General features: G+C 37.1%; 2 protein-coding genes and 1 long non-coding RNA gene across 3 annotated transcripts; 1 reads left to right on the top strand and 2 right to left on the bottom strand.

Moving 5' to 3' along the window:
• Window positions 1-23,552: 23,552 nt before the first annotated feature.
• On the bottom strand, window positions 23,553-26,490 carry LOC114459881 (uncharacterized). Its single transcript, XR_003673504.1, has 3 exons — window positions 25,653-26,490; window positions 24,645-24,693; window positions 23,553-23,578 (listed from the first exon to the last, which is right to left on the bottom strand). It is a non-coding gene; the product is annotated as an uncharacterized LOC114459881 (long non-coding RNA).
• A 296-nt stretch (window positions 26,491-26,786) lies between these two features.
• LOC114459883 (dynein heavy chain 12, axonemal-like) lies at window positions 26,787-63,099 on the bottom strand. Its single transcript, XM_028442045.1, is given in 78 exon segments — window positions 26,787-27,326; window positions 28,299-28,366; window positions 28,732-28,823; window positions 28,915-29,052; window positions 29,149-29,353; window positions 29,444-29,455; window positions 29,457-29,545; window positions 29,707-29,895; window positions 29,995-30,173; window positions 30,176-30,206; window positions 30,294-30,431; window positions 30,543-30,683; window positions 31,539-31,584; window positions 31,586-31,790; window positions 31,881-32,176; window positions 32,268-32,426; window positions 32,567-32,707; window positions 33,130-33,302; window positions 33,388-33,580; window positions 34,433-34,625; window positions 34,745-34,775; window positions 35,230-35,434; window positions 35,532-35,677; window positions 35,736-35,883; window positions 35,969-36,210; window positions 36,297-36,437; window positions 36,517-36,606; window positions 36,695-36,817; window positions 36,913-37,089; window positions 37,187-37,267; window positions 37,355-37,517; window positions 37,598-37,731; window positions 37,916-37,998; window positions 38,001-38,106; window positions 38,196-38,357; window positions 38,638-38,830; window positions 39,303-39,481; window positions 39,571-39,867; window positions 40,549-40,634; window positions 40,637-40,785; window positions 40,891-41,057; window positions 41,823-41,961; window positions 42,085-42,233; window positions 42,320-42,508; window positions 42,606-42,725; window positions 42,993-43,181; window positions 43,318-43,401; window positions 43,497-43,637; window positions 43,742-43,922; window positions 44,018-44,127; window positions 44,385-44,504; window positions 45,074-45,319; window positions 45,455-45,694; window positions 45,784-45,936; window positions 46,038-46,213; window positions 46,308-46,464; window positions 47,278-47,397; window positions 47,487-47,633; window positions 48,207-48,345; window positions 48,442-48,565; window positions 48,849-49,041; window positions 49,160-49,348; window positions 49,442-49,627; window positions 49,737-49,950; window positions 50,030-50,223; window positions 50,419-50,553; window positions 50,641-50,766; window positions 50,849-50,885; window positions 51,068-51,246; window positions 51,338-51,429; window positions 51,544-51,697; window positions 51,774-51,962; window positions 52,740-52,935; window positions 53,029-53,184; window positions 61,001-61,151; window positions 61,358-61,451; window positions 61,578-61,724; window positions 63,011-63,099. Coding segments are annotated over 75 exon segments (11,253 nt in total). The 5' UTR covers window positions 61,099-61,151; window positions 61,358-61,451; window positions 61,578-61,724; window positions 63,011-63,099; the 3' UTR covers window positions 26,787-27,126.
• Window positions 63,100-69,728: 6,629 nt separating this feature from the next.
• On the top strand, window positions 69,729-71,303 carry LOC114459882 (zinc finger BED domain-containing protein 4-like). The gene is made up of 2 exons (XM_028442044.1): window positions 69,729-69,953; window positions 70,226-71,303. The coding sequence occupies exons 1-2, from the start codon at window positions 69,778-69,780 to the stop codon at window positions 71,301-71,303; spliced, it is 1,254 nt and encodes a 417-aa protein (XP_028297845.1). The 5' UTR covers window positions 69,729-69,777.
• The last annotated feature ends 786 nt before the right edge of the window (window positions 71,304-72,089 follow it).

Below are 72,089 nucleotides of genomic sequence, written 5' to 3'. Positions count from 1 at the left end.
GACAGCATGTGCAGACAAGTAAAAAAAAAAAATAAAAAAAAGAAGATGCTCGGGACGCGCGCCCAACGCGTCGAGGGGAGGAGCTTCTCTGTTGCCGTTGGTGTTCATAAAATGGATGATACTGTGGAGATCAGTTACGTTCATAATTCACCCAGTGACTGTGAAGTGGTGGGAAACATTGTGTTTCTGGTCAGATGTTTTTTGGTGTGGTTGAATGGAGAATAAAGTTTGGAGTTCCTTGCTGAACACGCCACCTCCGACTCCCGTTCATCGGCTCTACATTATCCAGAGAGTGGCTTGGCTTTATTTGCACCTCGGCACCGTTTCTGGATTCACCAGAGCTGCGCTCTGACGAGAGTCGCTTTCAGCACTACTTCCGTCTCTCCCGTGCCCAGTTTGACGACCTGCTGACCCGCATCGGCGCTCGCATCCCCTACCAGGACACCAACAATAGGTGCTCTATTCCAGCAGAAGTGTGCCTGTCCATCTGTCTCTGCCTCCTGTTAAGTGTTTTTTTCTTCTTCTCATTATTCTGAACACGTCACGGTTGGGGAATGCTCCTGATTGGTCGACGCGCCGCGATATGTCCCAAAAGTTCAACAATCCCAACTTCAACATCGGCCGCGTTGAAGGCACCGGACGCATGTAAAAAGCGTTTGGTCTGAACGCGCCATAAGAATCACTGATCTAAGGCATTTCTGTAATTTGTAATTTTGTTGAGTATAACTATGGTACATTTTATTTTTAAGTGTTGTATGTGGTTATATGTTGACATATAAAACTATGTTTTCTTTTCTTTTTCTTTCATTTCATTATATTATTTTGGAAACCTACATGTAAAAGAGGGTGATCAAACCTCAAAGAAACATTTTCTGTTTTTCCATTTTTATTTCGTTCAACTTAATTGTTTTTTTTTTTTTTATTTCTCTCTGAGTTTTGTTTTAAGAAAGATGACTTGTAAAGACCACAGGCATCTATTTACTTTATTATTTTATCTGTCAAATTGTGTTTTATTCCACCCTTTGCAAACTGTGTGTGATTGTTCAAACAAAAATACAGAGAAAAAAAATGAAATATAAATATAGCAAAGGTTCACTCCCAAAAAGGTTGCAGAAAGATTTTTAGAGAGAGAAGGATAACTTTGGAAATGCTTAAAGGATGAAATAAAACAAAGCAGCAACAAAAACCAGTTTAAAAAGCTTTTTAAATCATATATTGTTAGTAAGTATAAGACAGAAGTGCAACAATTTTACCTGTGACAGCAATAATTTATAATAGATATATAATGGTATAAAAAATATTAATATTTACTCAATAAACATAACAAAAAGGTATATATTGGGATCGAGTATATTGTGAATTGTAATGTTGCCACACCATATATTTTATTTAAAATGTAATTTATGAAATTTGTGGAGTAAATATTAAATAGTAAAATATGTACAGTATATGTGTATATACAGTATGTATGTATATGTATATATTAGGGGTGGGGAAAAAAATCGATTCACATAAGCGATTCATAAAGTTCAAAAATCGATTTTTAAAAATTGTTTTTTAAAATTCACTTAATTTTTTTATTGTAAGTTAAACAATACAAGTAGAAACACAAAAATCAAACAACAACAAAAACAGACAAAGTACTGGACGAAAGCAGTAATACAGTATATATGTATATAAATATATATTTGATGTGCATGTATAAACTGCATATATACATCTATGTAGACTATATACTAAATGTGTATAGTAACAATAGCAATATTTGTTTCCAAATATTTTTTTGTAATATTATCTGGAGAACCTAGTTCAGTTTTTTGTGAAGGTGTAGCTGTGTAACTTACACCCTTTCAGCTGATTACTGAGACAATTAGTGTTGTTTGTTCTGTTTTTGTTCTTCTGAAGACTGCAGAAAATAAAAATTCTAATTAAAATGTCAGAGGAAGATCTTGGTTTAGATTCATAATATCTCTGTTTGTGATGGATGGATTTCCAGTGGGTGGCAGGTTTTTGTCTGAATTAGTTTTTTTTTTTTTTTTTTTTTAATTTGAAGGGGATTTATTTGCCCCCTAACACTAGGTGGTGGTAATTTGTTACTTTTACTAATTAGTTATTGTTTTTTTAGCAAGTATTCAGGTTTACATTATTTATAATTAATTTAATATAAATGATATAAAAACCATTTTCACAGACCTGTGCCATGAGGGCTGCCACCTCCAGAGCCAGCTCTTTGTTCACAGGAAACTGGCCCTGCTGAACTTCATCATTGACTTGGTAGGCCAACAGGAGGCGCTCTCGCTCTGTCTCTCCTTTCACCTGAGATCTGAAACAAAGTCTGCACATACGTACGTAGAGAGAACCCAGTCATTACACCTGACTTTAGAGGCAATAACCAGAGGTGTAAAGAGTACTGATATATTCTAGTACGTAAGTAGAAGTACTGTTACTTGAGTAAGACAAACATAAAATACTCAGGTACAAGTAAAAGTAGCTCAATGAAATAGTAAAAGTTATTATCGTTACTTTCACCACCCTTGTCTATGTTTGGTAATAAATCTTGCCACTGTTCCCTTGCATACATAACATCTCATGTATAAACTTAAAAAGGAAGAGACCAAATCTTATACAATTGGAACTTAATGTATTTTCCACAAAGGCATCTGTATAAAATAAAAGGTTTTGTCAAAATGTACCATTTTTTTTAAAACATAACACCAAAGAGTTCAATTTAAAATTAAAATAAAAACAAATAAATACAATTTAATTTCTGAATTCTAAAACAGTCCCAAGCCAATTGTCATAATAATTTACTCAGTAATGGTTGGGTGTAGAAATGTAATGATTTACTTTACTTGTTTTCAGTGTTAATTTCGTAGACTAAGACTATGACGAAAAATGTTCGTCAACGAACCTTTTTCACGGACGATAACTAAATAAAAACTAAATAAAAGTCAGATATGAAGACGAAGACTGAGACGAAGGATAACTGACACTGTAGTCCACGAATAAAAACGAGACGAAACTCGAAGGCGTGACGAATGGAGAAGAGATCCAATCAGAACTGCTCTTTTTGCGGGACAAGTTGGGAAGAAATCCAATCAGAGCGAATCTTTTGAGGATACGTTGATCTCATTGGTTGATCTGTGCGGAGGGAGGCAGCCATTTTTAAAATACCGCGGCAAATGCACGCCAGCAACAACAGGTAAACAAACCCGAAACAAACGCAGCAGCTAAGAGGAGAAATACGTAACACAACGGTTTAGCCTACCATGTCCGAGGGAAACTGCATGTCTCGTGCGCAATAGACATGTCAGGACTAGGGCGAAAACGAAGAATTGACATTTGGTCGCACTTCACATATGACAACAAGGACAACAAGACCGCCTGTACAGCGTGTGGAGCAAAAATTTCCGGGAAAAACACCACCAACTTGAAGCGACATTTACAGACGACTCATCAAGAAATACATGCGAAGGTAAGCTACGGTTATTTTATCATATCAACACCTGTGTGTCTGCTAAACTTGGAGTACGATAGAAGCTAAAGGAATCCACATTTGAACTGTATTAAAACTGAGTCTGAGGCGATTATCTCGCTGAATTAATAGGATTATAAATATTCAATATTCTCAAATTGAATGAAATATCTAGGCCTACTATAAGTAGATTGTGTGTGTGGGTGTCATTGTAGCCTAAGCAGTTATTCTCATTTCACACTGAGATGGCAGATTTGTGAAGGCAAAAGCCAGCTTAATAAACATACGTGTGTGTGTGTGTGTGTGTGTGTGTGTGTGGCAGTGTGTCTGTGTGTGTCAGAGAGGCTCTGAGGAGATTGGGCAAGAAAAGAAAAGAATCACGCTTGCTTCCCGCCTTTTCACCCTCACAGATACAGACGAAGTCTGATCTACAAAGATGACCATGGGCCAAGTGGAAATAAAGCTAGTGCTGCTAGTGAAACCCAGCAGCAGACCATCTCTACAGCTTTCCAAAGTTCTTCAAAATACAAAACTGAATCGAAAAAGAACAACATACCAAGGAGCAGGCCATAGCTAGATGGATTGGACGCACAGGTTTACCAGTCACAACAATTGAAGACGAGGACTTTGTGCTAATGATGGAGGATAGTCGATCGGAGACTAACAGTCCAAAGAAACCAAAATGAGCAATTGATTGAAACACAGTATGAACATGAAAGACAGAGATTCAAAGAGAGATGGCTGCTGCCCGGGAGAGAGATCGATTGGCTTGACATGTGGACAAACAAAAGGACTGAAAGCCTCATTCCTTGCCATAAGCGCATGCAACTTTTGTGTTGAACAAAGTAAACCTGTACACATATTGTTGGCCCTTGAACAAAGTAGCTCACCCACCACACTGCACTGTCTATCAAGGCATACTGGATAAATGTATGCAGGAGTGGGCCATACCAAAGGAGAGGATCCTGACCGTAATAACGGACAATGGGAGTAACATGGTGGCAGCCTTTAAACACACAACAGCAGAAGAAACAAGCTCAGACTCAGAGGGACGACTCCCCTGGGGTCCACAATGGAAAGTGATTCTGCATCTGTAACGGAAGACCAGCGGTGAGCCATGATTAGTTTATCCTTTTAATGCCAATTATCAACATGAATGATTTCCTCCGACACATGACTACCACACACACACACACACGCACCGTCACTTTATTAGGTTAAATACTTATTTGGTAGTCCTTTCTTCCTGTTTTTAGGTACCATCAATGTCGACATGGAAATGGGACCGGGACACCGTGTGTGGTGCATACTATACAACTTGTGGTCCACATGTTGCAGAAAGAGACGAGTGTCAAAAGAGTCCTCAACAAAGCAAGGTCGGTGGTTGAAGCTCTTTCGCAAGTCCTCAGTTGCCAACACAGAGGGTACTGGACCAGTGTGGTCTTATTGTTGTAAATGACTGCCCCACACGCTGGTCGAGCACATTCAGCATGGGTCACACGACTCCTCACAGTCAAAGATTGCAGTCTGTCAAATCGCAAGTGACATGGGATGGGACGGTTTGCTTACCAGTGAGTGGCAAAAGCTTTCATCAATCCAAGACCTACTGCTGCCTTTTGCGGAACACACTAAAACCCTCCAGAGTGACACCTCATCTATGTCCCTAGTGGTTCCTGCCCTCTTTGATCTGCTGAGTCACCTAACTGACTTTGCAGAGAGCACTCGGTACAGAGACCTCGCCACTCTGCGGAGAAAATGAGAGCAAATCTGAACCAGCGTTTTGCTTGCTTCTTGGATTCAGCTGATGAAAAGTTCTCACCGCTTGCAGCAGCTGCCTGCTTTGTCAACCCAACTGTCTGTGAAATCCTTGTTAATGTTGATGTGGCTGATGGAAATATCCTGCAATATAACTGCTGAAACAGGCAGAGGACTATGTGGTCAAATGCACTTTCCCACACACAAGACAGGAGGTGGACCAGTCTGAAGAAGATGCAGAAGAAGAGGTGATTGAGGAACAGAAGCAAGCACCATCCTCAAAGCAGCCCTGTATTTAGGTTCCTCTCAAAATGCCGCCACCACGCGGCCTTAAACAGAAAACCTCCACAACCAGCATCAGGCAGCGATCATCAAGTACAAGGAAGAACTTTCACATCCCATCACTGAGGATACCGGAAACAGACTTCTGGCTGGAAAAAGAGTGACAGTTTTTATCACAGTTTAAAGCCACTTGCGTTAGACTTGTTGGCTTATGCCAGCTTCTCAAGCTTTTGCAGAGAGGGTATTCAGCATCACAGGTGACCTCACAAGAGGACGGCGCAACAGAGGAAGGGTCACATTGGAGCGAAGCGCTTTCCTTAAAATGAACAGAGAGAAATAGAAACAGTTGTGTTCACTGCTATTTACAGCATTTCCTGTAGCTGCACAACTGATATTGGTATTTGTTTTATTTAATATGAGAACAGAGATTTTTGTTCATGCAAAAATGGCATTACAGCTTAGCATGTAATTCACTTGTTTTTGAGTTGAGCTTATTGATACCTCTTTTTATTATTAACAGAAGAATTTCATTTTTTGGCAATGACGATGCATATTTTCTTTTACATATTTATTTTTTCTTTTCAAATATCTGATTTTGCACTCAATGCCATAGTAAGAGATGATGAAGATGATGTTCACAGAGTTGTGTGCTTTTTTAGTTTAATGTGATATTTACCTTGTATTTTCACTGCTGAGAGACAAGGTTTTTCTTTTTTACTTGAAGACAAAGGAGTACTCTTTGGTAGTTACAGCCAATACATTTTTTATTTAAATTTCAGAAATTGCACTTGTCTGTTCTGTTTATATCTTGTTGATTTTGCCACAGAGTCGCAAGACGTGAGGCATTGTAGCCCAACCAGTATTTAACTTGGGATTTTGTTCAAAATAAGCCCCTGAATTCAACACATTTAGATCTCATGCATCAATGAGCACATAGTCCCACAGAAGATCAACCTGGAGATTGATGCAATAGTGAAGGAGAGATCTGTTAAGACATTAAGAATAAAATACATGTTGTATTACAACCGTTATCTGTGTCTGTATTGCATATTTTGTATTGCAAACCCTTATACCTAACCATTCCATGAAAAAGAAACATTAGTCGACTAAGTCCACTGTAGATGTCGTCGACTAATATCTGCTAATGTTTAGTCTACTAAAACTAGACTAAGACTAAAAGATTCAGAAGACTAAACTAGACTAAGACTAAATGGTGTGTTATTCAAAAGACTAAGACTAAGACTAAATCAGAATTTTCTGCCAAAATTAACACTGCTTGTTTTCAAATGTACCTAAGTACAAGTAAAATTACTGATTAAGAAATATAATTAAAAAAGTACAAGTACCATAAAAGCAACTCAATTACAGGAACGTGAGTACTTGTAATCTATTACTTTCACCTCTGACAATTACCATTTCAATCACTTTTACAAATGCAGGAAATCTAAAATAAACTGTTAAAATTCTACATCACAATGTTCTAAACTTGAGTCCGTGTAAAGCAAATTCTGACATTTTCTTCTAAACACATTAAATGGGTCATAAATGTAGAAATCAGGGATGCGTTGCGTAAAGGAGCCATCATTAGCATAAACCTGACCCTGCTGCTTAAGCTCAGTAAACTTCCGTGGCCTCCAGCGGACGCATTTCGGCCCCGAGCCAAAAACAAACCACATATTTAGACTCAGGGGAATAAAACGCGTCCGCTGGTGCTACATTTTTCATGAAATGAGCACTTTTATACACCATGTACAGTTGTTCGCTTCTATCAGGCGTAGTTTTGACTCAAACGGGCAGGGATGCACATATTTTGGGCGGAGCAGACCTTTCCGCTGACACCTCTTTGGTCCGATCACTTTTGGAAGCACTATTGACGCTGGAGCCGCTTTCACATTGTTCTCTCCCATAGACACAGTAAGGAGGCAGCACCTTTCCCGCGAGTGGGCGTGGTTTCAGCGCCTCTAACAGACACGCCCCCAGTGTCTCAGAGCAGAGAGAAGTGCTTGTTTTTCAATGATTTTGAAACCTCATTTTTTATATTTAGCGATTTTTGTGTCATTATGTCAATGACGCATGTTTCTGTGGTGTGACAAACTCATAACACAAAAGCTCCTGTTGAAACAAATCAAATCTTACCTGCTCTTGTATGTAAGTCGAAAAACACGCGCTCCCTCGTTCTTCCCAGGATGCATCTCTTTTAAAGTCTGTTCCCATTTGGAAATGACATCACAGATCTGACAAAAGAGATTCAGATCAGTTTCCAGCCACAGGCATTAATACTGGATGAGCGTGCGTGTGTTTGTGTGTTGACCTACGGTCCTACCTTGGCTGAGGGCTGCAGGCTGTGCTGCAGGTCTTTTCCTGATGGATCATCAGTGAAGAGAGCGAAACCCATCAGCTGAGGCTTCCTCATTCCTATCCTCTGGTTCAGCGTGCTGAGGAACTCCTCTACAGTCGTGGAGCCATCGAATCCCACCACCTTTATGAGACACACCCCCTTTAACCATATCTAACCAGCTTCCACTGTCCACCTCTGAATGTGTGGCATGTAGTTCTGATGCAATAACTGTGCAAGGAGATTAGAAATACTGTCTGACAGCAGTGCATAGAAGCTAAAGATGCACTGATCAATACTGTGATCAGTCCCAAACATGGCCGAGAGTGATGCTTAGTTAAATGCGACATCTTTCTGGTGTAAAAGAGTTAAAATCTAATGTGATTCCACTTGTTATCAACACATATCGCTAAAACCGATTAATCCTACAGTCATTGAAAGCATCACCTTTGCAGATTTGGGTCAAACACTAGGAAAATAGCAGAACTTTTGTAATGCTGTCTCCCTGGTAAGTGCACAGGTTATGCTATTTTTTGTATTAATTACCCTAATTTTATTATTAAGGGGAAAACACACAAAACCCAGTGGGAAAATGAATTACACACAAACATGTCATGTACATCCAACATACGACCATAGAGAAGAGACACAGAAAACTGGTGGGTTTTACACTAAAGGTGCCCCTCTCCATTTATCCAGGATTGGGACTGGCACACAGGAACACACTGAGTGAGTCCTTTTGCTGCTGGATTCCCAGCACCACACCATGTTAGAGGTTAGTTTGTTAGTGGGTTACTTCTTAGTAGTAATAGTACGTAGTATCAGTGTGCGTGCCGCTCAGACGCTCCTCCCTCTCACGTCTCGTTTGGTCTAATTTGTGTTGATTTCAAAATGAAAATAAACATTTTGAAACGTAATTATCAAAGAAATTAAAATTTAGTTACTATGATAAAAACTATATTATTCATAATAAACAATATTAAATAATAATAAAGTAATATAATGATAATATAGCAATACTAATAAATGGTAAATGGACTTGATTTTTATAGAGCTTTATCACCACACTGAAGCAGTCCCAAAGCGCTTTACATATCAACTCATTCACCCAATCACTCTCACATTCACACACCAGTGGGACAGGACTGCCATGCAAGGCGCTAGTCGACCACTGGGAGCAACTTAGGGTTCAGTGTCTTGCCCAAGGACACTTCGACACATAGTCAGGTACTGGGATCGAACCCCCAACCTCCCGATCAGAAGACGACCCTCTACCACCTGAGCCACGGTCGCCCTAATACAATGAGAATACCATTAACTAATATAAAATAATAAAAAAGAGAATATAATGAATATAAGAATAGCAATACATTAATACAGTAGGTACAATAAACAATAACATAATAATAATAATATAGCATAACAAAAACATAATGAGAATCCAGTAACTATATTACTAAATAAAACAACATAAAACAATAAGGGTAACAGCAATAAAAATTATACAGTGAGAATACCAGTAACTAAGATAAAAGAATAAAAAATAATAATTGCAATAACAATAATACAGTAGTAGTACAATTAGATAGGGATATAATATTAATAGTGAAAGTAGTAAAATAGTAATGTTATAATAATAATAGTAATAACAAAATAACATAAGAATCTAGTAACAATAATGTGATAAAAAAGCAATAATAAATAATAATAATATTAAATAATGATAAAGTAATATAATGATAATATAGCAATACTAATAATACAATGAGAATACCAGTAACTATAATATAAATAATTTTTAAAAAAAGAATATGAGAATAATGTAATTATAAGATATCAAAAACATTAATGCAGTAGTTGTACAATTGTACAATAACATTAATATAAGGCAATAAAATAACAATGAGAATCTAGTAACTATAATACAATACTTAACATAAAACAGCAAGGTAATAGCAATAATATTAATAATAATCACAGTAACTATAAGATAAAAGAATAATTAAAAATAATAATATAAGAATAGCAAAAAAATGAATACAATACTAGTACAAATAGATAAATAATATTAATAGTGAAAGTAATAATAGTAATATTATAATAATTATAACTTAATATTGACACTAAAACATTCCGCAAATATATCTTGAGTCACTGTCAATCTTTACTTCATACAAAACTACAGTACGCCAGTTAAGTCAACTATTCCTCAGCATGCATATACTATACATGTCTATACTGTACACCCACTCGACCAACAGAGAAAGTGGTCACACCAGTGCCACCACTGGATAAGTTTGTGTAGAGCCCTGATAATAATAAATATGTTGATAGTGATATAATATTAATAGTGAAAGTAGTACTAGTAATAAAAGTAATGTTATAATATTAATAGTAATAATTGCAATAACAAAATAATATAATAATAAACTAAAAACAATAATAATAAACAATTATAAGGTAATAGAATGATAATATAGCGCTGCTAATAATACAATGAGAACACCAGTAACTATAATAAAAAAATATATATAATGGTAATTATAAGAATAGCAATAACTTTAATACAATAGTAGTAAGATTATACAATAACATTAGCAATAACAAAATATTATAATGAAAATCGAGTAACTATAATACAATAACATAAAATAATAAGGTAATAGCAATAATAAAAAATAATACAATGAGAATACCAGTAACTATAAGATAAAAAAAAGAATTAAAAAAAAAAGAATATTATAAGAATAGCAATAACAACAATACAGTAGTAGTACCATTAGATAGAGATAATAATAGTGAAAGTAGTAATAATAGTAATGGTAATAATAACAATAACAAAATAATTTAATGAATACCAGTAACTATAAGATAAAACAATAATAAGAATGACTAATATGTAGCTTAGCTTTCTTAACTGTCGCCATTAAAAAGATGTGCATGTTAACACTGACTTTGCAGGTTTTTCCGGGGATTTTCCCTGTGCGCTATAAAGGACGTGACTACTCCTGTGTGTGGTGCTCTGCTACGGAGTAAAAGCCTCACGCGCTTTTGTTTTGCTTACGTGGTGAAAATATGAGCGTTTCTAATGCTGTGTGCACGGATACACATGATGTTTACTTACCAGAATAGTACGTACACTTTTCCGCTCTAAAAACTGTGATACACAATACAATTGCTGGTTACATGGAGCTGGTTCATCTTCAACAAACACGTAGTTCAACAAACAATACTAACAAAATAGTGAATGATGTGTTATTATCACTTTATATCTGTATATAATAACACACTTACAACAGTCCCTGCCGATTGATTAACGTAGATGCCAATAGATGAGTAGCAGTTGATCACAGTTCATCTGTTTCGCCATCAAGATGGATCCCGGAAGTCGTCTCTCAACAGATAGTGCGCTAGCGCTCCCTCACACTCTGAGGTCAAAAGCTGAATAGGTTTCATTTCTGGGCCGTCCAGAAGTGAAATAAAATTAAAATAAACATTTTGAAATGACCAAATTACTCCAAAATAACAGATACACACACTTGGGGTATTTGGAACCCGTTGACTAAGTTTCAGGTCGAACACACACACACACACACACACCGGGGTGGCCGCACTGCCCCCCTGTGGTAGGGGGAGTAACTCTCTCTTGCCGCACATCGACATTATATACTTGTTTTTTGTTATTTTTTTGAGAATATTGTCTTTATTGACGATTATAAATACATGGAGCTAACCTGTTGAACTCGATGCTTCTTGCCCAGTGAAGCTGTGGTTGCTGATTAAAAGAGCTTATTATTATTATTATTATTATTATTATATTAACAAATGAAGCTTACAGGTTTACATTTTTCAAAGAGCAGTTGCACAAAGAGTGTGAAAAAAAAATGAACTGAGCAGAAAAAGAAGAACATTACAATTTGTAACAATTGTATAAGCCAACAACATTAAGGTGCAATGGGGTCAAAAGACATAGCTATTAGATTATTATAAAGCCATACAGCCTTCTTGGAGTTATATAGTTTTAAAGAGTTCTTCAGAAATATTAGTTCTTTTAGAAACACAATAAAAACAGGTTGACATTATATACGTGTTATAATGTCTATGGTGCCATAGACATTAAAAACACACCGAAGAAGAAGAGAACAGTCACTGATTACTACGTCCTGAAGGTGTTCGACGACTTAATCCATCCAAACCGAGTCAAACGGCACTGAAATAATGGTCAGTGCAGTTTTTTTGAATGATGATGAATTGTTTATTTGTATAATTTCTTCAGAACAATACTTGTTCTCCACGTGGCGTGTTTGCATTAACACCGTAAGCTATATAGAATCACTGATATCTCGCAGCTAGCGTTAGCATTAGTGCTACTTGCCCTTAACCAACTGTGATAACAAACTCATGCACGGATTTACAACACTTCTAAATATAGATGTAACGATTCACCCAACTCCCGATACGATTCTTTTGTGGAGCCGAAGAAAGGGAGTCGGAGGTGGAGTGTCAGCTAAGACTCCAATCTTTATTTTCCATGAGAACAGCATCTCTATTCACCACACTAACCACAGGGTGAGCAAGTGTAACACCAAAATACTTCCCCGGGAAACACCCGTCTCAATACAATAAGTTCCCCCCGAACTCCTCAGTTATTGGGTGGATTAGGAACCTGAAAACATCTGCACCACATGAGCCCCCCCCAGAATTCACCATCACAAATCACTGTGTCGAGGAGGCACAACAGCCGGCCTACGACTCCGCACCGAAGGAAAGGGGAAGTGACGACGGCGAGTCCAACTCAGCAGCCCAGGGCTGGCGGGGGGGCGCGTCAGGGAACACTGCGGGCGATCAGACGAACGACAACCGCGGGAGGCGTCCCCGCCGCGGGGGCTGCGCCAACTCCACCGGAGCTTAAGTCCAGGTGAGCAGGCTTAACGCGTCCACCGAAACACGCTCCGGCCTGCCACCTATATCCACCACCAAAATGCTTAACCCGTGATCCAGGACACGGAAGGGGCCGTCGTACGCGGGCTGAAACGGAGCACGATCGCTCATGTCGAATGAACACATGACTCGCCGAACGCAGCTCCGCCGGGACATTAGTCACTAATATTGATGGGACAGGTGAATGAACCAGTTGCCCAGCTTGAAAGAGCTCCTGTGTGTCGCTTGAACGTGTGCATTGCTGACTGAAAGACATCTTCTGCCTCCATTTATCTGTTCACTACAGTTGTTGGATTCATGTTATGTTATTTAAGACATTTCAATTTATTGAAAAATGCGAGGGGAATATCAAAAAAATGTCTAATCAACCAAAACTTTCGCGACCCCCTGCAGTACTCCGCGGATCCCCTAGGGTTGCGGACCAACTGTTGAAGACCCTCTGCAATAAGTATGACAACACTGCGAATAATTTGTAAAATGCTAACTTTTAATGTAATATTAGGTTTTCTTTTACTGTACACTGCCATATCTCTGTTAATATTTAACTCAGAGACTCAAATTTAGCACTAAAATGTAGCCCACTCTCTAATCTACAATTTAAGTAACTTTTAGAGGTTTGCCTTCTGACAAAATAAATTTATATGATTTTTAAATTTACACTTTTTTTTTTAATTATGCAAATCTTAACCGTTTAACCGATTCACCATTCATCACGATCAATTGTTCTTCTCCACAGTGACAATCATAATATCTAATTTGTAGATTGATAAATCTCTTATTTTTAATGTTATTCAAGGTTATGTGCAACTTTTTTGATCATGCAATGATTGAGTGGTTGATTAGGTCTGCTAGAGTGTCACCTGTTGTTCTTTTACTTTAAGCAATACTGCTGTTAAAGCTTTAATTCTGCAGCTACAGCTACAATTTATAGCTTAAAATGTTGCTACAATCTTCTACTTTTTATAATTGTACTTTAAGTGGGAAGGCATTGCCTTTCCTCCTACTTTGCTCCACAAGGTGGACTTTTACTTCTGATTCTCATGGGCAGCTGTAGCTCAGTGTTTTAGTGCCTGTTTCTAAGTTCAAGCAATTCTTGAGGACTCTGGTTCAAGTCCTGCTCTGAGCAGTCTCTGCAACTTTAAATAATTCTTTGTTAAAAACTTCAATACTCAACGAAATGCTGTTAGTTATCTGTGCATTTGCATTGTCGCAGCAATATTTTGGGACACTATCAGGCATCAACATGGAATGTTTCACTGTTAAAGGGAATGGGCTAATGGTAGCAACTTTAGCTAACAGACAGGAAGTTAATAAGTTAACTGCATTAACCATATAAAGCATGTTTGGCACATACCTGTCAAGTTTTGGATTTGAAAATAAGGGAAATTTTCTGGCGCCAACTACGAGCCGTCCCTCCCGCCCAACCAAGCTCCATTATCACTTATATTTTAAGATAGGTGTAGAAGAAATCTAAAATACCCACTTGTCAACCACTTACTAAATACAGTTATGTGATTAGAATCTGGTAGTTCGACCTTTATTAACATTGAAATGCTGTGAACATTCCTACTAGGGCTGGACGATATGGACCAAAACTCATATCTCAATATTTTTCTCAAAATAGTGATATACGATATAAATCTAGATAATTTTATCAAAGAAAGTCTGACCAAAAAGACAATCTGGGTTAAATTTGCTGATGCAAAATGCCACACAGGGACATTTATTAACAAACAGCTGCACAATATGTGCACTCAGAAATCCATCTAACTGAGCTTTACATGTTGTTCTGAGAAGTAAAAGCAGCAACTCCTAAAACTATTATTTTGATACATAATGAGCTTTTATATATATATTGAAAATAAGGGATATATATATTGATATATGAAATATTATAGTTTTCTATATAGTCAACACATTGCATATTTATTATTAATTTTACATTGCTTGTCTTTAAGTGAGACATTAACATTTTATTTTCATTAGATATTTTCTTATAATTTCTCATGATCACTCATGTGGTTCTCTGGTATTCACTAATGACTTATTAGACACATTTGTTGCAGACTTTACATTCTTTAACACTTTATAAAGCAGTGTTTATTTGTGGCGCTTGTGATTGGCTGATTTTTCATGGTGACTTACATGGTTCCTTCAGCTGTTGTAGACGTTATAATCTCAGTTATTAATCTAACAGAACATGTAACTGTGTCACATCTGCTGCTCTTTATGAAGATAAACTCTGTGTCACATTTTACAAGGTATTTACACCAGTTCTTAGTTTTTTTCACCAGAACGTCTTTATTCATTCGTTCATCTCTCTTCTGAGTTGTTTCCGGGTTTGTTGCCGCTGTCGGCACTAATCTCGTGAGAGCTTCCACCCAGGATCTTTCAGGAGGCAGTTCTCACGAGGCTAGTGACGCCATTCAGTTCAGTAAGGCATCTTTGAATTATTATTATTATTAAAATATGGGATATTTACGGTAAAATATTAATATGGGAAGATGGCGGGAAAGAGGGGTAAAATACGGGAGTTTCCCGGCCAAAACGGGATACTTGACAGGTATGGTTTGGCACAATTTAGGGAAGACTGTAATGATATCTGATTAGAGAAAGCCAATGAAATGATGAGAAAATGGGTAAACTAAGCAATGCAGGAGAGCCAGCGTTTGGACATTAAAAAATGTAAATGATTAAACATTACTGAAGGAAATGTTTTAAAAAACACTACTTAGTTTCACCCTGAAATTTAAACCCTGTGAGTATTTTCTGCTTCTAGTATTACTGCTAAAGCTTTAAAATCTGTAGATCAACAATATTTATTTCACTCTACAATTTATTTTGGTTTATGATTATAATCCGGTTTTGATGACTCTTTGAATCTGTAATGGCAGATTAGCCATTGCTTCCTTAAAGTTGTGTTTGTTTTATCTGGGTTTTGGTCGGTGACAAACTACTAATACCACTGTCAACATGTTAATAAATAACAATTTTTGTTTTATTAACATCTGGTTACCTTTTGTTTTACAGATGGCGTGTCCTATTCCTGTCCATTATTATTGTCTCGTCATTGAAAGTCATCAACTCTACACGGTTACAACGTCTACAAAGTAAACTAACTTAACTTCATCTTTTTCTATATCTTTTTAAACAAGCACACTTAATGGATATGCTTTTGTAATCTATACCTGGATATAATTTATGAGTTTAACTGATTGGCATCAGCTTCATGGGAATCTGACTTGTAAAGACAAAGTTATTTTGGGCTTTCATACCATGGTCCAGCTGCTCTCTATCCCATCCACAGGTATTATTAGATACTATTTTTATGATTCACTTTGAATGAGCAAGTATAAAGTTAATGATGAACCATTCGTGGCGTTGTTGGTAACGGCTTTTATGTTTTTGCTTTTTCTCCAGATTTCCTCGTTGGAAAGTGCAACAGTGCAGGACGTCACACAAACTGTAAACAACCCAGTTCACTTTTTATTCCTCATCCGGCCTAAAAACGGAGGTCGTCAGCTGGAGTGTGTCCTCATGGCCGAGTCAGAGACTGAGTGTGACACGCCGGGGCTTGACACACTTGGGTCAGAGTGTGTCATAGCCCATAGCCATGTCGACCTACACTATAAAGCAGAAATGGAGATCAGGACAGAAGAGAAACAAGGGTAAGAGCTGGAGATCCATGGCTCAGGCTTAAAGATCCAGGAACTGGGGACAGATCTTGATGGTGCAACCTGCGTGGATGCAATTGTTGCTGAATCAGATCACGACTACATCAAAGTGGAACCAGTGGACATGCACTGCTTCACCGCAGCAGAAATCAAGACAACGAGTGGGGAGACTCTTTTTTGGCAAAGTTTTACTCAAGACAGAAAGTGAGCATGTGGTGAAAGTGGAGTCAGATCACAGGGGGAGAATTTACGGTGGAGTCAGAAAATATCATACACGACGCCCACAGTCTGCAGTGCAACGAGTGTGGGGAAATCTTTGGCAACATGGCTGATCTTCACCAACACTTTGAGACTCACAAGGACCTCAACCCTTACATCTGTGTCCACTGTGGGGAGAGCTTTGCTGTGGAGACCAGCCCAAAGCAACTCCTGAAGATTCACATGAAAGAGAAGCCTCATGGTGTTGAGATCATGGGCAAAGATGTTATGGATGCCTTCAGTCTAAAATCTCATCAGATGATTCATTTACCAGACAGGCTCAGAATGTGGTAAGAGCTTTGCCGCAGCCAAAACCCTAAAAGAACGCATGAAGATGCATTCAGAGGACACGCCCTATAAATACACTCAGTGTAGAAAGAGCTTTGTTTGAAGGAGGCATCTGAAAAATCACCAGGAGGTCCACACACAGGAGAAGCCGTACACCTGCGGCCAATGCGGTAAAGACTTTGCAATGACTTCCAACATGAAGCAGCACCAGAAGACACACGCCACAGTTGTGCTAATCGACAAACCTAACCAGTGTGCCCAGTACAGCAAATGTTCTGCGGCTACCACAGAGGATCCACTCGGGCTAGAAACCGTACAAATGCAACATGTGCAGAAGAAGCTATTTAAAGTAACACCAGCAGGTTCACGCCGTACACCTGCAAGCATTGCAACAAGGGGCTTTAACCACTCGTCGTCTTTTTCTCGCCACCACAAGACCCACCTACAGAATCCAGTTTTTTCACCACCTCAGCCTGGGAAACCTTTGACTTATGGCTCTCCTTTGAAGCAACAGGTGCACCAACCAGGAGACCAGCCCTACATGTGCCTCCACTGCGACAAGGGCTTCAATCATTCTTTATCTCTGTCACGACACCAAAGAGTGCACTCGGAGGGCAAAACCTACAACTTCGGCCACTGTGGCACGAGATTCAAACACTTCTCCTCGCTCAACAAGCATCTCAGAGCCGATGGAGCCGCCTCAGCCCGAGTTACGGCCAGAGCCACAGCAGTCCAGCCCCATCCCAGCACCGAAGGGATTCAGAAACAATGTCTTCCCAAAGCCACACATCCTGTCTGTGGAGAAACCATACATGGGCTCCCAGTGTGGAAAAGGATTTAATCACTCATCGTCCCTTTCCAGACACCACAGGATTCATGTTGATCAGTCAGCACATATTTGATCAGTCCAATGTAACACATCCCTGCTAACGACCCCCCTTTTTTTCTGTTCAGCCAACACATCCACCCATCCACACCACGGCTGCATAGGAGACGTCAGACCACCATGTATAAAGGTGGGGTCAGCACATGACTGAAGTGGAGCAGCAGAGAATAAATAAACAATGCTATGTAGAAATTTATGCTGAGCTGTTATTTGAGAAAAAAAAAGTTTTTCAGAAGTTTTCTGTTTATTCTAACTTGCCCAACATTTTATGTTGTCACTGATACATTTTGCATTTATTTTCCTGTCACGCTTTTACACTGTTACAACCATATTATCTATTGTTTTTCTCTCCCTGTGTTTTGTCAATGAACCCATTGTAGAGAGCAATTTGTGAAAGATCCATATAGACCTTCCCTTTAGAGGTCAACTTGTAACACCTTTTCCCAGTTTCTGAGTGGCACATACTGTATATGGATTAATAAAGGTTGTTGACTCTCTTGGTGTGTTTAATGATTTGTCTAACAGTCAAAAACTTTACACTACAGTACATAATACTAATTTTACTGTTTTTGATGTGAGGAATGACAAAATATTTAAGGTTAATTTTGCTCACAAAATGATTTTGCAGAGTGAAAGACTAGAGCAGGGGTCTGCAACCTGCGGCTCTGGAGCCTCATGTGGCTTTTTGACTCATTTGCAATGGCTCCCTATAGCTTTTAAAAAAATAAATAAATTAAAACAATGAATTGTTATTTCTTACAGAGGGTATTAATGTTTAATTACATTAACTTCAAATAGAATTATGATGAAACAATTTGTTAACCTAAAACTAAATCACATTGTTCAATAACTCTGCCACCTTCCTACCTCACCTGTAATCTCTCAACTTTAATTGCACCTGTGGCTAACCTTAGGTTTTAAATCCCTCAAAGAATATTCTCGGAGAAAATGTAGATTTTATTTGTGTGGGGAAAGATTTTTTTTTAATTTAGCTAATTTATATATGCATGCTTGATGTTGCAAGAAATGATCACTTAGCATGTGTTGACCGACATGGTCATGTGTTGTAGCCCTTCAAATATTAACTCGATAAAATATTGTTTACATAAAATTATTCCATATAATTTGAACTGTGAAATGTTACACACTATATTACCTTTATTGAGAAAGTGTTTTTTCGGCTCCGTAAAGACCTTTAATCCAGGTGAGATTAGGCAAAATGGCTCCTTTCAAAGTAAAGGTTGCAGACCCCTGGACTAGAGCCATAGTATTGACCAGTAAAATACATTTTTTTGTTCCAAATATTTATCTTCTTAATGCTTTAAAGTTTACACCTTAGTTACATGGAAATAATCAATAGTGAATAAAAGACAAGTTTTACAGCTGTTTACACTGTTGTACTTGCAGTCGTTGACCACATGCTGTCAGTCTTTCACAATCTGAAGTAAAAAAGTAACTATAGTCATCAAACATCCTTATTCAGTCAGTCTACTAGTACAGTGCCTGTGGGAAGTATGTATTACTATAGAATAGTGGGAGGTTAAGTTGCTTTTTCATGGATGACAAAGTATGTGGACTTTGTTAATTACTTGTTATCTCTGCAGATTATTTCCAGATATTGTGTAATGTTGCTTCCTTTTAATTTAAAATGGTGCTTTCATATTATAAATTTAATCTAAAACGGCTGTTTTCTTAAAAATGTTATTACGCCATGTGTCATTTTTAAATTCCTAAAATGAATCACTTTGAATGCCTTGCTGATAACATGTACTACATAATGTTTCCTTGCCTTATTATTGGTCTAATACATTATTTGCTGTCATGAATAATTATAGTTTTAATCACAAATTATTACATTTCCGGGTTGTCTGGTCTGCATTACTGATGGACCAATCATTGATGAGTTTGCCTTAGTGGGCGTGTCTTCAGCGGTAACCACAGTGACAGACGTGCGTCACTCGAGCGTTAAAATCTTGTTCTTTCAACTTGAAAGCGGAAACTTTTTCAGTCTCTAATATTCCTGTGAATAAAAGCACGTTTACCTGCGCTTTGGACAGAAATAACAACATTTATACTTCTGCTAAACAAACGATGGACAAACTATTCCAAACACGTAAGTAGCCTCGATTTGCAAACTTGTTTACTTCCTGTTTTCTATCAATTGGTGACTGATTGTTGCTTTAGTAAGTAAGGTTTATTTCTAGAGCACCTTTCACAGACAGAGGTCACAAAGTGCTTTACATATCAGCTCATTCACACTCACGTTCACATTCACACACCACTGGAACAGAGCTACCATGCAAGGCGCTAGTCAACCACTGGGAGCAAAGACACTTAGACACACAGACCGGTATAGAGAGGGATCGAACCCCCAACCTCTCAATCAGAGGTTCATTTATTTAATAGCTTCTTCAGATTCTAAGCTTTATAGGTTAAAACTTTACTTTGATTTAAACTTTTAAAGGCACTATTAGATTTTCTTTCTAGGTAGCCTACTTCCTCAGCAACAATTTACATTTTGGCCTGTGATAGTCTTATCAATAGAAATATCAGTGTTTTTACTTAAAATGGGGTAATTTGTTATATATTTTTTATTTTTAGTGCCTCCTAAATAGTAAATAATAAAATTAAATTTAAAAAAAATTACTGATTAAACTGATATTTTTTTATATTTTTGAATTTACAATTGTTTTTCAAAATAAATCACCACACAATCTCCAACAACAGTATTCTATACTTTCACTTTCTCAAATATAAATCTAGTTAAAATAAAATGAAATATAGAAATATCTGAGTTGGTGCTTCTTGTCACTTTCTGCACTAATCCTGGATACTATGTATTTGTAAATGTAACACAGTATAACAAACATGATCAAAAACTAAATTCAGAGAAAAAAAAATGTTTCTTGAGAAAAATAAAAATGGGGTAACGACAAAAGAAAAAAGGTTGTGAACCACTGCTTTAGAAGTTTAGTGATAATAATGAACTCTCTGTATCTTGTGTCTTTCAGCTTCGATGAGGACTGTCATCGTTCTCAATTTCCTAAGGAATGCGAGTCAGATGCGTCACCATCCGTACCTTTACGCCCAGGCCTGCACTGATTTTACAATGGACTGGCCGTCCTGCAGGCGACCACGGCCTGTATTTTCAATGTATGGACCGCCCATCTCTGAACCAGGTTGTGGTGGTACCCACACCTGGGAGGAAGGAGGCCATCTGTGGGATCAACAACACATCTTGCCTGGCAGCATGAGCCAACCTCCTGAGGTCACTGAAAGCATTTGCTCTCCAAACCAGCTCAGCTTTGCTTCCACTGATCCTAATGCAGCTCATGTCTCTGACATTGTTGGAAACCTATTCCTCTACAGCCCTATTTCTGACTTATCTGGATGTGTGGCTGATGGCTTCCCTCTGCAGAGACAAACTGTTACTGAAGCTGAGGAACAGAATGTTGAACCCCAACAAAACCTTGAATCTGTTTTTAGGCCAAGTTACAGACGATCCTCCAGCTCAGAGAATGCTCAACCTGTGAACACTTGTAGTGTAAATATATAATGTATATAATCCTCATATCCCTTTTATCAAATCAAATATTCAGTATTAAAAATGTGATGTGTTATTTAAACTGTTTTACACTATTTTTTTTTTTTTTTTTTTTTTTTTTTTTTTTTTTTTTAAAGAGTACTACTCTCTAAAAATCTTCATATTCATGCTTCTAAGGTGGAAAAATTATATGTGTGATGAAATAAAAATGAGTGGATGACAATAATATGTCTTTGTGTGGATTTATTCAGGATCCTGAGGGAACATGTTTTACAGAGACAAAGAAGTGTCTGCAAAAGAGTTTATCTGTTTCTTTATGGTCAGATATAGGAGGGTTTGCTTTCTAAGCAAAAACATGACATTAGTGTCTTAGAAAAATTACTAGTATTATTATTTGTGTCATAGTATATATTCATCTTAAAGATGTAGCCGAATTCCTTGTTTTAATCACAGATAAAATTTGTTAAAATTTACAAAAAATGGGAAAAAACGTGGTAAAATGGGATTTTAAAAATCACCAAAATATTTTTCTATTGTGTTTTTTATTTTTTTGTATTGGTTTTTGGAAACATTGTTGTGTATCTGTAAAAATTTTGTACATTTTCTTCTCATTTTAGGTGTTGTTGTTTTTTTGTGTTTTTGTAAATAAATTTGTTGTCCTTTTGTGTATTTTAGCTTGGTTTAATGTTCCAGTGAATAAAAATACCATGACGACTGAAGTGATTTCAAGAAACAAGTTTATTAGCATATGAAATTAAAACAAAACAAAAGATATACCAAACTTGGTTTATTAAATCTTTATCAAAAGTGTGTTTTTATGTCCAAATGGGGCCTAATTCATTTGGAATGTTTTAAAGATTCTGTATAAGTTCTGTGAGTACTACTCTCTAAAAATCTTCATATTCATGCTTTTTTGGTGGAAAAATTATATGTCTGATGAAATAAAAGTTTGTTTTTTTTTCATTAAAAAACAAAACAAAAACAAAACACTTTTAGTCAAAAATAATGTATTCACAAATGTAGATATTCAAAAATTAAGCCATGTATTTCACATTTTATAAATGAGTAAAAAAAAACAACTAAATAATTAAATAATAAATAAATAACTAAATAATTAAATAATAAATAAATATTGAATAAATAAGTAAATAATAAATAAATAAATAAATGAATGAATAAACAAATAATAAATAACATATAATAAATAAATAAATGAATAAATAAAATGAAAACATTGTCAAATTCGTCCACTTTAAACCTGCTGTTAAAAAGTGTCTTTTGAGTGACCTCTGAATTAATTTGTGTTCTTATGTACAAATGGGGCTTAATTCATTTGAAATGTTTTAAAGATTGTGTATAAATTGTGTGCTTTATTAGTTTGGATCATTGTTTGTAAGTTGCAGTAAAGTTTAAAGTCATTATAATTATAAATAAATAAATAATAAACAAATAATAAATATTAAATAAATAATTAAATAAATAAATAAAAAAAAATAAGTAATAAATAATAAATAAATAAATAAAATGAAAACATTGTCAAATTTGTCCATTTTAAACCTGCTGTTAAAAAGTGTCTTTTGAGTGACCTCTGAATTAATTTGTGTTCTTATGTACAAATGGGGCTTAATTCATTTGAAATGTTTTAAAGATTGTGTATAAATTGTGTGCTTTATTAGTTTGGATCATTTTTGTAAGTTGCAGTAAAATTTAAAGTCATTGAAAAGGAATTGAAGTTATGGGATTGAATTTTAAAGTAATTTATATTTATTAAAAAAATCTTTCTCTTTCATATAATTATCTTACTGAGCAATTCATCATTTTTATTTTGCAATTAGAGTCCAAATGTGATCATATTTTTGGAAATATGACCCGGAAATAGACATATATTGTTTTCAATCCATTTATGAATATCAAACAAAAATTATTCCGTTAATAAATATGGTTTTTCTTCATCAATCTGAAGTAAAAAAGTAACTATAGTCGTCAAACATCCTTATTCAGTCAGTCTACTAGTACAGTGCCCGTGGGAAGTATGTATTGCTATAGAATAGTGGGAGGTTAAGTAGCTTTTTCATGGATGACAAAGTATGTGTACTTTGTTAATTACTTGTTACCTCTTCAGATTATTTCCATAATAATCCTGATGTTTGTGAAAGAGAACTGAATGTTATGTTTGTTAAGGTTTCCTTTGTTCTTTCAGGATATTTACTTTGATCTCAATCAATCAAACTTTTTTTTTTATGTTACATGTTTCTTACAATTGAATTGTATTGTAGATTTAAGTGCTTCACGGAAATTTGCTTACTGTACATGATTTACAAAAGTTTAAAATTATTTAAAAATAATAAAAAAAAAAAAAAAGGTTTAGAGCAGCAATTCTGAACTGGTGGGTTGGGACCAAAAAAGTGGGTCGCGGACAGCTGGTCAAGTGTAAATAAATACTTATGTCTCTCATGTTGGACTTGTCTTTTATTTTGAGAGAAACATTTCTCCAGTTGTGGGACGGTAAAAATGTCTCAGAAAGAACTCTTAAAAACACATCAGAGCGATTAACGCCTCTGAGGAAAACTGACATTTGGCCGTCGAAAGATGTCAGGAGATCAAAGACGACGAAATGAACTTGCTGGAATTAGAATCAGAAATGTTTTAATAGGATATATATATATGGTGATTAGAACTTAATGTTGATTATTTAAGCAAACAAAGCTAAGCAAACAGGCCAAAGCTGAGTGCTAGAACCCCTTGTTTACTCTTATTATTATTATCTAGGGTCAAAGTTTAAATGAAATAAAGTACGGAAACATGAAAGCGTGCTACACGTCCCTGAACCAAAGCCTGGCTGTGACCATCATTCAGGCAGTGCTGCATTCACACTGTTGCACACAACTAAATGTATGAGTTTGTCTTTTGAAATATTTGCAAACATGTCATGTTGTGATGTAAAAAGGCAGTGCAGGAAGTCCTTTATTTCAAATTTATCAGCAACAATTTTTTTTTTTTCCATTCTAGCTTCAGTGATTGAATAATCATTTTAGTTAGAAATTACATCAATACTGACATTATCCCGTTTCAGCCACATACACTGGCTGTTACCATGGTAACACAATGACGAAGAGGTTTTGAATCAATAATGTAGATGAAATCGCTGCAATGATGAGATACTGATGATGATGATGAAAATCAGTTGATGCAAGATGACAATTTACCTTCACATCCTTGTGAACTGTGCTATCACAGAAGTCTTTGGCACATCCACTTAAAAACAACAACAACTGATCAGTTACTAATACTATAATAATAACAAATAGTCAGTCAGCAAATTATGGGGCGCCGATTTTAAAGCTGCGCATTCTAAAAAAAAAGTAACCCTTTGCAACATTTAGCAACAAATCACCTTTACAAAACGTTTGAATTTTCTTATTTAACCAAATTTACAGCAATGTTTGTGAAATTTGTGATGAATATTACTCTTAAAAAATATGTCAATGTTAAATCTAAATGTTAAATATCAAATTTAAATATAAATGTCAAATCCAAATCTAAATGCTAAATGTAAATATAAATGCCAAATGTAAATGTTAAATGCTTAATCTAAACAGTGAATTAGCTAAATATTTAGTTTCACGCGTGACATTTAGATTTAACATAGATTTAGATTTCATTTTTAACTTCAACATTTAGATTTAGATTTAATATTTAGCATTAAGATTTAATATTTAGCATTTAGATTTAGATTTAATATTTACCATTTGGCTTTAAATTGAATATTTAGAATTTGGATTTAGATTTAACATTTAGATCTAGATTTCTGTGAAGGACTGGACCCCTGTCCAGGGTGTATCCCGGCCTCACGCCCAATGTGAGCCGGCGATAGGTATCGGCAGACCCCCATGATCCTGAAATAGGACAAAGCGGGTCTGAAAATAGATGGATGTAGATTTAATATTCAACATTTATATTTAAATTTAAAATTGACATTTTTAAGAGAAAAAAAATTATCACAAATATTGCTGTAAATCTGGCTGTTTATTTTAGCACGCGCAACATTACAATCAGCACCCCATAGCAAATCACATGTTTCATGAGCTGAACTTAGAGATGTTGAACTTTGTACACATGTGCCTTATTCTGCTTTTAGTGTTACAATTAATCAGTAATGTAGCTTTTTGCACAGCACAGACTAAATGGTGACATGTAAAAAACTCTGCTCATACCTCAGTTCAGACGCCATGGTGATCGGTTTACAACTAGAAACAGAAAAGTCCAGAGTCCGATTGCTGCAGCATGTAAAGTAACAACTGTCTGCTGTGGTTTACTTTAGTCACTTCCCGATCCTACACGGAAATTAGATCTGTTCAACGCATGCGCGAAGCCTACGTCACTTCCTTCACTTGAAATCTTTACCACTGAGCTCCTGGGACGTGATATTTGAATTTAAACACAGACCGTACAACGTTTATTAAATATTTTTAATCGTACATGTGTAAATGTTTAAGTGTTTATGTGGTGAGTTTAATTATTAGTTAAAAAACAAACAAACAAACAAAAAAACAACGTTAGACGAGTGTTTTGTTATAGGGTAACAGCTCCCCCTGGCGGCACAAATACTTCATGTACTGATTTGTATTGTAAATAATAATAATAATCAAAGCAAATACAGATATTCATAGAGGGAAAAAAAGCCCAGAACTTAAACAGCATATACAAAAACTGTTACATAATAGTATAATAGTGTAAATCATCAGATTTTCAGCCCTGCAGCATCGAATTGAATGGATGTTTATGTATTATTTGAAGCTTCATAATTTTCTGAGTGCTTGATAAAGTCGTATAGTATTTAAATTATGAAAGAAATCCTTGGAAAACAGGTTCTGAGACAGAATAAATAAAATATTAATAAGAAATATATCTCTGTCCTCTTTCTGTAAGTCAAAAGAACCAAATAACATGCTTGGCAAGATGAATTTGTGTGTACCAGCAGCAAGGAAGTAATATCCATCCATCCATCCATCTTCATACCCACTTTATCAGGGTCGCGGGGGTCTGCCGGTGCCAATCTCCAGCTCTCATAGGGCGCTGGGCGGGGGTACACCCTGGACAGGGCGCCAGTCCATCACAAGGCAACACAGACAGACAACCACTCACTCATTCATTCACTCCTATGGGCAATTTAGAGACTCCAGTCAACCTTACAGTCATGTTTTTAGATTGTGGGAGGAAGCCGGAGTACCCGGAGGAAACCCACGCAGCACGGGGAGAACATGCAATCTCCACACAGAAAGGACCCCAGGGCTTAAACCCAGGACCTTCTTGCTGTGAGGCGGACGTGCTAACCACTAAGCCACCGTTTTTTTTATTTATTATTCAGTATATTTTATCTTATTTTGTGTGTTGTTGGTATTTTTTATTTTTTTTGCAGGAGTGCAGGTAGGGGGAGGTGGGGGTTATACGTGGCCGATTCCATGGATGTTGGCAGTCCGTATGGCCCAGGGGAAAAAGCAGTTTGACAGCCTGGGGTAGGCAGGGTGTGAGGGGTCTCAAGTGATGGCCTTCTTTCTTTTGGGGTGGTGTTAATGACCCTCTGCACCTACTTCCTGTCCTCGATTGTGGAGCCTGCGTACCACACACTGAGGCAGTGTGTTAGTATGCTCTCCACAGAGTGGTAGAAAGCCAGCAGCAGCTTCCTGTCTAGGTAGACCTTCCTGAGGACATGCAGGAAGTGTAACCGCTGCTGAGCCTTCTTGACCAGGGCTTTGATGTAGTGGGTCCAGGAATGGTCCGCGGAGATGTGGGTGCCCAGAAATCTGAAGGTGGTAACCAGTGACGTGCCGTCAGGGTAGGCAAGGTAGGCAGTGCCTCCCCAAGGGTGAATTCAATGACGTAACCTACTGGTAAAAGGAAATCATTGGCATTATATTTGCACGGAACACTGCTGGAAAGTTTGTGATATAATCCTTGAAAATGGTCAGCTACGTCTCAACACTTTCAAATTTCTGCCACACCCCGACATGCAACACACCTCAACGTGCGCCACATCCCGACATGCGTGTGGTTGCGAAGGCCCGTTCATCGCTGCTTGCAGCTTTAATTTATTGTATTTTTCTCTCATTTTGCATGTTTTTGTTGTCGTTTTGTGATTTGCGGGTAATATTTAGCATTATTATCATTTTAAAATTGGAATATTATAAAACCCCATATTTTTAATGCTTTCATTTCTTTATTTTCCTCTCTCTGTCAAGTACCCCCTGTAGTGCCAACATGTACCCCTAGGGGTACACGAACCCCCAATTAAGAAACACTGTTATAGGGTATTCCTGTAAATGCAATAGTCTTAAATTGGTTAGCATGTTGTAGCTAATTTAAGTGCCTGTAAAGCAAGCGTAAGGTCTTATACTCAGGAAGTTTGCAGTATTCAAATCTTACATTAATAATACATTTTATTTATAAAGCATTTCACATCTAAAACAAATCTTAAAGTGCACCGATGGGTGCATAGGAATAAAATCAGGTTTAAAAATATTAAACAGAATGTGAGCCGTACAGCTGATGGCTGCTAAGTCCAAAAAAATTGGGGCAAAATGTTTAAGAAGATATAAAAAGGAATGATTGGAGAAGAGGACATTTACAATACTATGAATTAATTTTCACCACTATTTGTGCAGGTTTTCTTCAGTGTCTGGTAGGTTTATTCAAAAGTTTTACAATTAACTTAACTTTTTGTTGAAAGTTGAATTGTGTAATTTAGTGTTTTTGTCAACTGTGTGGACGAGAAAGTGATTAAAACATGCATTTTAGGGATTCATTAAGTTTGAAATATTTAAACTCCTGCAGTGGACAGGGCAGAAAGTTGTGACACTTACAGGGTTTCAGCCAGATGATTGGTATAGTGTCGAAGAGAACTTTGGGATCCTGCTCAGCGAGAACTCCACTGGAAAGGAAAAGAAAAGTGACAAAGGAGTAGTTAATCATCCGGGATTGCAAATGGCAGTGTTGGCAAAGAAATGATGCAATCATAACAATCTTCAAGAAAAAAATAAATTAATATTTAGGGGTTTGAAAGGTATTTTGATCTGATCTGATGTCAGATAATCTTCCACATTGGAAAATGGTAACTAAACACAAAAAACACTTTTTTCCTACAGAAATCAAATGTATGTTTGTAAAAAAAAAAAAAAAAAAAAGGTACATATTTTATGACTAGTTAAAAAGTGGCTGGTAAAATAGGAACATGATGATTTCAATATAAAATATTTCAGAAGTGGTCGTTTGAAAATGAAAAAATTGCAAATCTACCTTTCTCTGTCCCACTTTGCTCCATCCAGAAACAAGCCTTTGATGTAAACACCGTCTTCAGGTGGTGTATCCGAGTCATCGATAGGGAGAACCTGGTACAGACAACCAAAACACACAGGTCAACACACACTATTCTCAGGCCTGCAACAACAATATATTTGCATGACACAGAATGTCTCTGACCTCAAACTCAAAGCTGAGCTGATCGATGGCAATATGGTGCTTCCTGGCGAAGTTCTGCATGTCTCCAGTTAGAAAGGCTTGAGTGAAGAAAAATCCAGGCAGCCAAAAGACTGCAGGTTTACCATTGTCGTACCAATCCTGTACACACACACACACACACAGTAAAAGATAATGATAAACAAAGATGCACTGGTTCAATTGCAGGAGAAATGCATATCATCAAAAAAACCTTACTTGTAAAAACTTGAGCCTCGCGAGAAAGTCGTTGATGTAACTGCCCAAGGGCTTGAGGCTTGGGTAGGAGCGTTTGGCCCACGTCTCTGGGACTTTTCCCACCAACAAACTACCTGCAACTGCCTCCAACACTGCGTCCATCACCACAAGACCCTTGACAGCCTTCTGCAGGTTTTGGAGACTCAAACGAATCGTGCTGCTCAACCTGGGAGAACAAAAAAACAGCAAATGAGTTGCACTGAATGGATGATGAAGTGTTGTTTGACCAGTTGTTTTGCAAAGGATTTATACATACACGTTGTATCTCCATCTCTTGGACAAGAACTGTGTTCATACTTTCTTCGTATTGAACAGGGTATTTCTCGAGTGCTGCGTCGAGGTCAAAATCATCTGGAAGCTGTAGGAAAGAGCAAGCAAATGTTATTTTTTAGACAATTGTTCTGAATGGATTTGGCTTAAACACCTGCCATCCAACACCAAACTAAGAGTGAAGCCTTAAACGTGTTTAAAATATTTACAATAAAGAGCTGAGGCTATTGGGGTTTTTTTTTTTTTTACCTTTGAAAGGATGTCTTTTGAGATTTCCAACAGGGTGTTGTCACTCCCAGAGCTTGAACCCATTTTAGATCCTCCACCCTGGGTGAGTAGCAGTGAATCAAACAGCAGCTTTGTTTGCTGAAGATCTTTGAAAATGTCCACATTTTCATGCATTCCAAACACCTCTGGATGCTGGATATCCGGCAGATTCTAGAACAAAAGCAATAGGGAGGTGGTTTAAGTATCAGTCTAATGGAGGATTTGTGCTAAATTGTAATGTTACACATTTGCCTGCATGAGAGTTTGTACCTCAATAAAGGCAACGTAGTCATCGTAGGAAGCCTTTGGAGGAACAACATAGTGACCACTTGGTGAGAAACTGTAGTCGGAGGATTCGATGATTTCCTTGTTGTAGAAGCCAGCTAAGATGGTCATCAATAGGCGTCTGTCCCAGTCATCCACCACACGGCCACCATAGTTGCACTCTCGAGGGGTACCTCTTTATATTCACTGACAAACATCTGAAATGACATAAATACAGTGAACTTATATTCCTGTGAACAAGAACACACAAAAAAACAAGCACTTTTTTTTTCTCCAAATCTTACCTGAAGCTGTCTGATGCTGATGTGAAGGTCAGACTCATTAAATCCGTAAGCAATGTTCCAGCCCAGGGGACCAAATTTCTTCCTCTCCTGAACAAGAGCGTGGAAGAAACACAGCCCGTACAGGAGCTTCTCCCAAATCTGGTAAAGAAACGCCAGTCAGTAAAAAATCCACACATCACACATATCTATATAACACATTCACTACATCCTGTGGAATGAACTCATAGATGGCTTTTATTTATAACTCACCACTTCCTTTTCGGAACAGCTACTGAAGAAGCTTGGGTCAGAGATAGGATCGGATTGATAAGACTGGAGCAGGTTGAGTCGTAGTCCTGTTGGAGGCTCATTTGTCATTTTCACCGAATTCTGCAGTATGGCCACTGGAAACTGCGTCAATAAGAAAAGAAAAAAAGAAACGTGTCACAATAACAGTGTCAAACTCAAGGATTGGGGGCCAAATCTGGCCCCTTTTGCAGGGGTGTCAAACTCATTTTAGTTCAGGGGCCAAATAAGGAGCAGTTTATCTTAAGTGAGTCATAGATTTTAGGTGACAAAATGAGCAATTTAATCATAATTGTGCTCTAGCTTGCACTTCCATGTATAAATAAATTACAAAATATGTATGGCACTGATGATATCAAATTAATAAGTGACAAACAGTCCCTGCAGGAACTTCACTTTCCATTAATTTTTGGGATTTTGTGGCCAATTTCTATGTAATTCGGGGACATTTTGTGGAATAATTTTAAGAAAGATGCAGAATTTTGGAAGCATTGAGAATTGTTTTTACAATTTGAGATGAAAAGTGAATGCCATCATGTGAAATAAAGCATGGGGAAAATGTGAGTCCTGCTAGTTTCACTAAATGTTTTGTATTATTTTGAAGATAACTGGCTGTTGAAAGAACTTTTACATTTCTGCAATTTTTTTCTCAAATTATTTAGCAAAGTTTCCCCAAATTAAACTAAAAATGGTCAAAATAATCAAATAAATTTAAAGTGTAGATCCTGCTGGGATTGATATCTGTGACTTATTGCTTACATACTGTACATACATACTGTATATGTCTTTTAAACATGGAAGTGTAAACTCAGGCACAATAAATTTGAAATTGCTCGTTTTCACCGCTAAAAAAAATGCAATTCTGCAAAAACCTTGTCTCAAACCAATCAGAGATGGTTATTATGAGACACAAATGTAATTATGAAATGTTACACATGAGTGAATTATACTGTGTCTGACCTTGGCTGAGGGGTAGCTTGTGAGCCAGAGTCGGAAGTCTTTGTGACGTGTCCGGACTCAGCTCCTCACATATTTTCTCCAGGGTACCCATCCATGAAACGGCAAGATGACAATTCTGTAGGCACACCCATGTCCCTTTCTGCTTGGCATTGGAAATCATCTCAGCAGCAATGGGCCCCTGTCCCTGACCCAAAGAGATGGACTGGAACTTGGAACCACCCATGTCTTTGTCATTGGCAAATTTGATCAGGTCTGTAAGAATAAAAAAAGTTTATATTTTCTGTTTTTCTTATGGATTTCATTATTTGTTCTACTTGTACTACTAAAGATGGTAGGACTTACTGGCCATGGGATCAGCACCAGGAGAGAGCACAAACACAAGAGGGATGGTACAGTCGGAATCCAAATAACTCTTGCTCAGGTCAAAGGGAGGAGGCTGGACAAACTTCTGGCCCAGATTATTCTTCACGTATTCCGTCACAGTTGGTACTATTTTATCAGGTCGGAGACAACGGACAATGATCATCTTTTGCAAGTCACTGAGTTGTTCATTCCAAGGTGACGGAGGAGCAATGGTCCAAGGCTCTTTGCTATTATAAATAGGCATGAACTCTCCAGGAGCATTGACGAAAGCTTCCCTGTAACAAAAAAAACAATAATAAATAAACTATTTTGCACAAAGCAAATTAAAATAAGGATGAAAACAGCTTTATTGTATAGGTAGGTTACCCTAATCCTTGTAACCCTGGCAGTTCACTGGCTCTGCAAATTTCATCCCAGCTCTTGTCTTGCAACCAACTGGGATCAGGGTTCGGAACAGTGTTCTCTAGGCCAACACCTCCAGTAAGCAAGAACATAAACTCTGAATATTCGATTGACTCCGTTGCCCTAGAAAAAAGAAAAGAAACCACCATGTAATTCACAATTTTCATACAGCCACATCTATTAAAAAACAAGTTGCTTGTAAGGTGGATTCAGGTTCATTTCAGTATGAGGATGGTATTGATGGTCACAGGGTCAATACTTACAAAAGCAGGTTACTGCAGAGGAGGAACGAGAAGAGGAGTTTGTCCTTTTCAAACAGGGAACGACAGACATTGCTGTACAGGTTGTAGGTGAAGTGGGTATTGAGGGACTTGAGCCTCTTCTCGAGATCTTTGCTCTTGGGACTGTTTAAAAAAAAACAAAAACAGCGTCAGATGAACAGAATCTTACCTAAACAACATTTAGCTGGTTATGACTGACCAGTATACAGCTCTTTCTATTGCAGGACAGACTTTACAACAATCATTTTCCTATTTTGTTTCAGAAAGGCAATTGATCAGAAGGGTTTCTGATCACCCATAGACAGTGTGCTTCTAATCTATGAAATGTATCTTATATACGATGGAGTATTTCTATACATCTGTTACTACTACATTGACGACAATTCAGGTGAGATGACACACTTTGCTAATGGTTAGTTTAAAATTTTCTCAATGAATGGTACGTCATGGAAGATTCCATTAAATTTTTTACCACAACAGTAATTTCATCTGCTCTACTTAGCTGGAAAAACAAAAGAATAAACATTTAGAAAAAAAAAACTCATCTGTCTTGTATAGAGTTGATGAAGAGGTTGACAAACCAGATCAGCGAGTACTGGTACATGGGATCTATGTTTGTCAGCTCAGCAATGGTGAAGAACAGAATGGAAGAATGCTTTGCAATAGCTCTGTAACCCTCACGAGACTCTGCAATCTTAATCTCTGTTTTCTCCGCAATCTAGAAAATGAAAAACACGATGAGCTCAGGCTAACCAATAAACAACAACAAATACAAATACAAATAATCTGCTTCTGATTCTGACCTCTTGCTTCTTGGATATGTCATTAGACATGCTCTTTGCAGAGTCTAAAATCTGGATGGCACTCTCATCTTCCAGGATATTTCCCTCTGAGGACTGCAGAGTCTTCAGGATCTTGTCCTCTATTTCTTTAAGTTGCCTCTTATTGGTGGCTGACTGAACAATTAGAGCATTTCTTTCTTCCTCCAGCTCCGGTCTATAGAAGAAATCAAGTAGAATCAGATTTGTTTCAAGTACTTTTTGCAATTCTGGTTTCTTGAGTGCTACCCAGGGATGGGAGTAACGGTTACTTTAAAAAAAAAAGTAATCTGGTACAATTACAAGTTACCTGATAAAAAAAATTGGAATCAGTAACTTACTCTAAGTACCACTATATTAAAGTAATGTAACTGATTACTTTTGGATTACTTCAACACCGAACATGCAAAATAAAGACACAAAAGGATAAAATACGTGTAACCTGCTCACTGTATTATTTTAGACAAATATAAAAACACCTTTTACAGTCACACTACATTAAAGGAAATGTTTTAATTTAACACAGACTGAGAGAGCTTACAGTAGTTTAAATAAGTAAGATTATCAATCCATTTACTTGTTAGTTATGAACAATTCAGTTGAATCATTGACCTAAACCACAGACCGCTTAACAGAGGAAATCAATTAAAATATGACAATATTTATATTTAGCACGGACATTCCCACAATGCACATTATAAAATTAAATAATAAAATGTTTAACCTGACCCCACTCATACATTAAATAATGTTGTACAGGCCAATAACTGACTGAGCTGCTGGAAGAGAGTCACATTAAACATGTTATCTAATTAAAACATGCACTGTATGTCTGATGCACTGATGTATATTCCGTTTGCTTTGAAAATGTAATCCCCAAAGTAATCCCTGTTTTTATAAAAAATACCTGTAATCTGATTACACGTTTTTTAATATACTGTAACGGATTACAGTAACATGTTTTTTGTATCCGGATTACGTAATGCCGTAACTTGTAATCCGTTACTCCCCAAGCCTAGCGCTACCGTACCTTTCTTTGGCAACCACAATTCCAAGCAGCTGGTCCTCCAAGCCCTCTGGGGTAATCATGAAATTAAGCAGGGATACTTTCGTGGCCACTTCAGGTAGATAGTGAGGGTTTCGGAGCTTTGTGGTGACGTAGAACCGAAAGCCACTGGAGTACTCAATCACGCTCTCCCCGAGTTTGATGCACTCCACACCACCTGATAATAATAATAACAATATTTAGTACATTTTATTCATAATCACTTTTCACTTAAAACAAGTTTCAAAGTGCGACAGAAGAAAAAAAAAAATCTTAGGTTGAAAACATTCACTGTACCTTGCTTGAATATTTGTTTAAGTAAGAGTGGCTGTTGAGGATTGATACCTCTGATTGCTGATTTTAGCCTAACTGACCACTGCAGGGCTCCGGTCAGAGAGCACACGAGACATCAGATGAATATTGACTGTTTACTGAGGAACTGTATGTGCACAGCGATGCATCTGGTACAGAGTAGCAGTTTCTAGAAATGTACAACAAGAAATAAAAGACTAAATTAACATTGTGTACTACATTATGTACTACAATAAATCAAAATGCTGTAAATAAACACTCACAATAAGTAGAGATTACATTTGTCAATATTAACCTCATAATATATAATGAAACCACACAGCATATAAATGTAAGCTGGAAACAATCTGAGGCTAACACATTCACCAACCAACTCTGTTAGCTTAAACAATGCTAAATCACAATCCTGCTGAAGAGTGAAAACTCACATTTTGAAGAATGCAAAATACACACCAGGAACTAAACAACACTATCAGAAGAAGTAAGTAAGGCTCCAGAGAAGGGTCCAGTTATTCTTCAACATCTTCCAGCAGCAAGGGTGTTCCAAACTGAATGCAGTTTTCTAGAGTTCTCATGCAGTTTGGATCTGACAACTTAACTACATTGAGGTCGTGGTCCTTCTCTGAATTTTTCACCCATTTGTTTGCTTGACCCTGTGGGTCAATCATCAAGGGCCTACAAGAAAGAAAAAACATCAAAATGTGGCTCACCCTTTGAATGGACCATTCTTTAAGAAGATTAGAGCAACTCATTAGTGGGATTGTCAACTAACCATCGACGGGAATTACTGACAATGACCGCGTTGTCAATAGAGAACGAGTCACTGGGAAGGCCAGCAATGTTCCAAGCGCTGATCTTAATTGGATCGCCAAGGGTCTTGCTGAGAGAGAAGTCTTCTGATGTTGGAATATCCTTGGACTGGAGATACGAATGATGTTAGAAAATTAAGAGAAAAACTGAAGAGGGTGGGACTTACTTTGCAGAGTTTGGTCCATGAATTGAAGCATTCTTGTCGGAACCCGACTGTGAAAGCTCCCAAGTAGTCAATGACACCGGCAGATATCAAAACATCTCCAGTCAAGTTATCATACGTGCTCTGGAGATCAACTGCTGCCTTGGACCATCTAAACACATATTTCAATGCCGTCAGTGATTATGTTATTATTTTTTGTTAAATATTAAAAGCCAGTCTTCAGGCTTATTTCTTACCTGGTCTTCTCTCCACCAAGACCACTGAGTAGCGTTTCAGATCTACTGAGTTTCTTGTCACACATTTCTTTCTGGTCTTCAAGCTCCTTCTTCTTGTCTGTTTTCTCTTTCAAGGTTTGCTCAAGGACAGCGAAGCTATCTTCAACTTCTTGCAACTCTTTTCTTTTCTCATTCAGCAGTGTCATAGTAGCACCCAGGGACTCTTGTGCTTCAGCGAGTATGGCCTTCTTTGGAGCTACAACCTATTTTAGAAAGGGCACAGAACCAATTTAAATCCCAAGTCTGCATTCTGTTATGACAATTCTTTGTAAAATATATGATAACCAACCTTTGCCACTCTGTCATACTGCTCCATTGCTACAATCCATTTCCAGATGCCCTTTACAGCTGAAGAACATTTTGCTGCGTTCTTGGAGATAGATTCTGTCTTTGAAATGAACCTGGCATGAATTTCTTTCATCACAGACTCCTGCAATTCCAAAAAGTAATCAGTAAGGAAAAGTTGCAAGTGCTTTAAAAAAGGACACGCCAAATTCTTCAAAACTTACGGGAATCTTGTCCTTGTCAAATTCTTTCAGGTCTCGTAAAAAGTTCATATCATTTAGGAGCCTTTTGCTGGGACCCCAGTAGTCAGCAACCTAGAATTTAAGAAAGAAAATATTTTACTAAGATGTCAGTATCATCTAACTATAGAAATAACATGGGTAAAATTATTATTCAAAATACCACTCCGTCTGCGGTTTGCATCCTTTCCGGCTTGATTTGTTTCATCACACACACAGCCTCCATCACCAGCTTCACACCATCAGGGGGACTTTTCATCGCTTTCAGGATTGTGATATCAGAGGGCTAAAATCAAAGATATATTTAATGATTCAAATGCTCTGACTACAAAATTCAACAATTGTTGGAAAAATTCAATGTGCTGCTTAGTGGGTACTTGCCTTCAAAGTGTCTAATGCAGCCAGAGCAAACTCAAATGCAGGGATGGCTTCAGCCAAGTCACCCTCACACTCATCTTTTAAAGCCTGGGCTTCATTGGCTTTTTTAGTGGCTTTCTCCTCATCAGCGCCCACGACCTTACACTTAGCCTCCACTATCTTAGACTCCCCTCTAATTTCCTGGAGTATTACAAAAAGCATACATTAACATATTTGTTTTTTTTAATTCAATGGCATGTTATAGTTAAAATAAAATGAGCGCATGAAAAATATTTACCTCCATACTTATGGAGGTTTCCTCATCAGCCACTTTCAGTTGCGGCTTTAGTTCTTCCAGCTCTACCTGCATCTTTCCAACCTACAAAAATACATAATTACTGTAAAATGAACACCAAAAAAAAAACCATACAAATAAATGTCAGTCATAAAATGCGTGTTTCAATACCTGTCCTGCTGCAAAGTCGAGCTTTTCCAGGCCGTTGGTATATCTTTTTTTGGCATTCATCACCATTTCTCTTCTCTCGGTGAGCAGTTTACGGAAAACCTCAATCAGCTCCAGGTAGGATGTAGGTGTCACGTAATTATGACGACCCAGTTCAGCAAGGTATCTGAAATAAAAACAACATTAATTAAAGAGATTGCATATAGGCTTAATCTTAACATGTGTCAGATATAGACGTTTACGTACTTATCTGAGAGGTCCTTGGCAGAGGTGTGAAAGGTTTTGCAGACTGGGATGATCTTAAGCAATTCGTCTTCACTCAAATCCTGTGACTCCAAAAAGGATGTTGCGACTTGTTCGAGAGCTTCTTCTGGCCAAGGCTGTCACGGAGCAGAAATTAAGAGGAGAGAGAGTGTTATAATTTAAAATCAAAGATTTATCATCAATATTTTGGAAACAAAGAAAGCTGAAAAGTAACTTGCTCATGTGATATTTTCACATTCAAGCAATAGCTTAAAGTGTACATAATAAAAAAAATCTCAGAAGATCAATACACAATCTCACCTGGAACCAGTCGATAGTACAACAGTTAATGAGAGAAGGAAACTGACGCAAGCGGACTCGGAAAGCGTCTCCAATTGGACTGCCACAACAATGTGGAGATTCTCTCTGCAGCGCGCCACAAAGAAGGCAAACACAGCCAAGTTGCTCAAGTCCAAATTCTTATTATCGCCCTGTGCAGCGGGGCGTACAGCCTAAAGAGAGATACAGAAAGCATTGTGTTATGTGCAAAGAATACACAATGTGTAAAAGAGATATTCCAATGACACATCTGATAACCAACCTCAATGATCTCTTGTTTTTCATCAAGGGCAAACAAATTGGGCACTTCACCAGTGTTCAACAAACTGTTCACATCTTCGAGGAAAGCTTCATCTTTGATCTGAGTGTCAGTGATCAAGAACACCATCTTTTCTCCTTTGACTCCAGCGTTTTTCAACAACATCTGTAATTTAGGATAAAGTAAGCACATTAAGACTTTATGATGGAGTGTCTTAAATTGCAGTTAGTTGATCAATTTTACATTTGGCCATTCCCATCTAATATTACCAAAATTATACTACAAATAAAATCAATTACTTTGAGAAAATTAAGAAAAAACTAAATTTGATTGATTTCTGTTTGTAGACTAAAAACAACACAAAAAGTGGGTGTCAAAAACAACTTGTACAAAAAAAAACATACACACAAACAATTCATTGGAATTAAAGGTTTTTTTAGCTCACCTTAAGATCATCTCGCCATTCAGTCATGCCGTAGCTTTTTGAGATTTCCGGCTGAAACAAGTTCATTATGGCCATGGATGTGGCTAGACGTGTGATGGACTGGCGACCACTGCCTCCCACTCCCACAAGCAGGGCATTGCCTCCAGGCTGCTTCAACACACGGCTGATACGAGACAAGTGCTCCAGGACGTAGCTATGTAACGCAGAATAAATGAGTAAATACATTAGATTGAAAAGAAACACAGAAATATTTACATTTACAAAAACAACCAAAAAACAACCCATGTTGAAGTTTTTTTTCCTTAATTTCTTAAAAGTTTCAGTAACTCTTTACTTGAAGTTTTATACATAAAGGCTGACATTACACTGTCATTATTATGACATGACATTAGCATGAATAAGGTGTCATAAAGGATGTCTTTAAGTGTTGTTTGTTACCCATACCCTAACCCTAGCCCAAACCTTAACCTTAACCTTAACCCTAAGCCTAAGGTGTCATAATTTAACACTTAATGACAGCCTACATGACACCTTATTCATGCTAATGACAGCGTATTGTTGGCCTTATGTAAGAAACTTCAAAAAAAGTGTTACGAAAGTTTCCAAGTTTGTGTTTTTTGAGTAATAACAGTACCAACTGTTGTAAAAGGTGATGATCGACTCACCGAAAGATGACGAGGTCCATTTTAGTCTTGTGCATCCCATTATATTCTACCAGGCACTTTTCAACAACATCTTTCAAGGTGTCCAGGGATTCCACCTCAGCGTACAAGCGGAGATCGCCTTCCAGGTCTGGGTTTATGTAGTCTCCAAACATAAGTTGTTTCATGTCGTCCTCGACCAACTATTATTACAAAAAAAAGGTTAATTGCACAAATCTAAAAAAGAAAATCCCTGCAAACTTATGGTAAGAATACTGAAACTTCAACTTACTGTAGGGCCAGTTTTCAAGTCACTGAAGACCTGCTCAAAGGACACCTGGAAGTGGTCATCGAGGATGCTGTTCATCTGCTTGTAAAGCCATTCTTGATCCTCTTTATCTACCAGACGATCATAATACACACGGAAGACCTCGTGGACAAACAGCCGTATCATGGTATTTTTGTTTTCCACGGATTCCTTCTTCAGCAGCAGGCAGCCTTGGATTACTCGAGAGAAGTCTCGCAAGTTGAAAGTGTAGTGTGATTTGGCCGGAGTTGGAAGCAAATGCAGCATCGCTTTCTTATACACCTTGTGAGCAAAAATACTTACAATCAACATACGTAATGTGGAGAAGAGTGTACAGGCTTTTTACAAGCATTGCAGTTCATTATAATGATACTCTTTATATTGAGTACACACTCCAGTACAGTAGGTGGTGATATATGGGGTGCCGATTGTAAAGTTGTGCATGCCAAAATGAACAGCAACTTTTTGCAACATTTATCAAGAAACCATGTTTAAAAAATGTATGTGATTTTTTATTTTTACATTACTTATGACCAGATTTACAGCAATACTTCTTAATACTTAATAATTCAATCTAAATCTAAATGAAAAATGTTAAATCTAAATGTCAAATGTTAAACCTAACTGTTACCTGTAAATGTTAAATCTAAATCTCAATGTTCAATCTAAATGTCAGGGGTGAAACTAAATATTTAGCTAATATGCAAATTCACCAGAATGAGCTTTTATGTTGGTACTTCCGGTAAATTTGCCTATTAGCTAAATATTTACTTTATCTCGTGACATTTAGATTTAACATTTAAATTCAACATTTAGATTTAGATTTATCATTTAACATGAATATTAAGATTCAATATTTAACATTGCACTATTTTACAATTGGAACCCCACAGCGATATGCACCTATTCATATCGTGGTTGCAACACGCCAATAAATAAGAAAGAGAAGATAATGATACTCACTTCCATTATAGCAGACGCAATTTGGTTGCCAAGGATGCAGGATTCAGAAGAGAATTCGTGGTTTTCCAGATAGGTTGACACAATGGTGTATCGTCACTGAAAGCGTTGATGCTAAACATGTTAAAATGTTGCAGGAAGAGAATTGTCACAGCATTCCTTCCACTACCCGGGGGTCCCATAGCAGCAATGAGCTGTAGGTCAATGAGGGAGATCGCAGACGTATCCTTTAGGTCATACCTGTAAAAAGAATAATAGAAAAACAATATGGATTAAACACACATACAAGAAGGTTTAACATAAACTTTAGTGTGGTTTCTATTATGTGGTCTGCTATTAAAGTACCAGTTTCCATGGTCGATGAACTGCCGAAGTAGTTCCACAGGTGGCTGTGCACCAAAAGTGTCAATGGCAGGCATGTTCATGTCATCTATAAAGAGGAGGCATTTCTTCCAAACGGGCGGACTGAACACTTCCTTCCTTCTCTTATCCAGCCTGGACAATATGGTGAACTGTAAAATAAAGCAAATATTTATTAAGTAACATTGTCAAAAATGTGTTCTATAAATTCATTCCAAATTATTTGGAATGAAAATGCTTTGACTTTATACTAAAAATACATGGACATTTTGTGTTGTACAAAAAGTATTAATAGATAACATTATAATTGTAATCACGTAATTGATAATTAAATACAAGTAAGATGTAAATATAATTGCAATTGTATTTGAAAAAATATGTTGTTGTAATCATAATTGAGTTCAGATAATTGACTTTGTAATTGTAGTTGTTATGGAAATTCTATAAAAACTGTCAGGGCCAGTGCATAAAAAAATAGAAAAATTTAGATTTTTTTTATCTGAGATAAGGCTATAATAAACCCCTAAACATAGTGCAAATATGTTGAGCGCAATTAAACTGGTGAAAAAATCCAGTAAGGCATGAAAAAATACCAAAAATGTTTTTTTAAAAAAACACCCACATTTTGGAGGCAAAGGAATTTTTTTCTTTTTTAATTTTGGAATTTTTCCTGAGATAAGGCTATCATAAGACCCTAAAAACATTTTATGGGATTATTAATTAAAGGCTCAGTAATTGTGATTGAACTTTAGTAATTGAGAATGTAATTGTAATAAAAAAAATGTAATTGACCCCAACCCTGGTAGATAAAGGAGTTGATATATGAGAAGGAAAATATAGGGAGAAAGGAGAAAATTTGAAAATTTAAAATTACCAACACAGCAAATAATCTTAAAACTACAAAAAGACATGCTCACCTGTGTTTGATTTTCACTCGTCCGAGCGGAGAAGTTCATAAAGAAGGGAAGGTACTGATCTTCATCCAGGTTGTTCATCAGTTTGTCATTCACATACACTGACTTTCCAGTACCAGTCGGACCAACAAACAACGCAGGCCTGAGCAGTGGAAAGACACATAGGATTGGATTAAATGTTAACATTCTGGTGGGTCACAAAACACATGCAACAATACCATATGGAAATGTTAGTCTCTTTATATTTGTGTTGATAAATACTCACACTCCGTAACTGATACAAAGGTCCATCATGTACGTGTAACGCACTGTATCAATGGTTGGAACAATCGTATCTTGCACTTTGGTGTTTTTGTTCCATTGGGTATTTTTGATGGCAGTATCCCAGTGAAGCCATCTTCCCTTTCCTTTAAACTGTGGAAGACAAAATAATAATTGTTTTTACAAAAATCTTAACAAGTGAACTTGTGTGTGTTTTTTTTTTAAAATTATGACAGTACCTCATAAAAGTAGTCATACACCAGACCAATCTGTTCTATCGGGCAGTCTCATTTTTTGATCTTTTCTGGAATGGGATGTCCAGTATTTTGTCCTGAAAGCAACGTTCTGAAGAACTCACTGAACTTCTTTCTGCTGTTTGAGTCACAGCAGCCGCCTACGGACCATATCAAGCCAAACGCAAAAGCGGCCTAGACATTGAAAAAGGGACAAAACAAAGAAAAAAAATGCATTAATGGAAATTAAATGCTTTGGCTTATAAAAACAGTTCAAATGAGGCTTCCTTACCATAATCCATGTGCGGATATTTTTCTTTTCTGGATGTCCCTTCAAAGGTTCAATGAGAACCATTTCAAACAGGCGACAAAGGGACACTGCTGTGTTACTGTCAGTTGTAGAAACCACTTCCTGTGAAATAAACCATCACAAAGTTACTGAAGTCATCTTGTAATTAGAGCAGGGCGATATATCGAGATTCAAGATATATCGCGTTTTCTATTTTGGCAATACAGGAAATTACAATATCGCTTATATCAATATATATATATATATATATATATATATATATATAGTTTTTTGGTAATAAAGGTGCCTGTGTGGCATTTTGCATTAGCAAATTTAACCCTGAATTGTCTTTCAGTTCAGACTTGAATGTGAGAAATGTGCCGTACATACCATGCAGTTTTTGCGCAGCATGTTGAGTGAAGGTGGCAGGAGCCAGTTGAAGAGTTCCATCAGCAGATCACGGTGCTCCACGCTCTGAAGAATCTTAGGAAGTGTGTTCATAGAAGAACGCACCAAAGGCTTCCAGCCCAACTCGGAAGGTTCCATAAAGATCATACCGCACCGGCTGACAATAGTAGGCTTTAATGGGAAGGAAAAACAAAAACAACAAATTCAAATAAATCTGAATCTTCTACAGCTCTACAGAGACTAAATGTTAATTATGACATGGTTGAGCTATAGAGCAAAGAATATCAACTGCAAAGATGAAACTCACCGAAGCCTGGGACAGATCCATGGTCCCAAAAATCATACTCATCTGACTGGACATCTGAATGATTTCGCCGCTCATCAAGCACAGCTGTAGAAGAATAGAAACCCACAATGATTCTGATTCAACTTCATGAAAAACAAAAACTGGACAACTACTGATAACTGTTTGTGTGAATTGTGTACCTTTTTATTATCGTCCAGTACGGTGTTCATGCGCTCAATCCAAAGTGTATCGATTGGACCATCGAATACAACCCATTTGCAGTCCGTTGTGTGAGATGATGCAAACTCACGAAAGGTGTTGGCCACGACTCCATCAGTCCACTGAATATAAAAATGGAGGAAACATTTTATTTCACAGTAATCAGGCAAATATTTGATGCATCTTCATCAACATATGCTAAAGACAATGAAAAGCATGGCTTTACCTCATGGGATACCATGTCAAACTCTCCAAAGAGCTGCCCCATGGTGACGGCCTTTGGATTTAACGTCCTGAAAATAACCTTCTCTTCCTGACCATGGTTTTCCTTCATACGAGTCAGAGTTTCAGCCAGAATATGAAGGACTTTGGTCTTTCCAGAAAAGGGTTCTCCGACCAACATGAAGCTGAAATATTACACAGAGATGCAGACACTTAATACATACACTCAACACGAGCAGACTTAAAGAGATTCAATATGTGTCATTAAAATAAATCATACCCATGTCTGACTTTCATCATCTCGTAGGACTGGATGATCTTTTTGAAGAAATACTCTGTTGGCTCGAGGTTGTCATCTTTACAACACTCTGTTGCAGTGGTCAAAAGCAGCTGTAAGGAAGAGAAACAAGGTCTATCTGTGAGCGACGCTGGATTAAATCAACTTTACACAAATCATATTAATAGTGTGAGGCAACTTTTTTCAGGAAATGTACTTAGATCTCTTGACATGTCAGGAGATAATGTAATTTTCCTGAAAAAAAGTTGTCTGGATAAATGGAACCTTAAAATATTAATTTTAAAAAGAAGACAAAGTGAATTTGCTGGAAAAAAAGTAAAATAGCAAGTAATGCAACAATGTTTCTGACCTTATATTCAGCCTTAGGCAGCTCGATATCAGGAAACAAGTCACTGATGATGCCATTGAAGAGCGGGATGTCATGGGAGAGAAACTTCGGCTCATTGACATCTGTAATGGATCTCAGAATCTGGAAGGTTTATAAAATAATGTCAATACAATAACCACAGATAAATACTTTATCATCAATACATGGATCATTAGTAGAACACCCTTTATGGTTGTCAAACTCAATTTAGTTCAGGGGCCAAATACAGGCCAGTTTGATCTCAAGTGGGCAGCAGATTATAGGCAAGGAAAATTATGCCCTACTTTATACTTCCATGCATAATCAATATGGAATTTATGAATGTATGTATCAGTCCCTGCAGGGTCTTTACTTAAAGTTTTATTTAACTTGAAGACCATTTTGTGGAATTATTTGAAGAAAATGTGCAGGATTTGGGAAAAATTGGGAGTTCTTTTAACAATTTGTGATTAAAAATGACGGCCACCGTGGGATATAAGCACAGGAAGACTGTGAGCCCTGCAAATACTGTGACATTTTGTTGAATTTGTGTATTTGGAGGGGTTGGGATATTAACAACTAAATTAGGACATTGAATTATTCAACGTTTTCTCTATCCTCTAAAAGGTCAGATTTGGCCCCTGGGTCTTGAGTTTAACACGTGCTTGAAATCCATCTATGTGAGAACTTACCAAGGTATCTTCAACATCGTCTGGAAACTGGAGCTTGAGGTTTCCGGCAGCCACCAACACGGCTTTGACAGCCCTCATGCCGTAATCATAATGGAACTGAGAGGAAAGCTGCTCGGAGCACAGTCTGTAAGTCATCACGATCTTCTTTGAGAGCGATTTGGCGTGGAGAAAGCCACACGAATACAGCAAAATCTCGGCGATCAGTGCATAGTTAGGGACCATCATAGCCATAGTACGAAACAACACCTGAACAGAATCATGAACAAAAAAAGATGAAATTACCCAAAAACTGATGACATTGAAAAGATTTGCATTACATGCAACACAAACCAAACATTATATACAGTTATATAGCAAATGTCTATTACTGTGTACAAATACCTTCAGACTGTCAGGCAGTTCTGAACGTCCTGCGTAGCCAGGATTCATTGTGATGGACACAAAACAGTTAGGGTTGAGTTTTAGCTCAGTTCCTTCAAAGTTACAAGTTTCCAGGTGTAGCCCAATGGCGTTCTGTAAGCAGAGAACCTGCTGTGCCATTACAGACAGCACCTCAAGCTCAATACGGTTAAACTCATCAAAGCAAGCCCATGCACCGGATGCAGCCAAACCCTTGAAAAACTGAAAAAGATCAGAACATGAATCATTATTTCCATACATTTTGGCATTGTAACATTAAATACACAACAGTTTCAAGGATGAATTGTTACCTTTCCCATGGCAACATGATCCAATCCATCTGAACAGTTGAAAACCACACATTGTACAGCAAGAGCTTTTGCTAAATCTTTTGTAGTTTCAGTCTTTCCCGTTCCGGCTGGACCCTCAGGCGCACCACCCAAATTCAAGTCGAAGGCTCCAATCTAGGACAAAACAGAGGGGAGTGTGTTTTTATTTTACTCAAGAGATTAAACAACTTCAGGTGATTGTATTTTGTGGAGGATTTTGCCTCTTTTTCCCTTACCAGAGTTCGGTAACATCCGTCAGTCAGAGGTGTGATGACCAGACGTGGTGAGTTTCCCAAATACTCATAGGCATATTTATCATCACAGTTGATCATGCGAACCCGAACATTATTTTCATCATTCCAGTAGTAGCGAAGCTGGGCCAGCCACTGGAAATCTGATTCTTGTGAGACGTCTGTCAAAAATAAACACAAATGTTATTTTTTCTGGATTCCCTCTAATGTTATGATGTATTCACAAAATGAATCTGTCAGCAGAAGGTAGCCTACCGTTTTCGATGAGCTCCATGACAACATCTTTGGCATGGACATCAATTGTGACCAGTGCACCCAAAGTAATTCGGGTCTGCTGGGGCAGTTCACCTCTCACAAGCTCTACAATGTCAGTCAGCTGACTCTGGAGTTTATCAGAGAATTTCTTTAAACCCTGCAATGAACACAAGATGTATCACTCTAAGTTTGCGGAGGCTACTGTGCTCATACAAAGATATTTTTGGTTAACATTAAAACAAAAATGTATTTAATTGCTGCATTCTTCATTCTTAAAGTGTAAGTACATCCCCAGTTTTTTTGCTGATCTGCCACTCGTGGGAAATTCAAAAAATGCCTTGATAATGGGCGTTACTCCTAGAGTGATTAAGACACGCCCAGTTACAGAAGCCCCGACCCCACAGCGTTGCACGGTTCAGCATGGAGCAATCAATCAATGCTCACTGAGGGCTGTCAGAGGAAGAAATCTAGTCCCTCCTCCCATCTTTTTTAGGAGGGGCGGGGCCAATAGTGACACTTAATGACGTCACTGATCTAACCTCAGCCAATAGCTAAATTCAATTGTAAAAGCTGGCGTTCAACCCATAAAGGGCCGTCACTCTGACATTTTACAACTAAAAATGCTACATTTAAATACTTGGACTAAAAGATGAAGAGTGGGATTAGGATCAATAAACTACATTACTTCATACCTAATCATATATATATATATATATATATATATATATATATATATATATATATATATATATATATATATATATATATATATATATATATATATATGTGTGTGTGTATGTTTTAGGCTGTACTTACACTTTAAGGATAAAGATTTTAACTCATTTTTTGAGAAAGTTAAGACATAATGAAGCAATGTATCTCAGCTTTTATTACAAAAAAGTCCCTAAAAATCACTTCTATAGGTTTTTAAAAAAAACAGATAACTCATGAGAAGTTAATGAGTACTCACTGTGGGATGATCTTTGATGGCATTATGAACATCTGAAGTCCAGGCAATCTGTGAAGTGCACAGCACCGCCTGCCCAGGCCATTCTTGGAACCACTGGCTCCTTGTATCGTCATTATAGGCCTATGCACACAAAAACAAATAAGATCACTCAGCTGCCACTGAGTAACTAACTTCAGTTGTTATATTATCAATGATATAACTATACTTACAGCATATGACTGCTGTATTTTATGTTTAACAGTGCGAATCATGACATCCTCCACTTCAAGGAGCCACCTCTCCACCGCTCCTTTGGCATCAGCTGTAGAGATTGTTTCTATGAGTGCAATCTCTTCTTGTTCACTGCTATACATGGCCTGAGAAAAAAAACAAAATGTTGTACAGTTAGATTAAGCACATTAAGTGAACACTTTTTAAATGAAAAATAAAGCAAACAAACAAAAGCGCTCACTCAGCTCAGAGTTTCGAAAATGCTCAATTTCGAATGTGTCAAAAGCTGCAGATCGCATGACAAACACTTGAACATTTGTTGTAAGTTAATGTTGGAACTCTTCTCAAACCAGACTTGACAGCCGTTATTCCACAAACAACAGTAGAAATGATTTTCAAAGATAGTGGACATTCAACAAGGTTTTTTAACTCTCAAATTTGGATCTTGACCAAACTGTATCTCGTGATAGACTTTAGTGGAATGAAGATATCTACAAACTTCAACCTGCTGCCAAATCCACATTCTGGATCGGTCTGTACAAAACTCCATATTTTGATAGAGGTCACAATTTGACATCAATCCACCAAATTTGAAATGAAATCAAAACTTATTTAAACTGTATAGGATTTTTTTTAAATTGTAAATGGGCTTTCCAATGTTAATTTCAAAAAATCAAACTCGTTTTTGAAAGTAACAAAAAAACATATCACTTCCTTACCAGGATATCCATAATGGGTTCTTCAAACTTCAGTTTGGCTATGCCTTCAAAGCATTTCTTTAGATGAGGCTGAACACGCTCTGGATCTTTGGTTTGAGACAGAATATCCAGCATTTCATCATTGGACAAGAAGAAGAACCTGGCAAGAAAAAAGAAACAACATTTTAGATCCATCCAAAATTGTACCAACAGTGGGGAGGCAAGAAAAAAAAGTCCACTTTTTTCTTATTATTACCGAGGAAAGATTAGACGTTTCTCCTCTAGATAAGCATTCAAACCTTTCATGATGACATCAAGGAGTTGGTTGGATTGCTGCAGTTTTTCTAGAAGTCCAGGCAGGGAGGTTGCTCGGAGAACCTGTAATCACAAACACTTTGGTGACTCGTAATTTATCCAAAAACACAAAAACAAAAGTGACAAGATATAAACCTGTCCCCCCCATGCTACACCTGTCCAAAGAGACTGGCATGACTTATCAGTCTTAGTTTTTTGCAGTCTAATTGCAGAATGGCACTTTTTGCATTCTAAATAGTTAACATTTGTCCTATTAACATTATACTTTTAGTCTTTTTCCCCTTTCCAAAATATTGTATTTCATCCCACCCCTAATATTAATTGATACATTGCCTTTTTATGCCCACGTGGTTTCTTCCACACAGTGTGCCATAACTTCCTTCCAGTTTTTGTCGACAGTTTGGAAAAGTTGTCCCTCTTTTGGAATTTGCTGTATGATGTCCTCGGAGGAGAAGATAGGCTCAAGGTAAAGCCACAGCGACTGCACCCCCAACCACTCATCAAGGATTTCCTGGATAAGAAGTAGACGCTTCTCCCAACTCTAAGATCACAAAACAAAACAATACAAATATTCAACACTTCACACAAGTGGAAAAGCCAAACTGGAATGTACATTGAATATTTAATCAAGAGGTAAGCAAAGGAATTTAAAGTCTAACCTTGATATCAGTTACATATGGGGACCCCCTCATTGTCTGAGTCTTAACAATCTGGTCGTCTAACGTTGTTTGAATGTCATCAGTGGATGTCAAGATGAACACCCCTGTCTCTCTATGAGGTTGAAGATTGAATGAAATATCATCCCAAAGACCAATCATAGTCTTAATGGCCTTCTCCAGTGAAAATTCCTGTTAAGAAACATTGATAAATTAGACATGCAACATTATAAAAACTGCACATCACAACCAGTAATGACTAAAAGAGCGTGTAGTTATTCTCACCTTGTTAGCAGCAGTACTAACTGGCTCAAACATCTCCAGATAATGAGTCAACTTTTGTCCAAGGACTTTTGTGAGTGTTGTATCTTTACTAGGAGTGAGGTCATAGCCCACCACATCTGACATCTGTTTCCAGTGATGAGCCCTGAGTGCTTTGTTACATAAGATGGACACTAATGGTATGTGATCCTGTTGACAAAAACAAATGTTAGGGTTTTTTTTTTTTCTCACATCAACAAATCACATTTTTCGTGAATTGAAAAGTTTCCTCAATCAGTTAATTTTTAAGTTCAAATACCTGGAAATCATGCATTTGCTCCATTACAGCCATGCACATATTTAGTGCAGGACTCTCCAGTGTACTTGGATCTTCCCCTTCAGCAAGTTCCCTATCTTTCTCCTTTGATTTCTGCTGAAAAAACTTCTGTAATTTGAAGACTTCCCGAAGAAATTCCTCCAAGTTTGCCTTAATGACGGTCCCATCCAGGCTCAAAAATGGATCATTCATCCAACTGTACACAGAGAAGATGAGAAAAATATCAGCATTTGTAGAATTTAAAAAAGAAAATGTGTTTGAAACTGAATACAGACTTGGTGTGGTTGGTTTGCCATTTCTGGGCAAATATGAACAGCTTCGTGTAAGGACTGCTGCTTTCTTTGATAACTTCAACTTCTGGGTAAGTAGTGAGTTCCCACTGAAAGTATTCCTCGTCTTCATTAATGGAATCGATAGTCTCTTCAACGTCTGTGAGAACTTTCTGGACTTTTCTGACCTCTTTAACATACTGAAAAAAAAACAACAACACAACAACGATTTATTATACTTGCTACTTATGAACAAATTACTTTAAATATTCTCTTACAAAACCAGGGATTTTTCTCCCAACATAGCAATGATAACTATCTATAGATATTGTGAAATCAATGCATCATGTATCATTGAGAAACAAAATAAGCTCAACCAGCCAGTCACACTGTACCTCATCCATGGCATCCACTTCAGAATAAAGTGAAAACTCCTTGATCTTGACACATATTTTCTCCAGCTTCTCGTTTACATTTTCCCTTTTAGCTCTGACCTCAGCTTCTAGGGTCTCCTTGGCCAACTGCATAACCTAGAAAAGAGAAAAGCCGGCTCAGATTACTCTGTCGAGAACAAACTTTTCAAACTCCTTTCAGACAAAAAAGCCAAAGAGCCTTACCATTTCGCTCCGTTCAAACACCTGACAAATTTTCTCCCGCACGAGAAAAACTTTGACGTTAAGCTTCACATCGTCTTCTTCAAAATGATGGACCTTCAGAAGGAAGGTGTATCTGTTCCAGGATTCCTAGAAAATCACAATGTTATACTCAAACCTCATTCACTTGACACATTTTAAATCTCTTGCAATGAACATTTGTTCTTATTACCTTTATTTTTTCATCAAGCTCTTTAGTTGTGTTTGTCCTAGCCGATTGTATGTATTCAACCAACAGACCCAGGTCCTTGGTGTTCTCTGGTCCTTTTACAGCATTTTCGTTTTAAATTCTGAGAGTATCCTATACAGATAAAAAAAAAAAATAGGGATTAGAAATCAAATTCAAAATGTTTAAAAAGTACCACAAGTAAAGTATTTATAACCAACTTACTGTAGAATCGCATCTCTGTGCATGCTGACCAGTTTCTTGACAAGTTTGTCAACATAGGTTTTGACTTTTTTGACAAGTCCATTTTTCAGATCTTCACAGCTCAAATTAACCATGATAAAGCTAGTGTTTGATGGTATATTTGTTATCTCCAGTGATGAAGCCTGGAACTCTTTTAAAAGCTTTTAAAAAGAAGAATCCCAAGGTTAGTATAAGGTAGTTTACACTGAAAAAATAACAAATGCAGGTTGGTATCAGGAGGACATACTTTACCATTGTATACTCATCAAAAGAGTGCTCCTCTTCCGTCAACGTCTGTATTCGAGCTTGTGCTGTTCCATCAACAAGCATGGTGTACTTCTCCACTAAAAACACAAAAACCCCAAAGATTACAAACTTTTACTAATGAACGGAAAGAATCAATTCTGCATGATGGATAACAACATGACAATATCAATGTAGGTAATATCAAACCTCACCAAAAGTGTGGAGGTGTTTCTCCGGCTCTGCAAGATTTTCCTGCACAGCTGTCGTTATGGTGAACTTAGCCCACTGGAGAAACACATCACTCAACTTTGCATCAACAAATACATCTGGGTTTTCTGCCAACCACGCCTGAATGGTTTGTACATTCTGTGGATAAATGTAAGAGCTGTCACACAAATGAACATCAAAAGAAATGTACAATAACGGCAGGATTCAAACTCACCTGTAGGGTGTTGGTTATGGAATTAAGGATTTCCAAAATGGAATCTTCCAAATCTTGTAACGTCGGCTTGAGATCCATCTTTTCGTTCTCAAATGTTAAAGCCATGTTGAAGTTTGGCAAGCAGCTTTTGTTGTCTGAATGGAACATACTCACAAACTTCCTTACACTCCTCTCAAGCAAAGCCTTCAACTAAACATAAACAAAAACACAAACATATATCACATGATGTTTAGCTTTATCACCTTCGATGTAAATGGTAAAAATATTAAATATAATTTAGCTACAGTGAGCCTCTAAATAATTAAATATATTCAATGAAAACACTTGGAGCCAAGCTCCATTCTCCTCTTACCAGATATTGTCAGTTATCTGAATCAGTGATTCTGATCATGGTACCATGATCAATCACACTTTCAAGGCTTGGAATAAATGCATATCCCCATTAATAACTATAAAGTCCAAATGTACAAGAAATTCTTTTTTTTTTTTTTTAAATTACAATGAAATGCGCAAGTCGAATAATTGAGAATCCAACTTGACAACTGAGTAATTTTCCATAAAGATCGGTCAGTTGTTAGCATAAGAGACGCTAACAGGAAGCTAACACAAGAGGAAGGTTATGTTTTTAGTGTTATTTAATAAAGGCTCAGTAATTGTAATTAATTGTAATTTAACATTAGTACTTGAGAATGTAATTGTATTTGACTTTCCGGGAGAAATTATCATGTAATTTCAATTGTAATTGGAAAAAAACTGTCAGTCACCGTAATTGTAGTTGAGTTGTAATTGAACATGGATCATTAACGACGTAATTGTAATTAAAAAAATGTAATTTACCCTAACCCTGGCGGAGGTTATGATGAAATTGACTAAAACCAGCCTATGATGTCACTATTAAAGAGGCAAAATGTATCTAAAGAGAATAAATAAACATTCAAAGAGACAATTTTAAAGTAACCATCTCACCTGAATGGACATCAGTGTAGTAGCACTGGCATAGAAAGAGTCCAGCTTGTTTTTCTCTATTCTCTCCACTGCTTTTTCACTTGTTAACCAGTGCACAATGAGTGGAAACCAGGATTTAATGATGTGATCTTCAGTTCTTTTACATTGGACCTTTGCTTTGTTTTGTAGACTCTTACAGCCCACAGGTTCAGATGATCTGCAATAACCAGAAGTGGAACAAATCAATGCACTAAAAAATTCACAAATCAAAACAACTCCATTATCTGTCAATCGTTTGCCATACTCATACCTGAGGACTGATGGCTCCACTACAACCAACGAAGAGAAAGTCTTGTAGCCATAAGCCAACATCGGCCTTAATTCTGGCCGCAGAATATGCAGATTTCGCTTAATTGATTTGCTGTTTCTCTGTAAATTCTTGTGCCAGGATGTAGAATCAAGCTCTCTGCAAAAAATGAATGAGAAGAAAAAAAAAAAACTCAAAAAAACTTCCATAACTTTCATACAGTACAGTTATTGTGTTCATCATGCACTGTGGAGGCTTACTCTGGATGAGTCTCGATTGGAATATCTACATCCTTAACTATTTGTTTCTCCGAGAACGCAGTATCCACTGGAAAAAATAAAAATTTTACAGGTTAACACCTAAAACCCTTGCACAGAATCATTTATTTATGCATTTATTTTGAGCTAGGCCATAAAGCAAACACACAAAAAAAGGTTGTATGAACTACAGGAAATATATTCTATGCAAATCATCATCATGAAAAAGAACCATCAAACATAAGGTTACAGTTTACCTGTGTGGTCGACCATGACAATGTAGAAGACCTCGAACACTTCATCGCAGAGATTGGGTATCAGAGAATTCTCTTTAACATTGTCCAGAAGGCGAGCAAAGACTGAATCCAGCCATTCTTTCCCTGTGGCCCGTGGGCCACCTGCCGCACACTTCTCAAGGAACTCATAGTTCATCTAGAAACAAGGAAGAAAAAAACATGTCATGGCGTAAGACAGTGATTCCCAACCAGGGGTACAGGGGCACAGTGCAAAGAATACTCGGAAACATTATTTGCTCAATTTAAAAATAATAGGAAAACATTTTAGTTATACGAGAACGTCGTTGGGCAGTGTTTTTCCTAAAGATGAATACATTCAAAATGTTTTTTAAAATACAATTACAATTATATTTACACCCTAACTGTAATTATTATCCAATTACATGATTAAAATGATCATTGACCCAACCCGACCACCCAAAAACTGTAGGCAAAATTTGGCAAATATGACTAAATAATACATGTTTAAATGGACTAGATTTAAAGAGTGCTTTTATGACAAAGTAGTTCTAAATTGCTTCACAATATCAGCTCATTCACACAGGATTATTACTGAATATGTAAATAACTGTACAATATTATTAAACAAGCTGGTTTTTTTTTTTACTTAAATCAGGAATATAGCTGAATATGTAACTAAATTTACAATATTATAAACAATCAATCTTTTATTTGTATAGCGCCAAATCATAACCAATGGTATCTCAAGACACTTTACAGTAGAGCAGTCTTAAGGACGGACTCTTCATTTTATGGATACACACATATGCATATATACGTATATGCAACATGAATTCATGCAGAGTCTGCTGCAGTGCGAAGGTGTTAACAACCAGAGCTACACCTGTGAGTCTGGCCACTGCTGCGGGGAGTCGCAGTGCTGCAGTTACTACTATGAACTCTGGTGTAAGTCCCAGTTTTTTCTATTCTTTCTTCAATGCCACTGATTTTTGACTGCATCATTGATCAACTCCTTTGTAATACATGTTGGATATGTTGCAAATAGACCCAAAGGTGCTACTCATCAGCCAGTAAATGGAATAACGTGTTTATGACGTGTTTATCTTTCTTTGCTCGGAACGGTCATTATTCTAAATGCTGATGTGAATTTTTAATAATGAAGCCCTTGGATCAGGCAATCACATTTTTGTGGCCGCCCACTGTGATAAATATTGAGATTAGACTATTTATGGTTGCAGTCATTATTGCATTAAAGGGTTATTTGAGGTGATGGCCCTGTATGAACCTAAATATTATAGTAGACAGGGTTCTCACCAGGAATTTTTCACAGCGTAGGGGGATCACGTGGCGCGCATGTTATTGTAGTGGGTCTGGCATCAATCACCCCCCCACCCCCCACGGAAAATTTTTAAATATATAAATCGCTGAGGGCCAAATTCTCTGAAGTAAAACTAAATCTTTGTTCCAGCCTTACTTTAAAGTAGGGCTGAACGATTTTTTCCCTCAATAATGTGACTTAATATGCGATTATTTTTTCAAGGGCCTCTTGTCATGTATTTTTCAAAGAACACAAGCAATGAATCAATCTGTTTCATAATAAACCATTTCAGATTTATTTAAACTTTAAATAAATATAAAATATACATTTTAAAGCACAGATTACAAAATCTGTGGCTTTACCTCTTGAACATATCTAACTATAACTTCACGTTTCATGAAACATGTAAACATGTGGACTGCACTTCTTAATCTCTGAATTTAACAGGACAGGGTAAGACAAGAAAAAAAAATTTAAAAATAGCTGCCTTTGCGATTATAAAATCACATTTTATGATAATATCACAAATGCAATTAATCGTTCAGCCCTACTTTAAAGCCAAAACTTATTTGTTGAATTGATGAATGTAGTTATTTACTCATGCTTTGTTTAGGTCCTCCACTAATAAATACTCACTGTGTAGACAAGAAATAACATCTTATTCAAAAGATTGATTCGAAGATGAGCTTTTCAAATTTAAATGGGGTTTTATGAGGGACCCGCAGTAATATCACGACTGTTATGGACACGCCCCCAACTCATCAATTGTTCTATTATTTTATTTAGTTGATTTTTTTTTGTTTAGGTTAAAGAATGTCCATGTCAATTAAAATTACAAAGTCAATGATCTGAACTCAATAACAGTTCTATTATGATGACAACAGCACGGAATTTTTCAATTACAATTACAAATAAAATGATGTCATAATTGTAATTGTAACAGTATTACGGTTAGAATTATATTTGAGCCCAACCCTGGTGCTAGTTTGGCTTCAACTCGAATATTTGTAAAATACAACATTTTTGTATCTTACAAATCCAACAAGATATGAGAGTGACTGGTTAAGATGAAATATTAAAGCTAGCATCATTAAACCTATTAAGTCTTTTAAAATGCTTTTGAACATTCCTCTTTTCAAGACAAAAACACACACACACACGCACGTACGGGCTGATAACAGATTTTGCTGGACGATACAGTCCCACAAATTATTTTAGACCAAATTAACCACTAATGTAATGATAACATCATATTAATGCAAGCATACCCTTTCAAATGCAATCAACTTGTACACACACAATTCTGAAATTAAAGTATAGACTAGTACAATGCCCGTCAGAAGTATGCATTCATGTGGGAGCATAAGTACAGTTGTCAATTAGGGCCAAATGAGAATATGTTTGAAGGTTGGACATACTCTGTACTCTGTAGTGTTATGAAGGGGTTTATTTGCGGGTGCAAAGTAAAATAGCGTGTGCAATTTCCCTGGTTTAATTTTATGGGACATGTGTATGATAAATGTGTATGTTGTTTTTCATACTCATTTTTATATTGTTTTTGTTTGATGTATTTATTATTTATTTTTATTTTTTTAACTCGAATTTGCAAAATAAAAATAATCTTTATCTACAAATTCGATAAATTAATTAAATCGATTATTTGTCCAGCCCTACTATGGACACTAATTCATGATAGAGGTAAACGCAAACCTAACTGGGATTGTTGGTATAAGCCTTAATAGTGTTATAATCAATATTATACATTTTAATCACATTATCATAAACATTATCATCATTATCTTTATGGGCATGTGCTACCTACGATGCTGGTTAACTTCTTACAGGGGTAAATCACCATGGTAATTTATGCTAAATAGCGAACCAGGTTGGGACCAGGTTAAGTGCTAGAATAAAATATTAAGCAAGTACAAAAGCCCCGCCTACTGACCAATCAGTTCTCTTGGAGAATGACCTGCCCAAGAATGGACAGGTCATTCTCTGGACATGCTGCTGCTGCGTGAATCTGATCCGACAGCTGACAGGAAAGAAAGAATGGATAGATGCAATCCCTAATTTACACGATGACATTCTAATGGAAAGATATAGATTTTTATCTAAAGGTGGACGGTCCAAAATTATTCAGCTGATAAATGCCTCGCTTTTTAACTGATAAATTAATTCATTAATTAATCAATTAATGATGCATTAATGCATTATTTTATTAATATTTGCTGTTTGTGACACTGAAAGCCTCAGTCCTGTAAGATAATACAGGCTGTATAAAATATGAATATTGTCCACCTTATGATGTAGGGAAAAAAAAAAAAAAAAAAAAAAAAAAATGATGTAGACTGAGCTGTATGAACGCAGCATCAGACCCACAGACTGCACCCTAAATGAGGCGGATAAGTGGATAGAAACTGTGCCTTAGTATTTATTCTCCCATGAATAAATATTGTATAATCTCACAAAACAGTCATCAATTCTCTGCCTGCATTCATTTCTGACTGCTTTTGCTGCAGCAACAGTGTTGTTTTTGGTCCGAATTATGGATTTTAAATCTTCATATTTTTAAAGAATAATTTCTGGATTGTGACATAAGTTGCTCTGCACAGTTTCTCCGTGTTTGTGATTGGTCTGACACTGAAAACAGACACAAGGATTATATTACGCACACAAATAGTTTTGTTACACTAATTGCCCCATATGAAATCTCCACCTGTTTAATGTGAGCGCACACGCAGCCAGGTTAAAATCACCTGGGTTAAGTTAACATGTTGATAGCCAGCTTTGTAGTACAGCTGCTCTGTGACGAATCATTTTTGGTAAGGTGAAGCCCACTGAGGGAGAGATATCCTGGATATACTTATCCAGCATTGTCATATTAGCCCTATATCTTACAATCCTATTAATTATGAATTTTGATTAAGCTAGGATTTTACCAAGATTCTATTTCATGAAGGAGGAATTACAACAGTTATCATATAGATATATATTAAATTACATATGCAGCGAGTTTGCTCCCAACCACGCTATTAGCTACACTGGCTTAATAAATCCTGTTTGTTAATCACCACTCAATTACTTTACTTTACTTTGAGATTCAAAATGACTTTGTTTCTAGGAGAAGTGAGTTTCCATGGGAAAGATGAGCATGTTATAGTAACAGTGTGTTTCTTTTTTTTTTCATATCCCATTTTGTGAGGGTTGAGTCTCTGAAATCTGATTATATCGTCATTTTTTGCAGGAGTAATTACAGGGTCCTCAGTGGGTTAGAGATAGGGATGTAACGATTAATCGTAAGGCAGTTAAAAATCGATTCATAGGTATCAAGGTTCACATCGATGCTGTGAAAATTGAATCGCAGTACTTTTTTTTAACCAGCAGAGGGCGCTAACCAGAAGTCATGGCGGCGGGCGAAATCTGCTAATACTTTCTTTCTGGCCACCTTCTACTCTTAAACATATTCATAAATGATTCCTTACCCCTTTAGCACCAAAAGAATGTCTGTAATATTAAGTGAATATCTGTAAAAGTCACGTTTTTCTATTAACTCTGTCTGCTAGCATAGCATCTCTTCTTCACTGCACTTAGCTGCATGCCAACCGACCACTGGGTTAGCATCGCCCTCTGCTGGTTCAAACAAATATCTGAGGCAAATATAGTGCAGACTGTTTTTCTTTTTTTTTTTTAAGGTCCAATTGTTAAGTCACAAAATACATTTTCAGTTGCACTTTAAAAAAAAAAAAAAAAAAACACTTATGCAGTTTTGTATTGTTTACTATGGAACCAGAATTTAAATGAATAGGCTTCTTCATTTGTATTATTCCTTTATTTATTTCATTCAAGATTTATTTTTAGTTAAATTGCATTGTTTGAATAGTTCATCAAGGGATGCTTTTGACAATGAAAAAAAAAAGGAAAATAGTAGTATTTTCTAGTTTTTTCCCCCCCAAAAAAATAAAAGAATATTTTTCAGTCATTTAAGTACAGTCCCATTTAGTAAAATGAATCGTGAGAGAATCGTATCGTGAACCCAGTATCGTGAATCGAATCGTATCGGGAGTTGAGTGAATCGTTACATCCCTAATGCACAGGCATTTTATTTTCATATCATCTGTTCAGATCAGTGCTTAAACTGACAATAGGATAAATGATTTTTTTCTTATTTTGATGCATTATCAGTAACTCAGGGTGATTTATCCTTAATGTTCTCACTTACAGTTGTTACAATGCTGTCATTAAGTTGTAATGGTTACTTTGAGACATCTACACAATAGTTTCAGTGAAAAGAAAATTGTTGCATTTAATGATGGCAGTGTGTAACACTGCTTTTTCTTTTTTTCAGTGAAAATGTGCAAATAATAAATAGGATGTTTTGAAGCAAATAGTATTGACTCAATTTGTCCTCTGAATGATCAATATCTTCTGATGAACATATACAACAACTTGATTTTTCATCTCTACGTTTAATTTTGCAACATCCTTGCCAATACTCACCCCATCTGTCAGTGGTCACGTACTGTGACATGACTTTGGAAACAGCTCCCACATTTAGAGACTATTAAATGAGAATATCAATCTTTAAATGTAATTTGTGACCTCTGTCTGTGAAAGGTGCTATATAAATAAACATTACTTACAGTGATTATTCATTTTACAATAGCCATATTTTAAAATTAATTAGAATTTTAAGATAATTGTTGATGAGAAAGACAGTAAATCCAACATCTGAGGCTTTTGCTGAGTGAGAGCTACTAGTGGACTCAAGCATCTTGTTTTGGTAACAACAGACCCCGATATACAGACCCTGTTCATAACAGAAACACTGAATCATCTGGTGCTATTTCATTTAAAATGACCAAACTAGAGTTATAGTCTTTGTGTATAGTTTATAATTTTTTTCTAAATTATGTTGAATGCATTGGAAGGAGAAAACTCAAAGCTCTATAGATACACATGTGCCCAGATGAGGAAGTGTACGATCTTTCTAGTGAAATCAGGAGAACCATGTTGTGAACACAAACTTGAATATTTAAAGTAATAAGAAATTCCAACAGGTAAGTGTTAAGATTTGGATTTTATCGAGTGCCCTAGGAAAGTGAAGTTACTGTTACTCTATGCTTTGAAAAACAAACACCAGATTTAACATTGACTATAGCATTTAAAACCATCCTCACTGTTAGTGCCTTTGCACATGTTTTTAGGAAGATAGATCAGTTTGCAATAAACTAAATAAATGTTCTGCTCTGACCTACGATGTTATTCATCAAAATCAGTGAAATAAACTACCAACAGTTAAACATTTCAATAAGGAATAGAATTTAACTGTTTTTCACACATCATTTAAAAGTTTGAATCATCACTGAGGAGAAAATACAGTATGTTTTCAAAATATTTATTTAAAATTCATGATAGCTAATTTCTTTTTTGTGTTTTAAAGCTGATATATACAGGGAGAAGGTAGCTGTCAATAAAATCCGATTAGGCCAGGTGCAAGCATTTAAGGGTCAGGCGAGGTCACTGATTTAGGTTTAGGGCCTTGTGTGAGTGTTTTAGGGTCAGGTCAAAGTTCACAAACTTAGGTTTAGGGCCAGGTATGAATGTTAGGGTTTGGAAAGGTTATAGGGTTAGGCTATAGGGCTCTAGGTTTAGAAAGGGGGTCCCAGGCCCCGAGCTCCGAGGCACTGGCTGAGTTTGCATTAAACATTTATGATAGCTAATTTCTTTTTTGTGTTTTACAGCTGATATAAGACATGGGTCAAGCTGACCCGTTATCATAAGAAATGCTAACAGAAAGCTAACACAAGGGGAAGGTAAAGTGTAATGGGCTTATATATTAAAGGCTCAGTAATTGAGAACGTAATTGTATTTGACTTTCAGGGTAACAACAATAATTTTAATTGTAAGTGGTAAAAATGCAGTAATCATAATTGAGTTGTAATTGAACATGGATAATTGAAGACGGAATTGTAACTGAAAAACATAATTGACTCCAACCCTTATTTAAATGGTAAGATATCACATTGTTTGTCTTTTTTGTAGTCATACACATGAATGGAAACACAGATACCATCAGGAACCACTGTGTAATGATTAAGATATAGAACGTCCTGTTTTACAGAACTGCAAGGTCATCATACCTGTGCCTTGGGTGGGTTGCCGAGGGTGACGATGTCTGCAGGTTTGTCTGTGCTTGAGTTCTGCAGCTGAGTGCTGCTTCTCCTGCTCTCCTCTTCATCGTCTGAATAAGGGTCCCTCTTTCTCTTGTGCCGCTGAAGCTCCAGCACCTCTCTGTAAAAAAGTAAGGATAAAGCAACAGCCGTCAGTCATTTTGATTGGCTGTGGTTTGCAGAAAGAACACACAGATAAAAAAAACATAATGTTTGTCATGAGATAGAATTATATTGTTATTGTTTGATAAAATGTATAATCATGTCATGACGAGAAAAATCAATGTAATTTTATCTCCCATCAGGCATCATATCAGAAGTCATTACTTTTGGAGGTGAATTAGTTGGTTGTCACTGTCACTGTCGCTGTCGGAGTACGGCACCAACGATAAGCTTTTTGGAGCAATAGACTTGGATGGATCTGTGAACGACAACACACAAAGTAGAATGACGTGAAGGATGACACACAAGTGAGGTGAGGAAAATATTTGCAATGTGATAAAACAGCTGAGTCATAACACAACACTCAGTCTGTAGTGTGTGTTACCTTTTGGTGGAAGGGGCTCTGCAGTCTTTGCTGGTTTGTTACACTTATCCACTACCAAAGTGTTAGGCGGCACTTCGTAACCCAGCGTCCAATCATTCTTCACCCAGTTTTCTGTCTTGCTCGCTTCACTCCTGTGGCTGAAGATCCCTGTGGAAACACCAAATGAAGAAATCAGGACATTGTTACATGTGATCAAACAGCAACAGGAAGAAACTCCCAGAGACTTAAAACAAAACTGTATTTAAATAAAGGTTGCGGTCAACTATAATTGTAATTGATAATTATTTACACAAATAGCACAATTACAATTGTAATTGTAAAACATCTGTTGCGGTTGTGATCGTAACTGAATTGTAATTGTGTTCAGATAATTGACTTTGTAATTGTAAATGGCATTTAAACTCTATAAACTCGTATTAACAATTTAAAGAAACACAAACCTGTGTAAGATGCAAAGACCAAAAATATTAATACCAATATTTGTATTGATCATGAAGCCTAATAATGTAGCAAGACATGAAAAACAAGTTTGATGATTGCTAATTTCTTTTTTGTGTTTTACAGCTGATATAAGACATGGGTCAAGCTGACCCGTTATCATAAGAGATGCTAACAGAAAGCTAACACAAGGGGAAGGTAAAGTGTAATGGGATTATTTATTAAAGGCTCAGTAATTGAGAACGTAATTGTATTTGACTTTCAGGGTAACAACAATAATTTTAATTGTAAGTGGTAAAAATGCAGGTCACGGTAATCGTAATTGAGTTGTAATAGAACATGGATAATTGAAGACGTAATTGTAATTGAAAAACATAATTGACTCCAACCCTTATTTAAATGGTAAGATATCACATTGTTTATGTCTTTTTTGTAGTCATACACATGAATAGAAACACAGATACCATCAGGAACCACTGTGTAATGATTAAGATATAGAACGTCCTGTTTTACAGAACTACAGGGTCATCATACCTGTGCCTTGGGTGGGTTGCCGAGGGTGAGGATATCTGTAGGTTTATCTCCCATCAGGCATCATATCAGATGTCATTACTTCTGGAGGTGAACTAGTTTTATGATGAAGTCACATGTACAGTAGGAGTGTGGAATCAATCATTGATGGGCGACCGTGGCTCAGGTGGTAGTGGGTCGTCTTCTGATCGAGAGGTTGGGGGTTCGATCCCAGTACCTGACTATGTGTCGAAGTGTCCTTGGGCAAGACACTGAACCCTAAGTTGCTCCCAGTGGTCAACTAGTGCCTTGCATGGCAGTCCTGTCCCACTGGTGTGTGAATGTGAGAGTGAATGGGTGAATGAGCTGATATGTAAAGCGCTTTGAGACTGCTTCAGTGTGGTGATAAAGCGCTATATAAAATCAAGTCCATTTACCATTGTGATGCAGATTTATGTTGGCTTTATCCTTCATTCTTTACTCACCTTAATTCCCACTCATCCTCTTCGTCCTCCCTCTCTTTCTGTCTCCGTTCCATCTCTCTGTACTTGGCAATCATTTCCTCTTGGTCCACCTGAGCCTGCTTTTGGTTCACCTCCTTCAGCTCTTGCAGGTTCTCCAGAACCTCCATCTCCCGTTTCGTGTCTTTTGTTCTGTTTTCAAGCACCTGAATGAAGAACAGTAACACAGAAGTTAAAATCACTCACACACATAATACAGTGAAAATAACAAGTGAAATATTTTTGCCATATTTCACTTATTGTGTTGAAGTGTGGGGTAACATATATATACTAGAAATATTTTACCAGTGATTTTGTTGCAAAAAAGAATGATCAGAATTATTTACAAAGTTGGTTTTAGAGAACATACAAATTCCTTATTTATTAAATTCGGGTTATTAAAATGTAAAGACACAATTTAACTGCAAACATCAGTTTTTATGTTTAAAGCCAAAAGCAGAACAGAGTGTGTTCATAGATTATTTGTAAGTGCGTCTGAGGATGATGATCACAGGAGGAAATTATATTTTAAGCACCAAGTCGCTCGTACTACTTCAAGACTAATGTTCTCGTCTGTTGTCGGTGTGAGGTTGTGGAATGCTCAAGAAGAACACAAAAATAGATCATTCTTAAAAACACCAGATTTAAAATTCAGAAATGTCTAAATTATATGCATACCCCACCCCCTTCAGCAGACTCTCCTTGTTCTTTTGTATATAGTTATTGAGATAAGGGAAGAATTTTATATATTTGAACTTCTGAGTATGAAGATATTAGGTTTTAGTAGCAAATAAGCAGACAAAAAATACTCAGGTTGTCTAAGGCAGGGTTTCTAAACTCATTGAGTGCCATTCACGTCTATAGACGTGAATTGTGTTTTTCGGCTGGGGTTGCTAGGAGACAGTGTGACGAAGCTCTCCGGTGAATATTTAACATGAACAATGATGTAGAGACCAAATGGTGACATGTATGTGGCAGCAGCGCACCTTTGGATGATAGATCACCTGTGATGGGCAGAGCTCAGAGGAGAGAGAAAAGAAAATTATTTTTTTTTTTTTAAATATTTAAAAAAAAATTGTATTCACTGCAATAATAAAAGAAGGACTCAAAAAATACTGATGAAAAAAGGCAAATATGGGGTGATTAAATAAATTAATTTAAAAAAAGAAAATTTAATTAAATAGTATTTGTTTTTTTTTTTAATACAACTGTCAATACAATTGAAGTAAAGTGCAAATATAAATTCAGCCAGTGAATGCTCTTGCGGCCCCCATGGACCACAGGCTTAAAACAAACATTTTTTGACGGCCCTCTAGGAGGCGCTCACGGACCAACCATGAGACGGGGCCCTATGGTTAATGGTACGTTCACACCAAACGCGTTTTCACTTGCGTTGTTGGACGCTTGTCACCAGTGTCGAAGATGCTCGGGACGCGCGCCCAACGCGTCGAGGGGAGGAGCTTCTCTGTTGCCGGTGGTGTTCATAAAATGGATGATATTGTGGAGATCAGTTACGTTCATAATTCACCCAGTGACTGTGAAGTGGTGGGGAACATTGTGTTTCTGGTCAGATGTTTTTTGGTGTGGTTGAATGGAGAATAAAGTTTGGAGTTCCTTGCTGAACACGCCACCTCCGACTCCCGTTCATCGGCTCTACATTATCCAGAGAGTGGCTTGGCTTTATTTGCACCTCGGCGCCGTTTCTGGATTCACCAGAGCTGCGCTCGGACGAGAGTCGCTTTCAGCACTACTTCCGTCTCTCCAGTGCCCAGTTTGACGACCTGCTGACCCGCATCGGCGCTCGCATCCCCTACCAGGACACCAACAATAGGTGCTCTATTCCAGCAGAAGTGCGCCTGTCCATCTGTCTCTGCCTCCTGTTAAGTGTTTTTTTCTTCTTCTCATTATTCTGAACACGTCACGGTTGGGGAATGCTCCTGATTGGTCGACGCACCGCGATATGTCCCAAAAGTTCAACAATCCCAACTTCAACGTCGGCCGCGTTGAAGGCACCGGACGCATGTAAAAAGCGTTTGGTCTGAACGCGCCATAAGAATCACTGATCTAAGGCATTTCTGTAATTTGTAATTTTGTTGAGTATAACTATGGTACATTTTATTTTTAAGTGTTGTATGTGGGTATATGTTGACATATAAAACTATGTTTTCTTTTCTTTTTCTTTCATTTCATTATATTATTTTGGAAACCTACATGTAAAAGAGGGTGATCAAACCTCAAAGAAACATTTTCTGTTTTTCCATTTTTATTTCGTTACACTTAATTGTTTTTTTTTTTTATTTCTCTCTGAGTTTTGTTTTAAGAAAGATGACTTGTAAAGACCACAGGCATCTATTTACTTTATTATTTTATCTGTCAAATTGTGTTTTATTCCACCCTTTGCAAACTGTGTGTGATTGTTCAAACAAAAATACAGAGAAAAAAAATTAAATATAAATATAGCAAAGTTTCATTCCCAAAAAGGTTGCAGAAAGATTTTTAGAGAGAGAAGGAAAACTATGGAAATGCTTAAAGGATGAAATAAAACAAAGCAGCAACAAAAACCAGTTTAAAAAGCTTTTTAAATCATATATTGTTAGTAAGTATAAGACAGAAGTGCAACAATTTTACCTGTGACAGCAATAATTTATAATAGATATATAATGGTATAAAAAATATTAATATTTACTCAATAAACATAACAAAAAGGTATATATTGGGATCGAGTATATTGTGAATTGTAATGTTGCCACACCATATATTTTATTTAAAATGTAATTTATGAAATTTGTGGAGTAAATATTAAATAGTAAAATATGTACAGTATATGTGTATATACAGTATGTATGTATATGTATATATTAGGGGTGGGGAAAAAAATCGATTCACATAAGCGATTCATAAAGTTCAAAAATCGATTTTTAAAAATTGTTTTTTAAAATTCACTTAATTTTTTGGATTTTTTTATTGTAAGTTAAACAATACAAGTAGAAACACAAAAATCAAACAACAACAAAAACAGACAAAGTACTGGACGAAAGCAGTTATACAGTATATACAGTATGTATATAAATATATATTTGATGTGCATGCATAAACTGCATATATACAACTATGTAGACCAGGGGTCACCAACCTTTTTGAAACCAAGAGCTACTTCTTGGGTACTGATTAATGCGAAGGGCTACCAGTTTGATACACACTTAAATAATAATTAGGGAGATTTTCAAAAGAGCGGGGGGGGGGTTGTTTGCTTTTTAAAGAGAAAATGAAATAATTCAATTTCAGAGTGTTCTTTTATTTGAAAAACACATATAAAGTAAAGAACAAATTCCACAGTACCCGTGCAAATGGTAAATGGTGGTAGTAGTAGAATAAATAACATAAAATTAAACAAAAAAGGCATACATTGCATAAATTATCCATCAATCTATGCAATCTATGCTTGAAATAAAAATAATCAACAAAAGGAAAATTAAACATAGCCTATACAAGAACGGCTACAACCATAACAGAAACACTTCCCTACACATGGTTGGATTTGATTTTCTCCCGATTTCCTCACTGACATTGTCCGGGCGGACCATCCTTCACTGAGCGTCGTTTCCGGCCGGACAATAATAACGATTACACCTCTTCTTATGCGGTGTAATCGTTATTATTATTACAACAATATTATTATTACAATAATATAATTACACCGCATAAAAAGAGGAAGAAGAGTCTTCTTCCTCTTCTTATGCGGTGTAATCGTTATTATTGTCCGGCTGGAAACGACGCTCAGTGAAGGATGGTCCGCCCGGACAATGTCGGGCAGAAATCAGGAGAAAATCGGGAGGGTTGGCAAGTATGTATTAAACACAAAAAACACTTTACGTTTTAAGTGTTTATATATATGTATTGTCATTTCTAAGTTACATGTAAGTGTGATTTAAACAAGAATAGCTAAATAAATAAATCTATATATATAAAAGCTCACTGGTAAGTGCTGCTATTTGAGCTATTTTTAGAACAGGCCAGCGGGCGACTCATCTGGTCCTTACGGGCGACCTGGTTCCCGTGGGCACCGCGTTGGTGACCCCTGATGTAGACTATATACTAAATGTGTATAGTAACAATAGCAATATTTGTTTCCATATATTTTTTTGTAATATTATCTGGAGAACCTAGTTCAGTTTTTTGTGAAGGTGTAGCTGTGTAACTTACACCCTTTCAGCTGATTACTGAGACAATTAGTGTTGTTTGTTCTGTTTTTGTTCTTCTGAAGACTGCAGAAAATAAAAACTCTAATTAAAATGTCAGAGGAAGATCTTGGTTTAGATTCATAATATCTCTGTTTGTGATGGATGGATTTCCAGTGGGTGTCAGGTTTTTGTCTGAATTAGTTTGTTTTTTTTATTTTAATTTGAAGGGGATTTATTTGCCCCCTAACACTAGGTGGTGGTAATTTGTTACTTTTACTAATTAGTTATTGTTTTTTTAGCAAGTATTCAGGTTTACATTATTTATAATTAATTTAATATAAATGATATAAAAACCATTTTCACAGACCTGTGCCATGAGGGCTGCCACCTCCAGAGCCAGCTCTTTGTTCACAGGAAACTGGCCCTGCTGAACTTCATCATTGACTTGGTAGGCCAACAGGAGGCGCTCTCGCTGTCTCTCCTTTCACCTGAGATCTGAAACAAAGTCTGCACATACGTAGAGAGAACCCAGTCATTACACCTGACTTTAGAGGCAATAACCAGAGGTGTAAAGAGTACTGATATATTCTAGTACGTAAGTAGAAGTACTGTTACTTGAGTAAGTCAAACATAAAATACTCAGGTACAAGTAAAAAGTAGCTCAATGAAATAGTAAAAGTTATTATCGTTACTTTCACCACCCTTGTCTATGTTTGGTAATAAATCTTGCCACTGTTCCCTTGCATACATAACATCTCATGTATAAACTTAAAAAGGAAGAGACCAAATCTTATACAATTGGAACTTAATGTATTTTCCACAAAGGCATCTGTATAAAATAAAAGGTTTTGTCAAAATGTACCATTTTTTTTTAAAACATAACACCAAAGAGTTCAATTTAAAATTAAAATAAAAACAAATAAATACAATTTAATTTCTGAATTCTAAAACAGTCCCAAGCCAATTGTCATAATAATTTACTCAGTAATGGTTGGGTGTAGAAATGTAATGATTTACTTTACTTGTTTTCAGTGTTAATTTCGTAGACTAAGACTATGACGAAAAATGTTCGTCAACGAACCTTTTTCACAGACGATAACTAAATAAAAGTCAGATATGAAGATGAAGACTGAGACGAAGGATAACTGACACTGTAGTCCACGAATAAAAACGAGACGAAACTCGAAGGCGTGACGAATGGAGAAGAGATCCAATCAGAACTGCTCTTTTTGCGGGACAAGTTGGGAAGAAATCCAATCAGAGCGAATCTTTTGAGGATACGTTGATCTCATTGGTTGATCTGTGCGGAGGGAGGCAGCCATTTTTAAAATACCGCGGCAAATGCACGCCAGCAACAACAGGTAAACAAACCCGAAACAAACGCAGCAGCTAAGAGGAGAAATACGTAACACAACGGTTTAGCCTACCATGTCCGAGGGAAACTGCATGTCTCGTGCGCAATAGACATGTCAGGACTAGGGCGAAAACGAAGAATTGACATTTGGTCGCAGTTCACATATGACAACAAGGACAACAAGACCGCCTGTACAGCGTGTGGAGCAAAAATTTCCGGGAAAAACACCACCAACTTGAAGCGACATTTACAGACGACTCATCAAGAAATACATGCGAAGGTAAGCTACGGTTATTTTATCATATCAACACCTGTGTGTTTGCTAAACTTGGAGTACGATAGAAGCTAAAGGAATCCACATTTGAACTGTATTGATAAAACTGAGTCTGAGGCGATTATCTCGCTGAATTAATAGGATTATAAATATTCAATATTCTCAAATTGAATGAAATATCTAGGCCTACTATAAGTAGATTGTGTGTGTGGGTGTCATTGTAGCCTAAGCAGTTATTCTCATTTCACACTGAGATGGCAGATTTGTGAAGGCAAAAGCCAGCTTAATAAACATACGTGTGTGTGTGTGTGTGTGTGTGTGTGTGTGTGTGTGTGTGTGTGTGTGTGTGTGTCAGAGAGGCTTGAGGAGATTGGGCAAGAAAGAAAAGAATCACAGCTTGCTTCCCCCCTTTTCACCCTCACAGATACAGAAGAAGTCTGATTACAAAGATGACCATGGGCCAAGTGGAAATAAAGCTAGTGCTGCTAGTGAAACCCAGCAGCAGACCATCTCTACAGCTTTCCAAAGTTCTTCAAAATACAAAACTGAATCGAAAGAACAACATACCAAGGAGCAGGCCATAGCTAGATGGATTGGACGCACAGGTTTACCAGTCACAACAATTGAAGACGAGGACTTTGTGCTAATGATGGAGATAGTAGATCGGAGACTAACAGCTCCAAAGAAAACCAAAATGAGCAATTTGATTGAAACACAGTATGAACATGAAAGACAGAGATTCAAAGAGAGACTGGCTGCTGCCCGGAGAGTATCGATTGGCCTTGACATGTGGACAAAAAAAGGACTGACAGCCTCATTCCTTGCCATAAGCGCATGCTACTTTTGTGTTGAACAAAGTAAACCTGTACACATATTGTTGGCCCTTCAACAAGTAGCTCACCCACACACTGCACTGTCTATCAAGGCATACGTGGATAAATGTATGCAGGAGTGGGCCATACCAAAGGAGAGGATCCTGACCGTAATAACGGACAATGGGAGTAACATGGTGGCAGCCTTTAAACACACAACAGCAGAAGAAACAAGCTCAGACTCAGAGGACGACTCCCCTGGGTCCACAATGGAAAGTGATTCTGAATCTGTAACGGAAGACCAGCGGTGAGCCATGATTAGTTTATTCTTTTAAATGCCAATTATCACATGAATGATTTTCCCCGACACATGAATACACACACACACACACACACACACACACACACACACACACACACACACACACACACACACACACACACACACACACACACACACACACACACACACACACACACACACACACACACACACACACACGCGCACGCGCACGCGCACGCACCAGTCACTTTATTAGGTTAAATACTTATTTGGTAGTCCTTTCTTCCTGTTTTTAGGTACCATCATGTCGACATGGAAATGGACCGGACACCGTGTGTGGTGCATACTATACAACTTGTGGTCCACATGTTGCAGAAAGAGACGAGTGTCAAAAGAGTCCTCAACAAAGCAAGGTCGGTGGTGAAGCTCTTTCGCAAGTCCTCAGTTGCAACACAGAGGGTACTGGACCAGTGTGGTCTTATTGTTGTAAATGACTGCCCCACACGCTGGTCGAGCACATTCAGCATGGTCACACGACTCCTCACAGTCAAAGATGCAGTCTGTCAAATCGCAAGTGACATGGGATGGGACGGTTTGCTTACCAGTGAGTGGCAAAAGCTTTCATCAATCCAAGACCTACTGCTGCCTTTTGCGGAACACACTAAAACCCTCCAGAGTGACACCTCATCTATGTCCCTAGTGGTTCCTGCCCTCTTTGATCTGCTGAGTCACCTAACTGACTTTGCAGAGAGCACTCGGTACAGAGACCTCGCCACTCTTGCGGAGAAAATGAGAGCAAATCTGAACCAGCGTTTTACTTGCTTCTTGGATTCAGCTGATGAAAAGTTCTCACCGCTTGCAGCAGCTGCCTGCTTTGTCAACCCAACTGTCTGTGAAATCCTTGTTAATGTTGATGTGGCTGATGGAAATATCCCGGAACTGCTGAAACAGGCAGAGGACTATGTGGTCAAATGCACTTTCCCACACACAAGACAGGAGGTGGACCAGTCTGAAGAAGATGCAGAAGAAGAGGTGATTGAGGAACCAGAAGCAGCACCATCCTCAAAGCAGCCTGTATTTAGGTTCCTCTCAAAAACCTCCACAACCAGCATCAGGCAGCAGATCATCAAGTACAAGGAAGAACTTTCACATCCCATCACTGAGGATACAGGAACAGACTTCTGGCTGGAAAAGAGTGACAGTTTTTATCACAGTTTAAAGCCACTTGCGTTAGACTTGTTGGCTATGCCAGCTTCTCAAGCTTTTGCAGAGAGGGTATTCAGCATCACAGGTGACCTCACAAGAGGACGGCGCAACAGAGGAAGGGTCACATTGGAGCGAAGCGCTTTCCTTAAAATGAACAGAGAGAAATAGAACAGTTGTGTTCACTGCTATTTACAGTATTTCCTGTAGCTGCACAACTTGATATTGGTATTTGTTTTATTTAATATGAGAACAGAGATTTTTTGTTCCATGCAAAAATGGCATTACAGCTTAGCATGTAATTCACTTGTTTTGAGTTGAGCTTATTGATACCTCTTTTTATTTATTAACAGAAGAATTTCATTTTTTGTGCAATTTTTTACATATTTATTTTTTCTTTTCAAATATCTGATTTTGCACTCAATGCATAGTAAGAGATGATGAAGATGATGTTCACAGAGTTGTGTGCTTTTTTAGTTTAATGTGATATTTACCTGTATTTTCAATGCTGAGAGACAAGGTTTTTCTTTTTTACTTGAAGACAAAGGAGTACTCTTTGGTAGTTACAGCCAATACATTTTTTATTTTAAATTTCAGAATTGCACTTGTCTATTCTGTTTATATCTTGTTGATTTTGCACAGAGTCGCAAGACGTGAGGCATTGTAGCCCAACCAGTTATTTAACTTGGATTTTGTTCAAAATAAGCCCCTGAATTCAACACATTTTAGATCTCATGCATCAATGATGCACATAGTCCACAGAAGATCAAACTGGAGATTGATGCAATATTGAAGGAGGAGAGATCTGTTAAGACATTAAGAATAAAATACATGTTGTATTACAACCGTTATCTGTGTCTGTATTGCATATTTTGTATTGCAAACCCTTATACCTAACCATTCCATGAAAAAAGAAACATTTAGTCGACTAAGTCCACTGTAGATGTCGTCGACTAA

This window comes from Gouania willdenowi, unplaced genomic scaffold (genome assembly GCF_900634775.1).
Source record: "Gouania willdenowi unplaced genomic scaffold, fGouWil2.1 scaffold_371_arrow_ctg1, whole genome shotgun sequence".
Classification (NCBI taxonomy): Eukaryota; Metazoa; Chordata; class Actinopteri; order Blenniiformes; family Gobiesocidae; genus Gouania; species Gouania willdenowi.
Note: the sequence above shows the minus strand (reverse complement) of the source record. Positions and strands in the feature narration are given on the sequence as shown.

Coding starts and splice junctions, on each gene's coding strand:
- LOC114459882 (XM_028442044.1), top strand. CDS start 69,778: ATGCAGGAGTGGGCCATACCAAAGGAGAGGATCCTGACCGTAATAACG. Junction 69,954..70,225: donor TCTGTAACGGAAGACCAGCG/GTGAGCCATGAT, acceptor TCCTGTTTTTAG/GTACCATCATGTCGACATGG.